Below are 72,089 nucleotides of genomic sequence, written 5' to 3'. Positions count from 1 at the left end.
AGCCGGAAGTGGCACTGTGGCTCAAGTGGTAGAACGCTGAGGGACAGTGCCCAGGCCCAGAGTTCAAGCCCCACTATTGAACCCCCCCCCCAAAAAAATATATATATTAAGTATTTTCTTTAAGTAGTTGTACAAAGGTGTTGCCTATCATGAAAGAAATAGATGAATACAGTGTATTTGGATCAAAGTCAACCCCTTCAATATTTTAATCCACCTCCTCCCTCAAACATTATTTTAAAAAAATTTTAGTACTTAGTATTGAAAACAGGTCTTATTTCTGAATAGAAACATATTGTACCACATGAGCCATGCCTCTAGCTACTTTTTGCATTGGTTGTGTTCCAGCAAGTATAATACTATATACCCAGGACAGACCAAGCTGCCATCTTCTTGTGCCTCCTCAAACCACTGAGCATGGGACACACTTTCCACTGCACATACCCATTGAACTTACCTATTGCTGATAAACAGACATGTACCAAGGCACCCAACTATTGAAAGGAATTTCATGAACTAATTCCTTCCCAGGCTGGACTCACACTGTGACCACCAATATCCACTTTTTAGATAAGTACTTAGGAACCATGGTCTTTGGGGGCTTCTGGAAATTTCAAGTTCTGGACTGGAATTTACTTTTATAATAAGTTACTTTCTGGGTCAGATATGACTGTGGACTTGAATACCCAACTGTTTACCCAAGCTTTCAACCCAGAATTCTTGAGCTGGGAAATAGCTGATAGCTATTACTTGCTGATAGCTTGTTGCTTGTAGCAATGCAACATGTTCTCCCATTTGACTCCTGTGCAATTCAACAATGAATAATACATTCTTTGGTGCCTAAATTTTGTTTGATTTGATTTTGTTTCTTTTTTGAAACAATATCCCTTTGTAGCCCAGTCTGGCCTTGAATTCACTTTGTTCCCCCAGTTAGCCTCAAGTTCACAAACCACCTGCCTTCATTTCCCACATCCTGGAATTACATGTGTGGACCACCACATATTGAACTAAACTAAGTAGTTTATGCATGAATCTCCCAAGTTTTCAAAATAGAAGCATGCCATTTCCATGAGATCAGGGACTAAAATCCAATAGGGCAGTAGTGAAACTATCATTTTCTAGAAAAACTAGTATATAGTTCATTGCACAGAAAATTTCATTAGGAGAATTTCAAGGTAAATTTTCAAACAATGAACAAGAGAGAATATTTGATGTCTGTGCTAGGAGTGAAAAAGTAAATCTTACATTTAAAGGCAGCAGTGCATGACAAATTTAAAATATGTATCGTGTGAATTAAATCTGCTGAAGAAAGCAACTCTAATCCCAAATTAATGAGCAACATTGAAATATTTTATATGGTTTTACTTACTGAAAGACTGTCTTTGGAAATTCCAAAACTAAACACATTTTGTTTTCAGTGAAACACTGGATTTAGACAACATATTTAGAGGTGAGGGTTAATGGATATGGAATTAAGTTACTCAGAGCAAAAAGTTATTTATTAAGTAGTCCTACAATAAGTATCCTATGTATTTTTCATTTCAATTATATTCAGTAAACATGTTAGAATAATCCTCCAAGTTAGGATGGATTAAAACATGTGCCAGCCATCTAGTACTAGACTGCTCTTTTGCATTCCTCTAGCTCAATTCCATTCTTCTTACCCAGAGTCTCTTTTCCTTGTTCCTAATGCCTCTCAGAATATAAAAAAGAAATATGTGACCATTGACAGTGAAATATCTTTAGAAAGGAAGTCTAAAATAGATAATAGCACAAATTAAGGGGGCATTTGTGAACTTCATTTACTTAGAGCTCTTCCAATTGGTGCAGGATTCTTGGAAAAAACACTCTGCCTAGAGAGTAGAAGACTTATGTAATGTGGAATTCTTGTGGTATTTTGACATCCTTTCCTAGGCTTTTCCAATATGCTTGCTTTTCTGAACAGGAACCCAGGCTGGTGAATTTTTTTTTGCATTGTCCTCTGAAGGCTGCATCTTGTTCTCATTGCAACAAGTAGTGCAGAATCACCTGTCCTGCTTCTGATATAAAACACTCAAACTCCATTGGAACAGCAAGGACAGTAAAACTATATAGGCTGTCCATTCCTTTTGCCTTTACTCCTCTGATAACAACATGATCTCCAGATGGGAGGTAAATCTGACAGGGCAATTTAGGTCTCACTTCCTTGCTGGTCATATCTAAAACTTCCAGAAAATATTTTTACAGGGAATTGGTGAATATTATCTTGTTTGATATATTTGTTAGTTTCATAGATTTCTGAAGTAGCAGAAGCAGTTTTGAAGCCACTGTGGTACTTTTCAGTGGAATTTTCATTATTGTAATTTTGAAAATGATCCTTGATTTGTGACTAATGGCATATAAATTAACATGCCTATATGATTGAACACACTGCATAGAGTATTTTATAAATATCAGCTTCAAGGTGTTTCCAAAAGTAAGTATGAGAGGGTTTCCTGAGAATAGATATATAGAATCCACAGGAGTAGAATGCACTGCTTAGCTCTTTAGATGATTGGGATTCACACTTGTTTCAAAAAAAATAAATATCTAATTTTCCCTGTAATTTTGTAATTACAAAAAAAGCAAAAGCAAAATTTTTTCTGGGTTGAAATTATAAGAATTAGGAGTGAATAAAAATGTTTTATTGGGGAGGAGAGTACCTGTATTGGGGTTTGAATCAGGGCCTGGTCACTTTCCTTTAGCTTTTTCAATCAAGGATGACACTTGACTACTTGAAGAACACTCCATTTAAATAGTCAGAATGCATTTCACTAGAGTGAAAAAAAAAACAGTTAAGGAGAACTCAAGAACTGAGTCCATTTGCTCCACTATTGAAAACTGACCTCAAAAATAAGGACAAGGGAAAAGACTATCTAAGTAAATAATATATATGAAAATAGAAAAGATAATAGTCATCATCCTATGATACTTTAATATACTATATAAAGGATTTAGAGAATCAGAGGGCCATTACACTTGGTATCTTCCATGAATGAAAATTAAAATTTAGAAGAAAACCAGAATAAGATACTACGTCTGGCTAAGGAAGACCATGGTTTTTCTCTGATTTCCCCTCACCTACGTTTGTTACTACCAACCCGGCCCTAATACATCCCAGTCTGTTAGCATGCCCTCTATCTCTGGTCCTCAGCCTCTCCCATAAAACCAGTTAATCTGGCCAGGCCTATCTGCAGCTGGCCTTCAGCCTGGCCGTTCTACTCTCTTCACTTCCAGGAGCCATATTTTACCCCTAGTCCCCAGCTATATCAGAGAAGGCTGCCTAACTGTAGGTGTTAACAGTCAGAAAACTCCACACCAGTTATGTTCCCTCTTTTGTGTTCATCTGCACATGCATGAAGAGGATTTCCCATACTTCCCGCTCCTAGCCCCCTGACTATAAATTTGATCCTGAACAAAGGATAAGCACCATTTCTCCCTCTCCTGTGTAGGAGGAGATGGCCTTGTCAGCCTGGGCTGGCAAATAAACTCCTTTTCTCATACTTGATTGTGTCCCTGTGGTCTTCTAGAATGGGTGGTTTGACCCATCTGGGATAGGTCAAACATCAAGACTTAGAGAAAGACACAATCCTAAGTTTTATAGCCCTTACATTCAAAATAAGAAAGCTAAAAAAAGGTAAGAAAACTGATCATGTAAATTAATTATGCTGAAAGTTGGAGAATGTATTACACACACCTCATAAATAAAAGAGAAAAGAACTGATTGGACACTGGTGGCTGAGGACAGTAATTTTAATTACTTGGGAAGCTGAGAACTGAGAATGGAGGTTCAAAGCTAGCCCATGCAAAAATATCCATGAAACACTTATCTCCCTTTAACCAGCAAAAAGCAGGAAGTAGAGCAGTGGTTGAAGTGATAGAACACTAGACTTGAAAAAAGTAAAAAACAGCACCCAGACCCTGAGTTCAAGCCCTAGGCTAGAAAGACACAGTCATACAAAGATGAAACAGCGGAAATAGGGGTCCCTATGAATACGGACTGACGGTAGGAATACGATAGGCTGAAGGATAAAGGAGAATTCCAGTGCTTGGTGGGAGAGCAATTCATTCTCGAACTAAAGAACATCAGAGGAATTCTCCAACCACAAGAGCCCCAACCCTGCTCCCAATTCTGCCCCTAAAGAATTCAGGAGCATGAGCAGAGCACATGTGCCCTTGCAGTCAAGCATGCGTAACCCCAGGCAGGGATCCCCGGATGTTGGCTGGGCGTGGGGAGCTGCCGCGGCAGCAAGCAAGCAGCAAGAGACTCCCTGTGAGGCTCTGACTTGCGCCTCGTGAATTCCCACCAGAGCACAGCAGGAGCCGTCGCAGGTGCGGCCCAATGCTAAGATAAGGCTGTAATGAGGACGGAGGGGCCTCGGGGTGCGGAGGGGGTCTCAGGACACAGAGGGGGCCTCGGGGTCCAACATGGAGCAAGGCCGCAAATGAACATGGCGCCGGTGCCGCGTGTCGGGCCGCGGGTGTGGGGCTGGGAGGTTGTGGCCGCGCTACCTCCCGGGGCCGGGGCCCGGGCCCGGGGCCGCTTTGTGGCGGAGGCAGAGGCTTTGTGTGTGTGGGAAGACATGCCCAGACCGAATCTTCCTCAGGAAAACGTCCCCTGAAGAGTATGGCGAAGGTCTCCAGCGGCATAAATATGGTGGCACAGCGGCTTATGGAGGCAGTGGCAGCATGGGAGGGGGGCAGATTAGGGGGCAGCAGCATTGTGGAAATGGGGAATGGAAAAGACAATGATCCATGAAGAAATACTGCAAAGTTTGCAGACAGAATAAATATGGCACATGTAGTTGATTCTTCTAAGGTGCAGTAGGGAGAGGTGGGGTGGCTGCAGCAGTGTCAGTGGTGGCTGTGCTGACAGCAGTGGGGGCAGTGTGGTGGGCATGCTGGAGGGATAGGGGCAGAAGCAGGGTAGAAATAGCGAGTAGACAGAAGAGTCCCATGAAGAAGTATGGGAACTTTCGCCCCTACCATAAATATGGCAAATCTACTTGATTCCTCTTAGATGTGGTAGGGGGTGGAAATGGTGAATTTTGCTTCTATCCCTGGAATGGAGAGAACTTGGTCTCATATAGTCTGTTTGGCACAGTGCAATGAGAGTAAAGAATGACAAAGGAGGATCCAATAAGCCCTTGCCATCTTGTCATCATTACAAGCAGCACAGAAGGGATGTCAGGCTGTAAATATTTTTCCTCTTCTAACATCTCAGAGATATGCAGTTTTTACCCTGTTTTACAGATATATTGAATTATGTAGAGGAAGGGAAAATTACAAGTACATTCTCATAAATTATATGAAAACTTTGGGAGAACCGGAGGGGGGAAAAACCAGTAGACACACCCACTGATGACTCCACTGTGTTTTCTAGAAAGGATATATTGTTGCAAATGCTAAATTCTGGGCTGGGAGTTAAATCTTGGGCTTGGGAGGATTGAAGGACACAAACAGAAGAGTGTTCAGGCTGCATTCCGCCTAACAGCTCCTTGTGGGTCCGGTCCCTGCCTCATCGGTAAGTTCTGGGAATTTTCTGGAGCAGGTATGCATTGGTCTTCTACCATCATGTCTTCTCTTTTCTTTTTCCAGGCTGGTAGGGATTTGGAGCTGGGAGACTGAGGAAAGATCATTTGAGAGCAAATTCCCAAGTTCATCTGGACTTCAGGGTAAGAAAAAATTAGTGAAGGAAACACTTGCCTGAGAACACAAGTGATTGAATGCAGTCACCTATGTTTACATTATTGAGACGTTGATATATATATGTATATGTATAATAATCCTTCTAGTCATTTTGTTGCTCAATAGAATGCGTATTTAATATAGAGGTTATCAGGCCAGAAGCAAGATGTCAGGATACTAGCAGGAATGAGTGTTAACAATGCTAAGAGGGAATGTGTAGACAATGAGATCAAGTCAGCAGAAAGAAAGAGCAACATAAACAGCCTACGTGCCCAACTTGACTAAGCAAAGGATTGTTCATCTGATTTAAGTGTAGAGAGGACACCCCAAAACCTTTCTGCTTCTGCAGTCATACCCTCAGAGACTCAACAAAAGATAGCCAGAATTCTCACTGGCATCCTGCGTGCACAGTATTCTTTAGAGGTAGTGTACTTGGTCTCTAAAGGACATATAAAAGGCAGTGAAATCTATGCTAAGGAATTATCAGGAGACTCTACTGTAATGCAGACTAATGATTGAAAGTAATCCACATAGTATATAGGGTCACTAAAGTTCCCTGAGGATGTTTTGGCCCTAGGAAACATTGCTAGGGATCTCCAGACAAGTTTTCAATCTTCTTCCTGAAGATTTTGCCGTATGTGTTCTTGACTTGTGTGACACTGTCAGATATCAGTTCGGTACACGAGAGAAGATTCTGACAAGAGACAGGTGTAAGTTCCTGAGTGAGGGTGAAGTGACATGCCTGCCCTAGATAAAAGGAAACTCCACACTGTAATAACAGTGTGGTAAATAGAAAAAGGCCTTCGTGTAACTCTCAGTTATGTCAAGAATTTTTTTTGTGATTGTAGAAAAGGGTTGTGGAATAAATGAGCACAGTTAAAGAGTCTGGCCCCATGTCAACCCAGGCAAGTTTTATGGGAGCTAAAGCTGACAGGTTGCCCACTGGAAATGATCAGGTATCACAGCATGAAGTCATGTATTACTGTTCTCATTTGGAGGGTATTAGTAAGGCTTTAAGTGGCAAGTGAAACCAAACTATGTTCTCTGTGGCATGCAAAAGGTTTTTTGTACATGTAAAAGTTCATGAACAGAGGGTTCCAATCTCCTGCCTGTATTCAAAACAAGGCTCATGAAATAACTAATAGCAACTTACAAATGTCCCTGGGAATTAAGCTTTTGTTTTCACCTTTGTGAATCTCCAGAAGAATAAAACAAAAGAGGGAATATGGCAGTTCTCTTCAGTAACTTAGGTACTTGGAATTTGTGGAGAGCTTTGCATTATAGAAGAAAAGATGGCATTGTCCCTGCCATTGTCAAAGTTGATGAGATTTGTGGTCATAAGAGGAAAACTGCTTTGTTCAGAAAAAATGAGGCAGATGACACAGAGCACAAACGAGACTCTGATTCCAGAGCCCTTACAATGTGCCTATTGAGTTGGATGATAATATATTCAGAAAGCTACTTATATCCTCATTCCTGTCTTAAGGCCTATAGAAACCAGGTTGATAGGAGACCTATGAGGCTTTATAACACACTGTAGAAATGCTTTGACAGAGGATGGTATCAGAAGCATGGCAAGTGAATTTACCACCCTCCAGCAATCTCACATATTCCTTTTATCCCTTTGGCAGTGATTCTACCTCTCCCGACCTCCTTTCCACACCGAGTCATCATGCCCCATGACAAGGAGCTCCCACAGTGTTCTCATGACAAAGGCCATGAGCCCCAGGGCCAAGAGGCTGCCCAGGGCTCCCAGGCTGTGGAGGAAACACTGTCCTCCCCCAGTCCTGTGATGCCAAGTAATACGCAGTTGGTTCCTGTTGTTGAGGCCCCCAGTAATCCTAGGGGTCCTCATAGTGCTAGCTTCTCTTCCAGTGGCATTCATGCTGCCTGTGGAGGTGAATGTGATGACAGCTCCAGTAGCGAAGAAGAGTCTAACCCATCTACTTTAGAGGGTCTTCTGGATAAGAAAGTGTCTTTCTTGATGAATATCCTGCTGCTCTATTACCAACGGAAAGAGCCAATAAGCAAGGCAGATATGGTGAAGTTTGTCATTAGAGAGCATGAGGCCCTGTTTTCTGCAATCCTCAAGAAAGCTTGTATACGCCTTGAGGTTATTTTTGGCCTGGAAGTGAAGGAAGTGGATGCCACCAACCACTGCTATGGTGTCATCATGAAACAAGGCTTCACCTATGATGGGATGCAGTGTGGAGAATTGGGCATTCCCAAGATCGGCCTACTGATGTTTGTACTGGGGGTGATCTTCATGAAGGGCCACCGTGCCACTGAAGAGCACATCTGGGAAGTGATGAAGCAGACAGGGATCTGTTGTCGCAAGAAGCACTTCATCTTTGGCAATCCCAAGCAGCTCTTCACCGATGAATTTGTGAAGGAAGGGTACCTGGAGTGCCAGAAGGGACCTGATAGTCATCCTGAGAAGTATGAGCTCCTGTGGGGCCCAAGAGCCTATGCTGAAACCACCAAGATGAAAGTCCTTGATTATATGGCCAAGGTTTATGGGACTGATCCCACTGATTTCCCATCTCTCTATGAAGAGGCTCTGCTTGATGAACAAGAGAGAGCCCACACCTGAGTGTCAGTCTGTGCTGGCTCCAGTTCTGTGGCCACTGAAAGTTCCAGTACCATGGCCACCAAATTTCCCCATACCTAAGTTAAGTAGGGGTAGCTTCTTCAAGTGTTGTTCCATGAGAGATGTTAGTGTTCAAAGAACGTAGACCATAGCAGAACATACCTATACTTACATTTCTGATATTTTATGCTACTTTGACATGTATGATAGTGTACCTTTTACATTTGTATTTTGAAATGCTCTGAATTTTAATAGAAGTCATTACCATCTAAGTCTCAAACTTTCAAGTAAGTTTAGTATTGTAATGCAAATTGTTTTTTGAAGCAAATTAAAAGATTCATTCATTCATTGTTTGAACTTGATGTAAAAATAACATGGCATTTGTATGCCCACTTGTTTCAGCTTTAAGATCTTTGATGTCATAGAAAGAAATAGAATGTTATCTATTTGATTCAGTTTTTAGCTGTGTGATTCATTTTGGTGTATTCTCTAAAGTGTGAATTATAAATTGTCTTTTATGGTTCATTTTGTGAATAAAGAGCAAATCTTAATAAATTAGATTACCTTCTCAATTCAATTTTTACACATTAATAATTTTGTACTTGAGTTATAAATTACTGTGTTGGTACTGGTAAAGATAAGATTAAAAAGATATGGACATTGTATCTTAGATGTAACATTCTTACAGGGAACTATGATAGTATCCTCTGATAGGGTGATCTCCTCCATCTCAGGAGACCCTCTCTTCTCTTAGGCCTTGCATTAAAGTGCAGCTCTTCCCCAAAATATGCTGACACAGGGCCTTTTGAAGCAGTCAGCTGCACCTGATAATGGCAGCTTGCCCCTTGAAGCAGTATCTCCTTTGTGCAGCTACAACCATAAATGGTACCAACAGATTCCCCCTAAGTAATTTCATGCAGCTGCTACCATAAATCTTAGCCTGACCACAATGGAGTCTCCCCCCCCCCTCCCCATACTCAAGTCACTCATGTCCCACATAGTTCACAGGAACTTGACCCTGCATGTCTGTGCTTTTAGTCTCCTCTGGTTGCTACTCTCAGTCCTGGAGGTATCCTGTCAGGTTACTAGAATTATGTTCCTTTTCCTTTGTATGTGACCATGTGTCCAAGTTATTTTCTTGGGGAAGCCTTTCACTGATAGATAAAGAAATTTTAAAAAGCTAATCAAATGTGGTTCAGGTTTCTATCCTAGCTACTCAAGAGGCCTAGTTCTAAAGTCTGTGGTGGGAAGCCATCCCAGGCAGGAAAGACTGTGGACTCTTATCTCCAATTAACCACAAAAAAAAAAACAGAAGTAAACTGAGGTAGAAGTGGTGGAGAGTCAACCTTGGGTGGAAAAAGATAGTGTTCAGGGCCTGAGTTCAAGCCCTCATACTAGCACACATACAAAACAAAACAAAAAGAAGCCTAGGCAATTCAAAAAAAATTTAGAGGTGGCTTATCATGCATTCCCACCCAGGAATCTGTTTTGAGGAGATTCTGTTTGAGACGAGAACATGGAAAAAGTTCATGAGAGCTCCCTTCTCAAGGCTTAACTGGACACAGTGGTACCAGTATTCAAAGCTAACATGGGAAGCATGAAATAAAAAGGTCATAGTTGAGGCATATCCCAGGTCTTAAAAATACCCAAAGCAAAATAGGCTAGAGTCACAGCTCTGCAATGGACCATCTGCCTATCTAGTGCAAAGATATTAAAAAAGACATGATTAGGACAAGAAGTCCATACAAATTTTCCACCTACATGGTTTTTATTTAGCAGTTAATTTTTCGGTAGTATTTGATGTTGTATTCAGGATCTAGTCCCAGGTAGGTAGGCATTTGTCCCTTGAGCCATGACTCCAGCCCTCTTTTGCATTGATTTTTGTCAAGCTAGGATCCTACTTTATGCCCAAGAGAGCTTGAACTTCAACTTTAAGTTGTGCTCTTCCAAGCACTGGCCATGAGAGGCACCCACCACTCCATGTAGCCATTGTATTTCCCTATCCCTGGGAAAACATACTTGTCCTACTGCACCCAACCTTTGAGATGGGGGTTTTGCAATCTGCTTCCCAGGCTGCCGGTAACTCTGACTTCCAATCTCCATTTTCCAGGTAGCAGGGTTTATAGGATTGAGCTACCTCAAGTGGCTATTAGCATTTTTCAACTATGCCAATTAGGGTTCTTTCAGAAATTTTAGGTTCTTCATTGAAATTAAATTTTATTAAAGCTACTTGTTGGATCAGATGATACTGAATCCATGAATGTCAAAAATGATTCTTTCAGGTTTTAGACCCAAAAGCCTTGAGTGGGGAAATTGCTGAATCTTCATACTTGTTGCTTATATGCTACTTGTAGCACTGCAGCATAGTCCCTGTTTTTACCCCTGTGCAATTCATTAATGAACAATGTTTTCTTTGTGTGGCTGGTTACTTGGTTTGGTTTGTTTTCTGTTATTGAAACAGGGTATCACTTTGCAGCTCAAGCCGGCCTGGAATTCATTTTGTCTCTCTAGCTAACCTCAAATTCACAAGCCACCTACCTTTACCAACCAAGTTCTGTATTAAAGTTATGTGCTGCCATAGTTTGAACTAAACGAAATGGTTTATATGTCATTTCTTAGGAGTTTTCAGAAAACAAGTGGGAATTTCCTTTGAGATTAGGTACTAGAACCCAGTAAGGCAGTAATGAAACTGCCATTTCCTAGTTCAAGTACCCAACTACATAGAAAATTTCAATAGGATGTTTTCAAGGTAAATTTTCAAGCAACTCACGAGAAAATATTTGATGATGGTGCTATGAATAAAAAGGGGAAAGTTGGAAAATTTCTATAGTATCTGAATTAAATGGGCTAGAATAGACAACCTTAAACCAATTTTAATAAACAACCATTGATGAAATACACAGTTTTACTTGCTGAGAAATATTAATTCAGAAATTTATTTAGCTAGACACATTTGTTTTCTGAGAAATACTGAACTAAGATAACATATAGATAAGTGATTGGTGAGGGAAATGGGATTAATTTAATCAGAGCAAAAATGCTATTTATTAAATAGTCCTAAAATTCTCATGTATTTCCCATATTCGTTAAATTTACTAAACTTTTAAAAATAATCCTAAAGGTTAGGATTTATTAAAGCACATTAAACTTTAGATATATTAATCAGTGACTAGACTTCTTCTTTGCATTCATCTACAGCTCATACAGTTCTTTTTTCACTCAGATTATCTCTTGTATCATTTCTCTTCTTATTACTCCTAATGCTACTCAGGATGTAAAGAGAACTGTGTTAGCATTGGAAGTAAAACACACATCTTGGAGTTGGAGGTGTGGTTCAATTGGTAGAGTGCTAGCCAGTAAGCAGAAGTGTCAGGTACTGGGTTTGAGTCCCAGTCTCAGACCTTAAAAAAAAAAAAAAAAACGAAGTAAAACATCTTTGTTAAGGAGGACTACCATAAGCTAAAAGCATGAATTAAGAGACAGCTATGAACTTAATTTACCTGGCATTCTTCCCATTGCTGCAGGTTCCTTCCAAGCTGATTCTGCTAGGGTGTCCAGACTGATGCAAAATGGAATTCTTGTGGTATTTTGGTATCCTTTCCTGAATTCTTACACTATACCCACTTTTCTGAAGAAGCAGCTGACCTGAGCTTCACTTCATCCTCTTCTGAAGGTGGCACCTTGTCCCCACTGGATAAATATTGCAGAATCATCTGCCCTGCTCCTAAAATAGATCATTCCAAACCCTTGGCTGTCCATTTCTTATGCCTTTTTGCTTCTGATAACAACATATGCTGCAGGTGTTAGGAAAATTTGATAGGGAAATTTAGGCCTCACTTCCTTGCTGATTATTGCTACTACCAGAAAATATTCTTCCAGGGAACTGGTGAGTATAATCTCATTTGCTATAACATTTGTCAATTTGATAGAATCTTGAGGTGGCAGAGGTGGTTTTGAAGTCACTTTGATATTTCAGGTGGAATTTTCATTAGTTTAATTTTTTTGAAAATGATCCCCAATTTGTGACTTTGGGCTTATGAGTGACTTTAACAATGTGATTCATCACAGTGCACAAACTATTTTATGCATATTGGATTCAAGTCATTGCAAGAAATAAACATAAAAATTTCCTGAGATTAGTAGCACAAAATCAGTGGAGGTGGCATTCTCAACTGAAGTCTTTAGACAATCGGAATTCATATTTATTTAAAAAATTAAAGTATCTTCCTTGTAAATTTATATTTACAAAGTAAGCAAGAGCAAAACTTTTAGTCATATGAAATTGTGAAATGCTGAATATTGCAAAAAACTGGTTATTTCTTGTATTTGGGATTGAACTCAGTCTCGGCATTGCCCATTAGATTTTAGGTTAAAGTTTAACACTCTACCACTTGAGCCATACCTCCACTTCTGGCCTTTAAGTGGTTAGGTAGAGATAAGAGTTTCACAGAATTTCCAGCCTGAGCTTTTCTGAACCATGAACTACATATCTCAGCCTGCTTTGTAATCAGGATTAAAAGCATGAGCCAAGAGTGAGTATACATTTTTTTAATCATTTATTAAATCTCCTTCATCAGTAAAGGCCATGAAAATCACTGTATAACAAAAAACTTTCCTACAATCCTGGGAGTCCTTCCAGGTGGGGAAAAAATTATGAAGACCTCTTATCTTTGCTTAAGAAAGATTGAAATAATCCATCTCCTTTATCTGCATATTTTCTCATGACTTGCCCCAGGAGAAAATGCTGGCTGTTTCTAACTGTGTATATATTGAGGTATGTTCACCCATTTGTATGTAGTAGATATTCTTCTGGGTAGCCCAGGTATTTCTATGAAAGGGAAATTTCCCACCTTCCTAATGATTTTTAAATTGCTTTCTATTGAACAACTATTATATAATTGCAAGAGAAAATACAAATACAAATCCACATTTCTTTCTGTCCTTCCAGGGATTATGGGGGAGACTACATTACTATGCACAGTATTAGTTATAAAAGGTCATAATAATAGCTCTCACTATTGACATATTAGACATGGAATCTCTCATTTCCAAGCAGAATTATTTCATATTCACGTTTCTAGAACTCATCTTTTTCACACATTTAATAGAAAATATAGAGATCATATGTTTCTAAAGTATAACTGCAAAATCATCATGATCGTTCTGTCTGCCTATGATATGTGTAATATTAATTATTCAAAACAAGTGAGTAATATTAGTCTTTGCTTTTCCATTGTCATTAGCATTTGATGTTGTGTAATTCATAAGTAAATCTAAATGGCCAATATATACTAATATCCTAAAAGAACCAATCAAACTTGCAGACTAAAATTAAGATACTAAGACTGTGGCTAAGACACACAGGCATATATGATTTTTTTTTCTTTTCAGTTTTTTGTTTGGTGGTGTTGGTGGGCCTGGGTTTTGAACTCAGGACTTGGGCATTCTCCCTGACCTTTTTCTCTCAAGGCTAGTGCTCTACCACTTTGAGCCGCATCACTACTTCTTATTATCTAGTGGTTAATTGGAGATAAGACTCTCAAGGACTTTCATACTCAGGCTGGCTTCAAACAGTGATTCTCAGTCTCAGCTTCCTGAGTAGCTAGGATTACAGGCATGAGCCAGTGGTGCCCAGCTTCCTTCCAGTTTTTTTTTTTATAGAAATGGAATATTAAAGTAGGCCATGCTACCTGTAATGATTTTTTATTTGGCACAATGAGCTTGACTTTGATTAGAATTATTGCATAATGGCACAGTATGTTATTACATGGACTTCAGTTCTTTCATTTTCTTTTGTTTTGTTTTAATTGAAAAGATGAAGAGCAAAGGGGTTACAGTTACATAAGTAAGGTAATGAGTACATTTGACTTTAATCATTGTTATCACATCCCTCATTAACTCCCACTTACCCCTCTCAATTCCCCAGCCCCACAAGTTGTAAGGTTCTTATCCCACATATTGTCAAGTATCAATGTTGCATTGGTTCATCCTTTGTTCTGCTGTTTCTGTGATTCCCTTTCTCTTCCATATATCAAACAATCTTACATGCAAAACACATGTTACCAAAAACTAAGAAAAATGAGGGATAAAAAGAAAGAAAACTACATACAGGACTTGGTAATAACCTCTTATTTCCATATTGGAGTTCATGTTGATACTCTTCAATATATATGGTCCTATGCATGAAGCAAATGTGTTATTGGGATCCCCTATTAAGAATATTGTAGGCATATTCTAGTTCTTACAAATGAGGGAAATCAGGCAATCTACTTTTCTTTGGGTCTGGCTTACTTCACTTAATATAGTTTTTCCAAGTCTTTCCATTTCCTTACAAAAGGGGAAATGTCATTCTTTCTCATGGAAGCATAAACTCTGTTGTGTATATATGCCACATTTTTTTATCCATTTATCTACTGAGGGGCATCTGGGTTGGTTCCATATCTTAGCTATGGTAAATAATGCTGCAATGAACATGGTTGTGATGGTAGTTTTAGAATGGCCTTATTTGTGGTCATTTGGGTAAATGCCCAGAAGTGGGATTGCTGGACCATAGTGGAGCTCTATGTTTAGTCTTTTGAGGAACCACCATACTGCTTTCCAGAGTTGGTTGGACAGATTTGGACTCTCACCAACAGTGTCACAGTGTTCCCCGTTGGCCACATCTGCACCAGCATCTGTTGCTATTAATTTTCTTGATAATTGCCATTCTAACTAGTGTAAGGTGGAATCTCAGTGTTGTTTTAATTTGAATTTTTATAGCCAGAGATGTTGAGCATTTCTTCATGTGTCTCTTAGCCATTTGTATTTCCTCTTCAGAGAAGTATCTCCTAAGATCTTTAGCCCACTTTTTAATGGGGGTGGTTGTTTTTTAGGGGTTTCTTTTGGGGAATTTAATTTCTGGAGCTATATGTATATTTTAGACACGAGGCCCTTGTCTGTTGTATGGCTAGAGAAGATCTTTTCCCAGTCTGTGGACTTTATCTATATCTTGCTAGGTATATCTTTTGCCATGCAGAAGCTGATTGCAGTCATTTTATTCCAGATTCTGGAATGATAACATTTATATGAAATGATAACATTTATATGAAGGGTTTTTTTTATATGTTTGTGTGTGTGTATCTGTGTGTGACAGAGAATGGAGAGATAGCCAGAGACAGAGAGACAGAGAAATAAGGAGAAAGAGAAAGAAATGAAGAGAAAGGGAAAGGAGAGGAGAGAGGAGGACAGTGAAGATGGAAGAGAAAAGGGAGGGGTAGAAAAAGGAGGATGAAAGGAAAACAGAATTTAAGAACGGGGGGAGGAAAGAATGAAATGACTGCATCTCTAGGAAATATACAGTAAGGATAAGGAAAATAAGTCTCTGAAAACTCTCTTAGAAATTTGAAATGATTTTTTTGAGGGTGAGGGCACTATTCATTCCCAAAATCAATGTAATAAGATTTTTCAGCTTCTCCATATATCCACCAAAGCATAGCATTTCTCCTCATTTTGAGCACATTCTAATGGGTATATAATGGAGATTCATGGTGGTTTAAATTCACATTTTAAAATTATATATATATATATATATGTATATAGCAGTAATAGCAGTAACAGCCTTTCCAGGTTCTGCAGTTATCTGAACAAAATTAGACATCCAGCATACTCTATTAATAAAAAGAAAAAAGTTAAAACAAAATCCCAGAAAAACATGAAGTTCTGTTACTGTTGTGGAACCTGGAACCATTTTTTTTTGTCTTTTCTTTTTTTTGGTACTGGGGATTGAACCTAGGACGTTGCACTTGCTAGGCAAGCGCTTTGCCACTGAGCTACATCCCAGCCCCCTGGAACCATTTTTTAAATTTATATATTTTTTTCATCATGGGGCTTGAACTGGAGCCTAGGTACTATCCCTGACCTTTGGCACTCAAGACTAGTGCTCTACCACTTTGAGCCACATAACCACTTCTGTTTTTCTGGTTAATTGGAGATAAATGTATCAAAAGCTTTCCTTCCCTAGGCTGGGTTCGAACAGAAATCCTTAGATCTCAGCCTCCTCAGTAGCTAGGATTATAGGCATGAGCCAACAGTGCCAAGCTACATTTATTTTTTTATTAATTTTAAAGGTGATGTACAGTTACATAAATAAGATAATGAGTACATTTCTTTTTGAACAGTGTCACCTCTTCCCATGATTTCTCCTGTTTTTTCCTCCCAATCTCACTGCTACATTTCTTATATAATGATGTTTAGTGTATGTTTATCTGCATAATTGACATCCATATGTTGTATATGGTAAAATATGTATTAAATTCTTATGCTATTTTTATTTTGCTCTTTTTTTTTTGTCGGTCGTGGGGCTTGAACTCTGGGCCTGGGCGCTGTCCTTCAGCTCTTCAGCTCAAGGCTAGCGCTCTACCACTTGAGCTACAGCGCCACTTCCGGTTTTCTGGTGGTTTATTGGAGATAGGAGTCTCACAGTCTTTCCTACCTGGGCTGGCTTTGAACCGTGATCCTCAGATCTCAGCCTCCTGAGTAGCTAGGATTCCAGGCATGAGCCACCAGCGCCCAGCTTTTTAACACTTTTTTTTTTTTTTTTTTTTTTTTTTTTGCTGGCCCTGGGGTTTGAACTCTGGGCCTGGGCTCTGTCCCTGAACTGCTTTTGCACAAAGCTAGCACTCTACTACTTGTTGCTCTTTTTTCTTAGTGTTGACTTTAGGAATCTTTTCTATTTAAGAAACAATCTCGGGCTGGGAAGGTGGCTCAGTGGTAGAGCGCTTGCCTTGCATGCTTGAGGCCCTGGGTTCAATTCCTCAGCATCACATAAGCAGAAAAAAAAATCCAGAAGTGCCGCTGTGGCTAAGTGGTAGAGTGTTAGCCTTGAGCTGAAGAGCAAAGGGACAGCGCCCAAGCCCAGAGTTCAGGCCCCACGACCCGACCCAAAAAAGAAGAAAAAGAAACACTCTCTTTGGCAACTATGGAATGCATATATTTTCTGTCTGTAGATTACAAATTCCTAATTCCTTCTTTTATCAGTGTCTTTCCCAGAAAGTTTCAGGGGAGTGTGTGTGTGTGTGTGTGTGTGTGTGTGTGTGTGTGTGTGTGTGTGTGTGTGTGTGTCCTGGAGCTTGTACTCAAGGTCTGAGCACTGTCCCTGAGTTCTGCTCAAAGTTAGCACTCTATCATATGAGGCACATCTTCAATTCTGGCTTTTTGGTGGTTGATAAAGCATAAGAGTCTTGTGGATTGTACTTGTATGGACTGTCTTAAAACTGTGATCTTCAGCCTCCTAAGTAGCAAGGATTATATGTATGAGCCCTGGTTGCCAGCAATGTTTCTGTTTTGATTAAGCCTAATAAAGAGATGTCTTATTTTGTGGATGGAATGTGAAATTTCAATACTTTTTACAGCTGGGACAAAGGGGATGCCACAAAGTTACAGTAAGTCTGTAGTCTACAACTGAACAAGACAGATTGTCCTTGTAGAGGACTTCATAAAGTTTTCCCTTTAGTGATTCCAGAAATTACCGTATTCAATTGGAATTCCATTATCTTAGAGAAAAATAGTCTTCTTAGACACACACGCACACACACACACACACACACACGTGTGTGTGTGTAAAGTATTCCTATTATGTTGGAGTGTAAAAAGAAAACCGTATATGGAATAATACCATGTTGAGAATGACAAAAATCCAGGGGCTCACAAAATGTGGTCATCAGATTTTACATTCCTTATTACAACTTCTAAACAGTCTTTAAATGGTTAATTTTAGAAAATGATTGAATTAATTTGCATTTTTTGTCTATAACAGCCTCTTCCAGGACCCTTACATTGTAAATCAGTGGCCATTGTGCTGGGACAATGACTCATTTGCTAAGGTATTAATTGCACAAAAATTTAAGAACATTTATGGTTATCTGTGTTACAGATGTAGAGAGATATTACCTAAACTATGAAGTTCCATAATAGATGGCTAATCCTGATACCAAGTTCTAGTTTCATTTTCTTTTCTTCCGTATAGTCTCCATTGTTGTATGATTCTGCCTTAGGAAGTGCCAACACTGACAATGGAGTGACTACAGCTTCTCTAGCACCTGTATATGTGTTTGCTGTGGGCAGCCCAGCCACACTGGTTACCAACAGTGCTGTTATCTGGTGGGGAATATAAACTGTCTATACTCTGGGAATATGTGATGAGGAGGTAGTCATTGGGGTACCAAAGGTGTAGGGGTAGTTGCCATCAGATTGTAAGTAAGATAGCTTTGCTAGAAAGAGACAATCCTAGTGTGCTCTGAGCACATCTTGCCTCCTTAATGACAACAACTTGGGACTGATAGCCACTAGGGGGATTGGTGAACCTTCCCTTGAGAGGCTCTCTACTTTCAGTACTTTTAAGTGGTTGAGAGAAACCTGGGCACTCCTAGAGGGCAACAGCCTCAGGGGTTTTTTGAAACATGGCACATGTGGAGAAGCCATGTGTTCCTGCTCCTCCTGTTTGCTCTCAGAAACACAGTCTATCAAGCAGAAGAAACTTTATTCAAGGTCTTCCTAGTGGGTAGGAGTTTATAGCACTACTTGTTCCCATGGGGGAAGGAAGAGGAGCAATGAGGTGAATCATGGTGTCTTAAATTTAAAGATGAGGTAGAAATACGAAAGAAAAGACACAATGATCAAGATGCACTGTAGTCATTAACTGGCATAAGAATTGAAACCTCTTTGTAAAGACAATAAAAAATAAGTTTAAAGCAATATACTGGTTAAGTAAGAGCTATGAAGTTGCATCATTGGTGACTCAAGTGCCTCTTGCTTCTCTGTGAACATGGCTGTGAATGTGATTTTGATGTGTGTGCTTGGAACTCTGAATGTCCAAAAAAGCAACAACTAACTGTGGTGCTTTGTGCTAATGAATCAAAAACAAGCTGTCTAAGAAAATACCATTTTTGCCCAGGAAGCACAGGGGAAAAAAAATGGTCTCTCTGTCTCTCCAAGGCTGTGTGAGGGGAGAAAGATATTAGGCACAAGTTTTGATGAAGGAGGAACATATCATGGAAAAAAACTGACATGAAGATCTCCAGGTGGCACTGAAAGATGAAGCTTGAGTGGCCTTGCTAATATCCTAGGAGCCTGCTACCAGCTGCAGTTTACCTAGAGCTTCTTCTGAAAATAATAGAACTGATGTCCTTCCAACTGTATTGTTTAGCTTTCTGGTAGGGACGTGTAGGCCCTGACCCTGCCACCCAAAGGAAGAGTACCTGTATGAAGGAGCCATAGAGCATTGTCACCTACTAGGCAGGACTAATAGTCACAGACACCCTGGCTAACAGAGGCCATGGGAGAATCAAAGGCCAAGTCACAGAACTGGGGCACTTAGTATGCCAGTAAGCCAGACACAAATATGCTACTGTGAGTCCTGTTTCCTTAAAACTACCATAGAAAAACATAGGAAAATTTCCAAAAAATATAGGAATAGATTATAACTTTCTGAATAATATTCCAACAGCCCAGCAATTTAAAAAATGCATAAACATGTGTCATATTAAATAGTTTCTGCATATTAAAAGAAACAATTATCAAATTTGAGACCACCCACAGTATGGGAGAAAATCTGAGCAACTATTCGATGGGCAAAGTATAAATATTCAGAATCTACAAAAAGAAAATTTAAAAGCTGAACAGGAATAAAACAAATAATCCAATTAATAAATGTCCAAATGAACACATTTCTCAGAAGAAGAAATGCAAACATCCAATAAAATATATGAAGAAATGTTCATAACTTGACCATATGTTTAAGGAATTCAAAACAACACTATATGAAGATTTCCTCCCATCACAATAATTTTGGACATCATCAAGGAACCAAAAATAACAAATGATGGCAAGGATATGAGAAAAAAGAAAGCTGAATACACTATTATAGAAATATAAAGAAGTTCAATCACTATAGAAATCTCTATAGTTTCTTAAATATCTAAAAATAGACCTACCTTATTAACCCACTGTTCTTTCTTGAGAATATACCTGAAAGAAAAGAGAAAATTAATACACAAAAGAATGTGCCTCTATAGTCATGTATATTGTAGAGCTGTCTCAATAGCCAAATTGTGGCATCAATCAGTGTGGAAAGGTATGGAATAGAAGTGAGTAGTTGTTACAGTAAAGGTGTATGGTATAATGTAGTGTCTCACTAACAAGAAGGCACAATTTCATAGCCAGCCAGAAGGAGTTGCAAGGGCATGAACAGCACATAACAAACACATGGGCTGATAAAGAAGGCATGATTATAAACGCAAGTAAACATGGGCTCAAGGACAGTGTATACACTGAGTTGTACGGAGTACATGACCAATTCCATGATTCAAAATCCCATAAAGATCCTGGACATAATGTTCCGGAAGAAATCCTCATGAGACTCTTCCCTGCCACAAAATCTATACTTTGCTTTTCTTTACTTTCCAAGTAAACAAACTTTAATACATTGCACTAACTCCTTGAATTCCATAAAACAAAGGACCCCAGACTACACCTGACCTGAACTGCATCAAAGGGATAAAGAACTATAGCATGAAAAATATGATAGAATATTAGCCATTTGGAAAATTGTACCTTTTTTCTCATTTTTGGAACATACACCAGAGTAGAGGCATAGGCAATGGTGATGATGGTGACAGTAGTAAAAATAATGGGATAAGAATGTAAAAGAAAGACTGCATAAGAGAGGATCAGCATTTGGAAAGTCTGAGTATACTATGGAAAGTTTGAGGATACTATGGAAAGGAGAGGATACTATGTAATGAAAAATATCTAAATATGGAACATAAATAGACATAGACATGCACACACATATATGTATATGAATATATTCCATGTGTAAAGACAGTATAAAATGAAACACAGCAAGTGCTGTTTCCAAATGAGTGGAAGAGTAAGGAAAGAAATGGAAATATACTGAAGGTATTGAAGTTTTTTCAAAATTCATTGTTTACATTCATTGAAATGTCACCATGAAAACCAATACTAACAAAATGTGCTAAATCAGAAAAATTAAATGAAATAAACTAGTTTTTCCAAATCATAGCTCATCCGACAATATTCTATATTTAGTTACAATATAGCTTATAAATTTTCTGAATGTAATGTTTCATAGCATTATTGGTGGAAGACACACCAAGTGGTATTAGAGACTTATGTAAAAAGTATAAGAATGATGGAAATTTTCCCTTTCATAGAAATACATGTTCACACAGGAAAATATCTACGATCTTACAAATGGGTGCACATGCCTCAATATTTGAATAGTTATCACTAGACATTAGGCAAACATCTTTCTCATAGGGCAAGTGGTGAGACAATAGGTAGCACAATTCAATGATTTTAATATTTTCTAAGCAAAGATTGGTTTCTAAGTAAAGTATTTTCCAACCTGTAAAGATTCCACAGACTTTAGTAAAGCAACAAAAGCTTCTTGATGTACAGTAATGTCTATGGCCTTTGGCCTTTCCCATTACTGATGGAGGTTTAATTTATAATCAACAGGACGGGCAATGGTGGCTAACTGGTGGGTACTGTAATCCTAACTACTCAGGAGGCGTAGAACTAAGGTTTCTGGTTTGAAATCATCACAGTCAAGAAATTCTGTGAGATTCTTATCCCCAATTAACCACATAAAAGATGGAAGTGGAGGTATGGCTCAAGTAGTTGAGTGTCATCCTTGATTGAAAAAACTAAAAGACGGTGACCAGGACCTGAATTCAAGCCTCAGTATACACACACACACACACACACACACACACACACACACACACACACACACACACACACACACACTAGTTTTATTCACTTTTTATTCTTATAATTTCACCTTACAAAAAATTTTGCTTTTGCTTTTTTAAATACAAAATTATAGGGAAAATTAAATATTTAAATTTTGAGACAAGTGTGAACCCCAAATATCTAAATATCTAGGCAATGCATTTTACTCCTGTTGATTGTATGTATCTATTCTCAGGAAAGTCTCATAATTACTTTTGGAAATTCCTTAAGGATATGTCTAAAATACTTTATGCACTGTATTCAATCATATATCTATGTTAATGCATATGCCATGAGTCACAAATCAAATCAAGGATCATTTTCAAATTTTACAATTTCTTTTTTTTTTTTCAGTCAATCATGGGACTTGAACTCTGGGCCTGGGCGCTGTCCCTCAGCTCTTCAGCTCAAGACAAGTGCTCTCCTGCTTGAGCTACAATGCCACTTCGGGTTTTCTAGTGGTTTTTATTGGAGATAAGAGTCTCATAGACTTTCCTGCCCGGGCTGGCTTTGAACCATGATCCTCAGATCTCAGACTCCTGAGTAGCTAGGATTACAGGCGTGAGCCACTGGCACCCAGCTATATTTTACAATTTCTATAATGAAAATTGCACTGGAAATCATCACATTAATTTCAAAACTGCTTCTGTTACTTCAGAATTCTATGACATTAACAAATACAACAAAAAAAATTATATTCACCAATTCCCTGTAAAAATAATTTCTGGAAATGATAGATATGACCAGCAGGGAAATAAGGCCCAAATTTCTCTGCCAAATTTACTTCCTATCTGGAGATCATGTTGTTATCAGAGGAGTAAAGGCAGAAGGAATGGACAGCCTATATAGTTTTACTGTCCTTGCTGTTCTAATGGAGTTTGAGTGTTTTATATCAGAAGCAGGACAGGTGATTCTGCACTACTTGTTGCAATGAGAACAAGATGCAGCCTTCAGAGGACAATGCAAAAAAAATTCACCAGCCTGGGTTCCTGTTCAGAAAAGCAAGCATATTGGAAAAGCCTAGGAAAGGATGTCAAAATATCACAAGAATTCCACATTGCATAAGTCTTCCACTCTCTAGGCAGAGTGTTTTTTCCAAGAATCCTGCACCAATTGGAAGAGCTCTAAGTAAATGAAGTTCACAAATGCCCCCTTAATTTGTGCTATTATCTATTTTAGACTTCCTTTCTAAAGATATTTCACTGTCAATGGTCACATATTTCTTTTTATATTCTGAGAGGCATTAGGAACAAGGAAAAGAGACTCTGGGTAAGAAGAATGGAATTGAGCTAGAGGAATGCAAAAGAGCAGTCTAGTACTAGATGGCTGGCACATGTTTTAATCCATCCTAACTTGGAGGATTATTCTAACATGTTTACTGAATATAATTGAAATGAAAAATACATAGGATACTTATTGTAGGACTACTTAATAAATAACTTTTTGCTCTGAGTAACTTAATTCCATATCCATTAACCCTCACCTCTAAATATGTTGTCTAAATCCAGTGTTTCACTGAAAACAAAATGTGTTTAGTTTTGGAATTTCCAAAAACAATCCTTCAGTAAGTAAAACCATATAAAATATTTCAATGTTGCTCATTAATTTGGGATTAGAGTTGATTTCTTCAACAGGTTCAATTTACACATGATACAAATTTTAAATTTGTCATGCACTGCTGCCTTTAAATGTAAGATTTACTTTTTCACTCCTAGCACAGACATCAAATATTCTCTCTTGTTCATTGTTTGAAAATTTACCTTGAAATTCTCCTAATGAAATTTTCTGTGCAATGAACTATATACTAGTTTTTCTAGAAAATGATAGTTTCACTACTGCCCTATTGGATTTTAGTCCCTAATCTCATAGAAATGGCATGCTTCTATTTTGAAAACTTGGGAGATTCATGCATAAACTACTTAGTTTAGTTCAATATGTGGTGGTCCACACATGTAATTCCAGGATGTGGGAAATGAAGGCAGGTGGTTTGTGAATTTGAGGCTAGCTAGGGGAACAAAGTGAATTCAAGGCCAGACTGGGCTACAAAGGGATATTGTTTCAAAAAAAGAAACAAATGAAATCAAACAAAATTTAGGCACCAAAGAATGCATTATTCATTGTTGAGTTGCACAGGAGTCAAACGGGAGAACATGTTGCATTGCTACAAGCAACAAGCTATCAGCAAGTAATAGCTATCAGCTATTTCCCAGCTCAAGGATTCTGGGTTGAAACTTTGGGATAAACAGTTGGGTATTCAAGTCCACAGTCATATCTGACCCAGAAAGTAACTTAATATAAAAGTAAATTCCAGTCAAGAACTTGAAATTTCCAGAAGCCCCCAAAGACCATGGTTCCTAATTACTTATGTGTCACTTCTGGTTGCTCAATGCTGTAAACCTACTTACCTAAAAAGTGGATATTGGAGGTCACAGTGTGTGAGTCCAGCCTGGGAATGAAATAGTTCATGAAAGTCTTTTGATGATTCTTTTTCATGCTACTTAATTATGAAGCAAAGAAACAGAAAAAAGTGCTATTAAGCAATATTCTATGTGATACAGAGAAAGGTAGAATGATATTTTTTGTGCTCTTTCTGGGGCTTGAACTCAGCACCTGTGAGCTGTTCCTGGGCTTGTCTAGTACTTTACCATTTGAGCCACTGCTCTACTTCTAGCTTTTTGGTGGTTAATTGGAGACATGAGTTTCATGTATTTTCCTACCTGAGCTGGCTTTGAAAAATGGTCCTCATATCTCAACCTTACAAGCAGCTAGGATTGCAGGTGTGAGCCACTGATGCCCAGGTAGAACAATGTTTTAACATTTTTCTCAGGACAGAGGAAACTTGTTCAAGGAAAGACTTTGCCTGTAGAATTTGAGGTAAGCCTATAATATAGATTGGTATGAATATAAGATTTCCAAAATCTCCCATTGGATGACACACAAAAATATATGTTTTAGTAGTGCTCCCAAAGGCCCATGTATTAAACTTTGTTTCTACATCTGATGTGATAGTGGTGGAACCTTTAAGACCTGGGGCCTGGGTAAAGGATGTTAGGTCAATAGGACATTGCCTCTGAAGGGGATATTGAGGCCAAATCAATTTCTGTCTCCCTATTTACCATGAGGTAAATAGGTTTCCTATACCACATAATGCTGCCTCTAATGTACTGTTTTACCACTAGCCCAGAATCAACAGGGCCAAGGGGACATGGAATAAAACCTCTGAAGCTTGAGCCAAATATAGATTCCAGTTTTTCAGCTGCTTATCTCAGGTGTTTTGGCAAAGCAGCAGAAATCTTCCTGCTACAACAAATGTTACTCATCTCCTAATGGAAGTATGAAACAGCACTTCTGGAATGAGTTAGACAAAAAAAATTAATAATCAAAAAAAATACTGATCTGATCAAATCTTTGTTAGAGTACAATGAATGCTATGTAGAATGTTTACTGTTTATTCTATGCTTTGTAGTTTTTAGTAAACTAGAAATACTATATTATATGACTTCAATTTATATGACTAGGAATGATAATAAAAACAGTCTGGTACAAAATAAGAAATATTTTAAAATGGAATGTATTAATTAGAAGATTGCAAAATAAACCCACATAGTTATAGCTATCAGATTTGGAAAATGATGGCAAAAACATGCTGAAGAAAAGGTACCCTCTTTGACAAATGATGTTGAGAAAAGTGGATATCCACACGTAAATTCTTATGCTAGGTCCTTCCTTCTTATTCTGTATAAAAATAACTCAAAATGGAGTGAATAAATAAAAATATAGACCAGAATTTATGAAACTGCTACAGAAAAATATAGGGAAAAAATGAAGATATAAGAATGAGTGCGGCCTTTTTGCAAATGTCTCATATTGTTCAAAAAATAAGACAATTGATAAATTGAGTTGAATAAAACTTGAATATTTCTGTGCAGCAAAGGGAACAATGATCTAAACCAAGAAATAATCTAAAGAATGACAAAAAACATCTATCAGGTATTCATCAAAATAGATAGATTTTTAAAACCTAGAAAATACCTTCAAATATTAAAACACTGAAATGACAATCTAATTCATGAATGGATAAATGAAGAGTCCTCAAAAGAAGTATAAATTGCCAATACATACATGAAAACTGCTCAATATCATTAGCAAGAAAGGAAATAAAAATGAAAACTAAATTGAGATACCATCTCACAACAGTCAGAATAACTATCATCAAGAAAATAACAAATAACAATTGCTGAGAAGAGTGCAAGTCAAAAGGAACCTCCATACATTGTTACTTGGTATGTAAACTAGTACATCTCCTATGAAAAGGAATATGGAGGTTACTCAAAAAGCTGAAAGACAGAACTACCCAATGTTAGTGAAAGTGGGTCATGCCTGTAATCTACACACTCCACTGGTGGCTGAGAATTGCATTTTGAAGCTAGCCCAAGCAGAAAAGTCCTAGAGATTCACTTTCTTATTAACCTCTCAAAAACCTGGGCTAGTGGTATGTCTCAAATGGTACACCTCCAGCCATGTATGAGAAAGCAAAGTGAGTATGAGTGGACCCAAGTTCAAATCCAAGTACCAGCAACAATTCAAAACACTCTGGTGATACTGCAATCCCACTATTCCTATGCATACATCTGAAGTAGGGTAAGTTGGAATACAATAGATACTTGCACAGCTTTCTAATATAGCAGTGCTATTCAAACAAGCCAAATGATAGAATCAGCAAAGTATCCTTTATCTGGTCAAAAGATAAAGAAAAAATGGATGAAACTACATGAAATATTTCACCTGTAACTAATAAAAAAATTATCATCTACATGATGAAGATGAAACTAGAAAATATCATCTTAAGGAAGATGATTGAGAAGACCAATATTGTATGTGGTTTCTAACATGAATAACCAAGACATACAGAAAAAAGGATAGAATACATGTAAAAGAGGTCTATTTGAAGATGGTAATTCACAGGAGGACCGGATGAACTGGAGCTGTATATGATCAAAATTTTTCATATCCATGAAAGAAAATAAAATGATGAAATTAAAAATGATTTAACAGGGGCTATATATGTCTTCTAGGTGTTAGTGAGCCAGATATGAGAAAGCAAGACAAGGGTATGTACAAGGCCATGAGTTCAAGCTCAAGTAATAGCAAAAAGTAAGTTGTTTTTAAAATGAGGAAGAAAAATTGTCAGATTAATAATGATGGACAGCAGCAATATAAATTAAGTGCATTGCTGGGTGCGGGTGGCTCATGCCTGGAATCCTAGCTACTCAGGAGGATGAGAGCTGAGAATCATGGTTCAAAGCCAGTAAGAGCAGAAAAGTCTGTGAGACTCTTATCTCCAATTAACCAACAGAAAACCGGAAATGGCACTGTGGCTCAAGTGGTAGAGTGCTAGTCTTGAGCTGAAAAGCTCAGGGACAGAGCCCAGGCCAAGAGTTCAAGCCCCACAGCTTACCAAAAATAAATAAATAAATAAGGTGCATTTTATGCACACAGAGAAATATCACAATGAACTCTTCTACAATTACCATGTATTTTTGAAATTTTGAGATTTTTTTTTGGGGGGGGTCCATTCGTGGGGCCTGAACTCTGGGTCTGGGCGCTGTCCCTCAGCTCTTCAGCTCAAGGCTAGCACTCTACCACTTGAGCCACAGAGCCACTTCCGGCTTTTTTCTTTTTGCTTATGTGGTGCTGAGGAATCGAACCCAGGGCCTCATGCATGCAAGGCAAGCGCTCTACCACTAGCCACCTTCCCAGCCCCGAAATTTTGAGATTTTTAATAAAACAACTTTAAAAATTATGTCAGGTGCCTGAATATCATTCCTGTAATCCTACCTACTCAGGAGGCTGAGACCAAAGGATTGTTGTTTCAAGTTACCCAGGACACAAAAGTTCTACAATTATGCAAGAAAAAGTCAGAACTGCAGCTATGGCTTAAGTGGTATAATACCAGCTCTGGGTGAAAAAAATGAAAAAACCGAGCCCAGACTCTGAATTTAAGCTCTAATACCAGCAAAAAAAAACTTGTAAGTTTAAACATGCAATAAGGTGAAAGAATTTTCAGCCAAATATACATAGGCCAATTAGGGTTTAAAGATTTTAGTTGAAAAATGTAACCTGAAACAGTAATCTAGTAATCTAGTCATTATGAAAATATCTCTGGAGCCTCAAGATTTAGAAGTAAATTGCATCTATAATCTGCCAAATTAAGCAACACTATATGTAAATTCATGAAAAACAGCCAATTGATTTTGAGTACTCCATACAGATTAACAAATATATTTCTTGCAAACAAAAACAGATATCAAGAATTCAAGAAGAAAAGAAAACTGAGTACATTTATTTGGTCCAATATTCAAAACAAGACTGGAAAATCATAAAAAACATAAAAAGAATAGCTAAATAAATGACATTTATGAAAATAAAAGAAATATTCATCATCACATGATACCTGTTTATACTATATAAATGATCTAGAGAGAGGACCACAATATCATTACATTTCGAGTATTCTATGAATTAACAATTTTCAAAACAAAAGTTCCATAACAATACTGTCTGGTTAAGGAAGAGCATGTTTTTTCTCTTATTTCCTGTCATCTATATTTGTCCCTCTTTACTTTGGCCTAATTCATCCGGTCAAACATCAAGGCTTAACAGAGACACAAATATAACTTCTGCAGCTGTTGCAGTAAAAGTAAATAAATCAGGTGCCATTGGCTCACTCCTGTAATCTTAGCTACTTAGGAGGCTGAGATCATGGTTTGAAGCCAGCCCAGGCAGGAAAGTCTGGAAACTCCACTATACTACCAAAAAAAGGCCAGAAGTGGAGCTGACTCAAGTAACAGGTGTTAGCCTTGAGCACAAAAGCTCAGAGAGAGCCGCCAGGCCCAGCGTTCAAGTCCCATAGCCAGAAAAAAAAAAAAAAAAGTAAATCGGTAATGTAAATTACTACAATTTCTTGAAAGCTAGAGGTGGCATTACACAGAATCCATAATCAAAGAGAAAAGAGCTGAGTGAGCACTGGTGGCTGAGACTAGTTATTATAGCTATTTAGGAAAAGGATGGATAAGGTTTGAGGTTCAAAGCCAGCCCCCAGAAAAATATCCTTGAGGTACCTATCACCCATTAACCAGTAAAAAGCAGGAAGTACAACAATAGTTAAAGTGTTATAGTGCTAGACTTGAGCATAATAACTTAAAAAATAGCCCCAAAGCCTTGAGTTCAAGCTTCTGTACAAGTAATAAAAAAAAGAAGGGAGTGAGTGCTGTGGCTCATGCCACAGGTAAAAGATACCATTGGCAAAAGAAGTCTGTGAGGTTCTACTCTAAAATTAACTTCCAAAAAGTCAAAAAATGGAGCTGTTGCTCAAATACTACAGTGCTAGTCTTGAGCAAAATAGCTCAGGCAAGTTCACTGGGGCCTGATTCAAGCCCCAGGACAACATAAAAAAAATGACTAAAGAGTCAAAATGGGGGTCCCTATGAATACGGACTGAGGAAAGGAACACGATAGACTGAAGGATCAAGGAGCATTCCAGTGCTTGGTGGGAGAGCAATTCATTCTGGAACTAAAGAACATCAGAGGAATTCTCCAACCACAAGAGCCCCAACTCTGCCCCCAACTCCGCCTCCAACTCCGCCCCTAAGCAATTCAGGATTATGCGCAGAGCACATGTGCCCTTGCAGTCAGGCATGCGTAACCCCAGGCAGGGATCCCCGGATGTTGGCTGGGCGTGGGGAGCTGCCGCGGCAGCAAGCAAGCAGCAAGAGACTCCCTGTGAGGCTCTGACTTGCGCCTCGTGAATTCCCACCAGAGCACAGCAGGAGCCGCCGCAGGTGCGGCCCAATGCTAAGATAAGGCTGTAATGAGGACGGAGGGGCCTCGGGGTGCGGAGGGGGTCTCAGGACACAGAGGGGGCCTCGGGGTCCAACATGGAGCAAGGCCGCAAATGAACATGGCGCCGGTGCCGCGTGTCGGGCCGCGGGTGTGGGGCTGGGAGGTTGTGGCCGCGCTACCTCCCGGGGCCGGGGCCCGGGCCCGGGGCCGCTTTGTGGCGGAGGCAGAGGCTTTGTGTGTGTGGGAAGACATGCCCAGACCGAATCTTCCTCAGGAAAACGTCCCCTGAAGAGTATGGCGAAGGTCTCCAGCGGCATAAATATGGCGGATCCACCCTCGCCTCTGAGGAGCCGCGGGGCGGCGGGGGGGGAGGAGAAAGGTGGGGAAGCGGAGGCAGTGCGGGGGGGCCCCGGGGCAGATTGGGGGAAGCAGCCTTGTGGAAATGGGGAATGGGAAAAGACAACGTTCCATGAAGAAATACTGGCAAGTTCCCCAGGATAAAGATGGCGGATCTGCCCTCGCCTCTGAGGAGCCGCGGGGCGGCGGGGGGGGGGGGGGGGGGGGGGGAAGCGGAGGCAGTGGGGTGGGGCGGAAGATTGGGGATTGACAGCCTTGCGGAAATGGGAAAAGAAAATGTTCTATGAAGAAATACTGGAGTTTGCCTGCAGAATAAATATGGCGGATCTGCCCTCGCCTCTGAGGCGCCGCGGGACGGCGGGGGGGGGGGGGGACAGGAGGGGGAAGCGGAGGCAGTGCGGGGGGGCCCCGGGGCCCAGATTGGGGGAAGCAGCCTTGTGGAAATGGGGAATGGGAAAAGACAACGTTCCATGAAGAAATACTGGCAAGTTCCCCAGGATAAAGATGGCGGATCTGCCCTCACCTCTGAGGAGCCGCGGGGCGGCGGAGGGGGGGGAGGGAGCGGGGGAAGTGGAGGCAGTGGGGTGGGGGGAAGATTGGGGATTGACAGCCTTGCGGAAATGGGAAAAGAAAATGTTCTATGAAAAATACTGGAGTTTGCCTGCAGAATAAATATGGCGGATCAGCCCTCGCCTCTGAGGAATGGAGGGAGGAGGGTTGGGGAAGGCACAGTGTCTGTGGAGGCAGCTTGGCAGCAGTGGCGTGGGAAGGGGGAGTGAGATAGCATCAGTGCAGGGCATATTGGGGACTGGGGAAAAAGAAAATGTCCCATGAAAAACTATTTCGAAGTTCACTGACAGAATTAATATGGCAGTTCAGCACCATGGCGGGGAGCGCATTGGTCATAGTGGGATGGCCGAGGTGGCAGCTTGATAGGGGGTGGTAGGAATGGGGAAAAGAAAATGTTCCATGAAGAAACATTGCAAAGTCCACCAGAGGCATAAATATGGTGGATGCAGTTCACACTTCAAAGGCGAGTGGGAAGGGGAGAAGGGTGATGGCATGGGAGGGGGATGCTATATTGGGGGGAGGCAGCAAAGGGGAAAGGAGATATAAAATGTCACATGAAGCAATATTGGCAAGTTTGGTGGCAACATAAGTGTAGCGGATGCAGTCTATGCCTCTGAGAACAGAATGGGAATAGGGTTGCATGCCAGAGGGTAGGACGGCAGCAGAGTGGAAATGGTGAATGGGTAGAAATGTCCCATGAAGAAATATTGTGAAGTTCACTGGCAGCATAAATATGGCTGATTCCCTGGAGACTTCTGAGGGGTGGCAGCAGCTGTGGTGGTAGCAGCGGAAGTGGCAGTGGAGGGGGGACAGAGTAGGGGGCCTGCAGCCTGAAAGAAATGGTGAATGGGCATAATTGTTCTATGAAGAAGATTGGAAAGTTTCCAAACAGCATAAATATGGTGGATCCACTCAATACTAATGAAGTGCAGCAGGGAAAGATGGAGTGTAGCAGGGAAAGGTGGGGTGACTGCAGTAATGGCAATGGTGGCAGATTTACTCGGTGCCTCTTAGACGCCATGGTCGCAGCAGCTGCAGTAGTAGCCACTGTAGAGCTGGGGGGTGGGGGAATGGCAAGGGCAGAGGAGTGGTGGGGATGGAAATTGAATTTGGCTTCTGCCCCTGATTACTTGGTCTCATGTACTGTGTTCAGTACAGTGCAGTGAGGTTAACCAACAACTGAGGAAGGAGGACCCAATAAGCCCTTGCCATCTTGTCAATATTAGAAGCACAAAAGGGCTGTCAGGCTGTAAATATTTTTCCTCTTCTAACATCTCAGAGATATGCAGTTTTTACCCTGTTTTACAGATGTATTGAATTATGTAGAGGAAGGGAAAATTACAAGTACATTCTCATAAATTATATGAAAACTTTGGGAGAACCGGAGGGGGGAAAAACCAGTAGACACACCCACTGATGACTCCACTGTGTTTTCTAGAAAGGATATATTGTTGCAAATGCTAAATTCTGGGCTGGGAGTTAAATCTTGGGCTTGGGAGGATTGAAGGACACAAACAGAAGAGTGTTCAGGCTGCATTCTGCCTAACAGCTCCTTGTGGGTCCGGTCCCTGCCTCATCGGTAAGTTCTGGGAATCTTCTGGAGCAGGTATGCATTGGTCTTCTACCATCATATCCTCTCTTTTCTTTTTCCAGACTGGTGGGGATTTGGAGCTGGAAGGAAAGATCATTTGAGAGCAAATTCCCAAGTTCATCTGGACTTCAGGGTAAGAAATATAAAAAAATTAATGAAGGAAACACTTGCCTGAGAACACAAGTGATTGAATGCAGTCACCTATGTTTACGTTATTGAGATGTTGGTATATTATATATATATATATATATATATATATATATATATATATATATATATATATATATATCCCTAGTCCTTCTGTTGCTCAATAGGATGTGTATTTAATATAGGGGCTATCAGGCCAGAAGCAGCATGTCAGGATACTAGCAGGAATGAGTGTTAACAATGCTAAGAGGGAATGTGTAGACAGTGAGCTCAAGTCAGCAGAAGGAAGGAGCAGCACATAAATACAGCCTTGTTGCACAACTTGACTAAGCAAAGCGTTGTTCATCTGTTTTAGTGTAGATAGGACATTCCAAAACCTTTCTGCTTTTGCAGTCATACCCTCAGAGACTCAACAAAAAATAGCCAGAATTCTCATGGGCACCCTGCATGCACAGTGTACTTTATTGAATTCTGTCCAGTATAGAGACTCCAATTAAGTTATTGAGAATAAACAACAAATGACAAAGAAGGGTCTGTGCCATCTGGGCTCAGTAGTTCATGCCTGTGAGTAAAACTAAATTAGGAGGCTGAGGATTACAATTCTAAGCCAGCCCTACAAGAAACTCCTTGAGACTCATCTTCAATTAGCCACTAAAAATACAGAAGTGGAACTCTCTGTGGCTCAACAGTAAAGCTCAACGACAGCACCCATACCCTCAGTTCAAGCCCCATGATTGGTGTAAAAAATAAGTAAAGTGTGCACCATCTTTTCAGCTCTGGGGGAAGCACAGTAGACCTGGAAGGCTGTGAAAATATACATATCTTCATTCTAAATTTCAAAGTCATGCAGTTTTTTTCTTTGCTGAACAAGTTACTGAATTCTGTAGGAAGAGAAAATGTGCCACATTTACAGATTATATGAAAACCTTGGGAGATCCAGTGGGAAAGTACCTATGAAAGACTCTGTACCAGAAAAGATACATTGTTGCAAACATGAAACTCTGTGCTGAAATCCATTGTGTACTAGAAAAGATACATTGTTCTAAACATGAAACTCTGTGCTGAGAGTTAAGTCTTAGACCTTGGAAGGAGTGAAAGAGGCAAACAGAAGAGTGTTCAGGCAGCATTCTGCCTAACAGCATCTTGTATGTCCCTTCCATGCCTTGTTGATCTGTTCTGGGAATCTTGTGGACCAGGTAAGATCATGGCATCTGTTTTCTTTTTCCAAACCCGTGGGCATTTGTTGCTGGGAGACTGACAAGAACATTTGACAGCCAATTCCAAAGTTCATCTAAAGTGTGTGCTCTGCATCTTGTATATACACTTTTCTAATTTGGGGAGGGGAAGGGAAAAACAACATGCTTAAATAGGGATACCGGTTGACCCATTGTAAACATGAGATGTACAAGACACTATGTTGAAAATGAACTTCGCAACTTGGGGGGGGGGAGAAGGGAGGTGGGGAGGGAAGGGATGGTAGGTGAAAAACAAAGGAGGAGGTAACAATGCTGGATAGGAAATGTACTCATTACTTTGCTCATGTGATTGTAACCCATCTGTTCACTATTTTTATAATAAAAATGTATTTTAAAAAGGATTCTAAATAATGAAGAAACACTCAGCTGAGAACACAAGTGAGCAAATAGTCACCTATGTTTTTAGTTTTTAGATGCTGGTATATTCATGTGAAGTAATCCCTCTAAGCTTCTTACTTCCTAGGAAATGAATTACTATAAGAGATATCAGGCCAGAAGTATAAAGGGATGGTAACCATATTAGGTTAGAGACTATGGAAAATTAGATCAAGTCAGCAGAAGGAAGGAGCCACACATGAATATCCTTAGTGTATAACTTGACTAAGCAAAAGGCTTTGCATTTGCTTAAAGTATAGATAGGACACCTCAGAAACTTTTCTGCTTGCTATAAGCACACTTTGAGAGGCTCAACAAAAGATAGCCAGAAGTCTAACTGGCACCCTGCATGCATAGTATTCTTTAGAGCTGCTATTCTTGGTTTCAAAAGGAGATAAAATAAGCAGTGAAATCTATGCCAAGGAATTATCAGGAGGCTCTATGGAGATGTAAACTAATGACTGAAAAGAATCCACACAGAATATAGAGTTATTAAAGATCTATTAAAGATCTCTTAGTACTTTCTTTGCCCAGGGAACCATTGCCAGGGATCTCCAGACAAGTTCTCCATTATTTTTTCTTTGAGTTTTGGACATACATGTTCTTGACTTGTGTGACTATGTCACATGTCAGTTCAGTACACTAGAGAGAAGACTGTCAAGAGACAAGCATAAGATCCTGAGTGAGAGCCTACATCAAATGGAACTCCATTTTGTCTACTGCTTAACATTATCCCAGGAAAACTGCATTGTGATAAAAAGATAGTCCTTCATTTCATTCCTTTATTGTGCTTCTCTGTGTTTGTAGACAAGTTTATAGACTGATTTAGCATAGTGTTAGAGTCTGATCTGAAATGCACCTGACAAGAATCATGGGAGCAAAAGCTGACAGGCTGCCCATTCCATAAGATCAGATGTGACAGTGCAAAGTTATGTATTATGCTCATTCACAAGGCATTAGGAAAGCTCTGAATGGCAGGTGAAAGCTAACTGTGTTCTCTGGGGCATGCAAGAGCTAGAAACTTAGTTGTAAGTATCAAAGTTCATAAAAGAGGGTTCTTGGCTCCTGCTTAGTTTCTAAACAAGGTTCCTCAGATAACTAGTAGCATCCAACCACCTTACAAATGTCCTTAGGAATTGAGTTTTTTTTCCTTTTCAGACCTGTGAATCCTGAGAAAAGTAAGATGGAGGTGCAAACTTTGCATTTTTTCTTTGTGTCTTAGAAATTGTGGGCTTGGTCTTTGTGTACAGCTTAGTATTGTACCAGGGAAGAGGACACTGCTTTACCAGTAGCTAAGTTTAAAAATACTTAAGAGTCATGAGAGGAAAACACTACTTTGCTCAGACAAAATGGGGCAGATGGCACAGAGTCCAACAGTGACTCTCCTTTGTGAGCCCTGATAATTTTTCTATTCAGTTGACTGTTACTTAGATCCCCATACAAGTCTGAAGGCAGGAGGCCAGTGAAGTCTTATAACACACTTTAGAAAAATATTTATAAGCTGGGCACTGGTGGCTCACACCTGTAGTCCTAGCTACTCAGGAGTCTGAGATCTGAGGATTCTATTTTAAAGCCAGCATAGGCAAGAAAGTCTCTGAGACTCTTAGCTCCAATTCACCACCAGAAAGTAGAAAGTGGTATTGTGGCACAAAATTGTAGAGCACTAGCCTTGAGAAAAAGAGCTCAAGAACAGTGCCCATGCCCTGAATTCAGGTCCCCATGAGTGATGAACAAAAAGAAAAGCATTGATGAGGATTCTGTCAGAATCACTGCAATTGAATTGACCACCCTTCAGTAATCTCACATTTTCCCTTCCTCCCTTAGGCAATTCTACCTTTCTTGTCTGCCTAGCCTCACTGCTGCCTAAGAGTCATCATGCCCAATGATAAGGAGCAGCAACAGGGTTCCCATGACAAAGGCCCTCAGCAGGGCCATGAGCCCCAGGGCCAAGTGGCTGCCCAGGTCTCCCAGGCTGTGGAGGAAACACTGTCCTCCCTCAATCCTGTGGTGACAAGCAGTATGCAGGTGGTTCCTGTTGAGGCCCCCGATAATCCTGGGGATCCTCATAGCTCTAGCCCCTCTTCCACTGGCATTCATGGTGCCGAAGGAGGTGAATGTGATGAGAGCTCCAGTAGCGAAGAAGATGAGTCTACCCCATATACCATAGAGGCTCTTCTGGATAAGAAAGTGTCTTTCTTGATGAATCTCATGCTCCTCCATTATCAACGGAAAGAGCCATTAAGTAAGGAAGATATGATGAAGTTTGTCATCAGAGAGCATGAGCTCCTGTATTCTGCAATCTTCAAGAAAGCCTGTCTGCGCCTTGAAGTTATCTTTGGCCTGGAAGTGAAGGAAGTGGATGCCACCAACCGCTGCTTTGGCATCTACAACAAAGAAGGCTTCACCTATGATGGGATGCAGTGTGGAGAAGTGGGCATTCCCAAGACCGGCCTCCTGATATTTCTTCTGGGTGTGATCTTCATGAAGGGCCACCGTGCCACTGAAGAGCACATCTGGGAAGCTATGAAGGAGATGGAGATCTGTTGTTGCAAGAAGCACTTCATCTTTGGCAATCCTAAGCAGCTCTTCACTGATGAATTTGTGAAGGAAGGGTACCTGGAGTACCAGAAGGGGCCTGATAGTCATCCTGAGAAGTATGAGCTCCTGTGGGGTCCAAGAGCCTATGCTGAAACCACTAAGATGAAAGTCCTCGAGTTTATGGCCAAGGTTCGTGGGACTGATCCCACTGATTTCCCATCTCTCTATGAAGAAGCTCAGCTTGAGGAGCAAGAAAGAGCCCTCTCCCAAGCATCAGGCCATGCTGGCTATGGTTCTGCATCTACTGAATGCTAGAATGCCATGACCAGCAAATTCACACCTAATGAGAGGTAGTTTCTTCAAGTAGTTGCTTCATGATAGATGTTAGTGTTCAAAGAATGTAGGCCCTAACAGAACATACCATATATCTATTTCGAATTTTTTTGTAAGTAGTGATGATTGATTTTATATCTTTCATGTTTTTATCTTGAAATGATTTGTCTTTAAGTAGAAGTTATTAACCTCAAGTCTCAAAAGTTTCAAAATAAATTTAGTCTGATCTGTAATACTGTTTGTTAGGTGAAGTAATGCAAGTTCTCTTTACATTGTGAAACATTGTAAAGGATTCATTTTATTGTGTGTACTGGAATAAAATAGTATGCATTTCTACCGCCAATTCTTTGGAAATTGGGAGAATTTTAACTTAAGATCTTTCATGCCAATAAAAATAGAAAATTAACTATAGGATTAGTTTCCTTTGTTATTTAGTGTATTCTCTAAAATGTGTGAACTGTAAACAGTTTTCATAGCTCATTTGATTATTTACAAAAAATAAACCTCAATAAATTTGATCACATATTCATTCTTTTATTCTATATGAATAAATTTGATATTTGTGTTCTAAAGTACTCTTGTTTTTTTATTGTGAACAGACTCTACAGAGGGGTTACAATTACATGGGCAAGGTAATGAGTACATTTCTTATCAAACATGGTTGCCTCCTCCTTTGTTTCCCCTTCCCATCCCTTCCCATCTGTCCCTCCTTTCCCCCCAGTACTCTTGTTATGAGTGAAGGCTGGATTAGCAAGAGACAAATATCATATCTTAGATGTAACTGTCTTACAGACACAATGGTAGTATCTTCAGATACATAAAAGAAAACTAAAAACTAATAACCTGTGGTTCAGGTCTCTAATCTTAGCTACTTATTTCCAAGGATTGTGGTAGGAAGATTTCCCAGTCAGGGAAATCCATGAGACACTAATCTTCAATTAAATAACAAAAATATCCCAAAACACAGAAATAGAGCTGAGGTTCTAGTGGTAGAGGTCTGGCTTTGTGTGGATAATGGTAAGGTACAGTGGTCAGACCCCGAGTTCAAGTCCTCATACCAGCACACATTAAAAAAAAACACAAAACATAACAATTCAAGGGAAGTTTGAGTTGGCTTATCCTGGAATCCTTACTTTCTGGGAATTCATTTTGAGGAGGCTCTCAATTTGAAACCAATACATGGAAAAAGTTTATTAATAACCACTTCTCAACTCATAGCTCAACTCATAGCAGCATCTGCTATACTCCAGTATCCCAAGCTATTATGGGAGGCATATAATAGGAAGGTCACAGTTCAGACACATGCTAGGGAAAAAGATATCTTACCACAAAAGTAAACAAAGCAATGTGAGTTATTAGAGTCACAGCTTTGCAATGGACCACACATAGCAAGTGTAAAGTAAAAGATATGGTTAAGAGAAAGCAAGAAATCTATATGGATGACACGTCACCTAGATGGTTTTTTTAATATTTAATTTTTGGTAGTAATTGATAGTGAATTCAGGATCTCTCCTGAGGTTAATAGGCATATTTAACCTCTTGAACCATGACTGCAGCCCACTTTTGCCTTGGTTGTTTTCAAGCTGGGATCCCACTTTATGTGCAAGGGAGCTTGAGCTGCAGTCTCAACTTGTGTTCCTCCAGTCACTGGTCATAAGAGGCACACACCACTCCACTTAGCCATTTTACTTGCCTATTCCTGGGAACACAGGCATATCCTATTGCACCCAACCATTGAGGTGAGGTTTTGTAAACTATTTCTCTAAATAACCTCCAATCTATACTTGCAAATAGCAAGATTTTCAGAATAGAGCCATCTGATGTGTCTCATACGATGTTTAAACTATGGCAATTTGGGTTTTTCAGAAATTTCAAATTCTTCACTGAATTAATATTGTAAAAGCTTCTGGATGGATCATTGAGACTGAAGTGATGAATGCTCCAACTTTCTCAGCTTTTATGCCCAAAGGCCTTGAATAGAGAAAATGTTGATAATATTTTTTGCTAAAGTATATTACTTGTAACGTTGCAGCATATTCTCTATTTTCTCTCCTGTGCAATTCATTAATGAACAATGTTTTCTTTGTGTGGTTGGTTGCTTGGTTGGTTTGCTTTGCTTTCTGTTACTGAAACATGGTATTACTGCAGTTTAGGCTGGCCTTAGATTTATTTTATCTCTCTAGCTAACCTCAAATTAACAAGACACCACTCAAGTTCTGTATTAAAGTTATGTGCCATCATATTTGGAACTAAACTAAATGTTTTATACATATCATTTCCAAGGAGTTTTCCAAAAATAAGCCTGAATTTCCCTTGAGTTTAGGCACTAGAACCCAGTAAGGGAGTAAGGAAGGAAGCTGTCATTTCCTAAGAGAAATTCCACAGAAAATTTCAATAGGATATTTTCCAGGTAAATTTTCAAACAATGAAAAAGATAAAATATGTGGCAGAGATTCAATGAATGAAAAAGTGGATTTTATGTTTAAAGGCAGCTGTGCATTGGGAAAATTTAAGTTTCTATAGAATGTGAAATAAATCTACTGAGGGGGACAACCAAAATTACTAATCAAACTGAGTAAAAATTTTATAGTTTTACTTGTAGGGGAACATTTCTATTTCTTTGTATACTTCATAATTAAAAGTACTTTGTTTTTCAAGATACATTGGACTTAGATAACATATGGACAAATGAGGGTTGAACAACATAGAATTGGATTAATCAGAGTAAACACTGCTAATTATTAAATAGTACTAAAATATTTCATGCATTTCTCATACATAGTAACTTCCCTGAACAGGATAGAATAGCCCTAGAAGTTAGGATTTATTAAAACACATGTTAAGCACTGAATACATAAATCAGTGACTAGACCTCTTCTATGCATTCATCTACAACAAACTAAATTCTGTTTACACTAAGGCTATCTCTTGAATGATTTCTCTTATCACGCTTAATGCTACTCAATATATAATAAGAAATAGGTTACCAATGGAAGTAAAATGTCTTTGTAAAGTAAGGCTAATATAAGGTAAAAGCATACACAAGGGGTATCTGTGAGCTTCATTTATCTAGAGAAGTTCTTCCCATTGCTGCAGGTTCCTTCAAAGCTGATTCTAGGGTGTGGCAGACTTCTGTAGTGTGGTATTTTTGGGACATTTTGGCAACCTTTCCTGAGGTCTTTGAATATGCTCACTTTTCTGAACAGGAATCTGGTCTGGGGAATCTTTGCATCCTCCTCTGAAGGCTATTCCATCTTCCCATTGCAACAAGTATTGAAGAATCACTTGCCCTGCTCTTGAATTAGAGTATTCCATCCCCTTGACAGTATATTCCTTCTGTCTGTCCTCCTATGATAATAACATATACACCAGTTGGGAGAAAAAGTTGACAGGAAAAGTTAGGCCTGACTTCCCTTCTAGTCATTTCTACCACTTCCTGAAAATATTTTTTCAGGTAACTAATGAGAGTAATCTAATTTGCTATGTGTTAATTTGATGGATAGCTTTATGAAGTTGAAGCAGCTTTTTTTTGGGGGGGGGACTGATCCTGAGGTTTGAACCCTGGATCTGGGTGCTGTCCCTAAGCTTTTGTGCTCAAAGCTAGTGATCCACCACTTGAGCCACAGCCTCCAATTCTAGCATTTTGGGGAGATTTTTGGAGATAAGAGTATCACAGATTTCCAGGGCTCACATTTTAGCCACTTGAGTAGCTAGGAATATAGGTATGATTCACTGGTGCCTAACTGAAGTTTTTGCTCGAGACTAGCATTCTACCACTTTGAGCCACAGCACCAATTCCAGTTTTCTGGTGGTTAATTGGAAATCATAATCTCCAGACTTTCTTCCCCAAGCTTGCTTCAAATTGCAATCCTCAGATCTTAGTTTACAGAGTAGCTAGGAATACAGGTGTGAACTGCCAGCATCCTGCTGAAGAGGTAATTTTTAAGCCACTGAGAGATTTCAAGTTGAATTTTTATAAATTTAAGTTTCAAAATGAATCATTATCTGTGACTTATGGCCTACGAATTAGCTTCGCTATGTGCTTGAATACAGTGTATAAACTTTTACAAATGTCAGCTCCAAAGAGTTTCCAAAACATATGTCTGAGCATTTCCTGATATTAAACAAAATCCATGATAATAAAATACTTTGCTAAAATCTGTCAAGAATTAAGGTTTAAATCTTTTTGAAAAATATTAATATATATGTCTGCCCTGCAATTTTTCAATTGTAACAAAAGGGCAAAAATTTTGTTGGCTGAAATTATGAAAAACTGAGGAATCGGTAAAACTTTTTATTATTTTTTTTTGTTGGTTGTGGGCTTGAACTCTGGGCCTGGGCACTGTCCTTCAGCTTCTCAGCTCAAGGTGAGCATTTTACCACTTGAGTCACAGTGCCACTTTAGGTTTTCTGGAAGTTAATTGGAGGAAAGAGTCTCACGAACTTTCCTGCCCAGGCTGGCTTTGAACTGTGATCCTCAGATCTAAGCCTCCGTAGTAGCTAGGATTACAGGCATGAGCCACCAGTGCCCAGCAAAACTTTTTGTAATTAAGTCTCATTCATCAATGACAGGAAAAGCCAAACGCTATGGAAACCACTGTGTAACAAAATCTTTGATGCTTTACTAAAATTTCTGTACTTTTTCCAACAGGGAAAAATATTTTACTGGCAGGCATACTATTTTTGCTTAAGAAAACTATAAGAATTCAACCCTCCTGTCTGTCCTATTCATAGTACTAATTGTCCCAGAAGAAGAATTTTTTTTTTACTGATTTCTAGGGGTAACTGTGCAAGTATTAAGGCATGTTCAGTTTTGGAAAATAGTAGAATGAAACTTTTTCTAAACAGTTCTCTAAGAAATGTATAGACATGAAACTTAAGTGCATATTCATAATGTTAGGAATTTTTAAATGCTTTTTCAGAAGGCTCAGTCCTTTCAGACCCCAGATTAATGCAATGAGATATAAAGAGTCTTCATATACCCAGTTGTACATGGAAATTCTTGTCAGTTTGAAGCCGTCCAAATTGACGGGTAATGGCAACTCACAGTGGTTTAAATTTACATTTCACTAAGTAATTATGTTTGGCATAATTGTATCTGCTCATTTGGCACCCATGTTGTATGTGGTAAAGTTTGTTTTTAAGTCTTGTGCTGGGAGGCTGATACAAGGTGGAAGAAAGGGCAATACCAGAGCCTTGTTTCCTCATGCAGAAATACAAAGCTCCAGACAAGAAGGCAAGACATCAGTACCTAGCTCTAATGAAGAAACATCAAACTTATAATTCAGGAATAGGAGAAAAATCGAAAAAACTGCAGGTCTGCATAACCAGGTCCCATCACAACCCTCTGGGCTGCAGCCCACCACTCTGTGTGAATTATAGCTTGGCCTTCAATGTCTGCTCAGTGAAGATCCCCACTTAGAACCAAACCATATTCAGTTTAGGTCTCTGCTTGGGAAAGTGCAACACACAAAGCAGCCCTCAACTTGGCTCAGAACTCCAACCCAGGTCTCTGCTTGGAGAAGCCCACCTAACAACAGCACAGTGTAACAGAGCAACAACTTCATAGGAGAAACCAAAAAGGATACCACATGAGCACCAAGCACTGTAAGTCACATACTTACTATCTCTGGTTGGCCTGTTAGAAGGGTTGGGGAAGAGCTCAAACCCTGGCTCAGAAGCAGGGATTGGACATAGGAAGATGGGGGAGGGAGCATAAACAAGAGACAAAATTCTGAGCTCAGAACCCAGAGATTGTGCAGATCTCAGCTTTACCATCAGCAAAGTAAGGGTTTAACCTCCCTCTGACTGTCAGGAATTTGCATTTGGGGGAGTTTTGGAAAAGGGACAAAGTTTGGTGATAGGCACTCAGAGAAAGCAGTGGTCTGAGCTGGAACTAGGCAAGAGAATATTCAGCCACTGGTGAGGTAGGGCATGGGTAAACCAAGGACAAAGGACAAAGCCTGAGACTTTTATATAAAGATCACACCAGTTTTGGTCCATACCCTTCCCAGAGGATTTAACTTCCTGCTGGCTTGTGACAAAAGGCATAGCAAAGGCTTCCAGCCAAGTCACTCCCAATACAGATAGAAACTGATCCTATGTGGAACAGATAGAAGAACAGAAGGTCAGTGCTCAAAACCGGAGTCTCTGTCCCTGAGCTCAGCTCTCAGGGCTAAGGGAAAATCAAGCCTCTAGCTGGTGCTAACTAAAACCAGAAACCAGGCCAGAAGACCCCAATCTCAGAGTTCTACCCCTGAACTCAGTCACCAGGGTTGAATGAAAAGCTGAATTTTGAACCCCAGCATTGGTCTCATTGGGGGCATTAACCCCAGGAAAGGGTTTATCTGAACAATGACAGCAAATGTGTAACACTCATGAGGGAAAGGCCTTGGTGAGGAGTCTAATGCCAGCCTGTGGGCACAGAGAGGGCTCTCTAAAAGCTCACAACCTTGGTGCATCCATGAAAGGGACACTGCGGCCACCCACAGCACAAAGGGGCAACGATCATCTAAGCTCAACTTTACAGTCCTGAGCAGCACAGTACTGGCCTTGGGGTGGGGTGGGGTCTGCATGCAGCTGGACCCAAAGCCTCTGTGTTCACCCCTCACATGAGAATCCACCACCCACAGTATCAAGGATATCACCCACACCAGACAGCTTCAAAAGCTAGCTGGGGAATCCATATGTACCATAGTGCCACATCCACCTCAACCAGCAAGGAAGACACGACCCGGGATTCTTCTCAAAGCAGTTTATTCAGGAACCTTGTTTGCTAGCTTTTCCCTCTAGCTTTTCTCTAGCTTCTCTCTCGCCCCGCACCCGCACTCCGGTTATAAGCCTCCTGGATGGCCAATCCCGAGGTGCCACATGGCAAATACCAACAGGGTCGCAAACTCGGAAGCAAGCCAGTAGCCAAGCCATAGCCATATAAGGAGTTGTTTTTCACAGAGAGCACTCGCCATCGGGAAGGTGGAAGGTGGAAGCCAGCGCCATCTTAGGTCGTGGCCGTGCCATGGGGCCCGGCCATCTTTGGTCGGCTCCCGCAGCTCTCCACAGCTCCCCCTTTTTTGTTTTATTGAGCGACAGGTAAGAGTAGAGGTTGGGCCTCTGTCTGAAACATTAATGAGAGGACCTTGCACTGGTGTTCGCCTGAGGTGCGCGCCTTCCCCAGTGACGACCAGGCCCATCCGATGCCTTTTTTGCAGAGGTGGGATCTTGGGCATCAACCCACTTGCAACCCAACATGCCCTTCTTGGGCTCACGCCAGGAAGTGATTCCCATGTGCAGTGCGTTTGCCCAATTGCAGTGTGTTTGCCTTATACTCTGTGCTATTCTCTTAATGTGGCAAGCCACACGTGAGGGGACTGTCCGGCCTCAATGGCAGTGAAGGCCTGGACCACCATAGCCATACTTCTACGCTGCGAGCTCCTAATCCCGTATATGCACCATAGGCACAACAAGATCACCAATGCCAGGATACCAATAAGGGAGCCTATTCCCGCCCACTCCTTCAAATGATCCACAGCTGTCAAAATCCAGGAGGAAACATCTTGCAACAGGGCATCCGGGTGGAGTTTACCGCGACAATGGCCGATCGTAGCTGCAATATCAATTGGTCGAATTCCCCCATCCAGTTGCCTAAAAGATAACTTGACAGTTGTTTAGACAAATTTGCTGCTTGGGTATAGTTATAATACTGAATAGCAGTAATACAAAGCCCTTCATATTTTTGAACACATCCCAGCTGAGCCAACTGCCACAGGACATCAACCTGCTCCTGCACAAGGTCAACCCTTTGATTTAGCAGCATCAGTCCTCCTTTTAATTGTGCAATGGCCACTTGTTGTAAATTCAGAGCTCTGGCTGTAGTAGCTGACAAGTTATTTAAAGTCTGAGCCGTCTGCACAGTATGTGACATGGCGACATCGGCAGCCGTCGCACTCGCAGCAGCCACAGCTATAGCAGTTACAATGGCCGCAGTGATGCCAAAAATCTCTCTTATGCCTAAACAAGGTTACAGCTTGAGAAGCATCTACTGGCACAGGCACCCAACGCGGAATGCGTGCAACTATAGCTAACAGATACTGAGAACTCTAGCAGGTAGCATAATAGCAGGTTTCATTAGTACAAGCATATACATCATCTGAACATATAGAGATGTTGTTAATTATCAAAAACACAAAAGGGGAAACCACACACACGGGGGTAGGCTGATAGCTAATTACCGTATAATTCTTACTAAAATGACAATTGGCACCCACAGTACGAGCAGTACGAATCAAATTACAAGTCATGTTTGCTATAAAAAAATGACCTCCTTGCAGCATAACTATAGGTTCGGCCTGCAAGCAACTTCCATTAAGACCACATAACAGCCAATTATTAAAGGGATTAATTCCAGCCCTAAATACTACACTAGCATCGGACAAGACACTAGGGGAGAATGAAAAACGCTCAGACTCATCAGCCCAAACAACTTGTCATGATTGGCAACCTGTCCAAGGCCAAGCTTCCCCCATACGGTCAGGCAAGCAAAAGGGGGCCCATTTAGGTTGTTTAACACTCCACGGGTTCTTGCTTAACTTTAAACTTTCATAATATCTGCCTAAAACAGTACCAACAAATCCAGTAGCATTTGCCCAAACCTCAGTTGATCTCGGATTCCCATTCCAATATCTAAAATAAGCGGCTGGGGAACGAGTCAAGGCTATGCAACTACCATTAAAGGTCACATCACTTAAGCGAAAGCATAGCGTGCCTATCAAGCTAATTTTTCTAGCTTCACCTATCCCTGCCATTTCTTTATCCTCTGGGTAAAAGGGAAGGTTAAGAGTCTTATTTGTGGTGAAAAATTTAGGGAAAAGAGAGGCGTCATGTCTCACGGGCATGGGCCTCGGAAATGCAGACAGTATCCCCCACCTCGTTAAGTGCAGGTTGGCTTAGCTTTTTTATACGGCTCCTTCTCATCTGTTGAATAAGTGCTCTCACTTCTTCCTCCTCTAACTCGCTGGAACTTTCTCTTTCCTTTTTTAGCTCAGACAGTTTTGGGTATAGTTGTCTCCTTTTGCCCTGTTCACTGTCTCCCTTTTCACTGATCGCCTCCTCTGACCTCTCCTTCTGTAACTGCTCCAGTACTGACTGTCCATTTTCTATCATCTCACAGCAGCTCTGATCCTCCAGGCAGCCCCTAATCAATGCCCAAATGGGGCAGACTCCTGCCCTTAATGTGCCCTGTTTATAGGCAAAGTCCAAATCCCTCCCTAACTTTTCCCACAGAAGCTGCTGTAAGGCTCCTGGACACTATGAACCAAGGAGCTACAATGTTGCATGCATCAAGGAACCTCTGTAAAGTATCCTTTTTTAACTTCAGCCCTTTCCAGTGTAGCAGCTCTTCCAAGGCCAGAAAAATTGGATGTGATGTCGCAGAGCCCATTTTAGTAATTAAAAAATTTTATCTTTTGTTACTTTCACTTTAGGCCTGTATTTCTTCCCGGGTTTCCGCTCTCTCTTTATCTACAGAGAAGAGCCCCGTATTATGCCCGCTTTAATCGCGGATTCCCACTTACCTGGGAACTTACCCCCGCTCTTGTCGCGGATTTCCCTTTTCCTGGGAACTTACCGGTGCACCACCCTGACTGCCAGGAGTTCTGAATCCCTTGTGGAGTTAGTTCCCCATATGGGCCACCAGCTGTCGCATTCACCTCGACCAGCAAGGAAGACACGACCGGGGATTCTTCTCAAAGCAGTTTATTCAGGAACCTTGTTTGCTAGCTTTTCCCTCTACCTTGTCTCTTGCCCCGCATCCGCACTCCGGTTATAAGCCTCCTGGATGGCCAATCCCGAGGTGCCACGTGGCAAATACCAATAGGGTCGCAAACACGGAAGCAAGCCAGTAGCCAAGCCATAGCCATATAAGGAGTTGTTTTTCACAGAGAGCACTCGCCATCGGGAAGGCGGAAGGCGGAAGCCAGCGCCATCTTAGGTCGTGGCCGTGCCATGCGGCCTCGTCATCTTTCGTCGGCTCCCGCAGCTCTCCACACCATAGCACTCAGGGTCTGCTCCTAGGTGACCACAAAAGCTATCCGTTGCTTCTTTCAGGATGCCCTCATCCATAGCCGGGGTGGGCAGGATGTCTAGTGTGGGACACCAATGACAACCCACAGCACCAGGTTTCATGTCGAACTGGCACAAAAGGCTTCTCTATGTCCTAGCATACAGCACCCTGCAACACACTGGGACCAGAGACAATACTCAGCTGGACCCAGAAGCCTTCCCATATATTTCTGGAGATACAAACTATACAGTGCCCTCAGAAAGCCATAAAACCACAACCCACTACCACTGAAGTTAATACCTAAGCTTAAGGACCTCTATCAACCCTGAACCCAAATGCATAAATCACAGCAAAAGATCACAAAATTCATAAGCAATCAAAACAATTGCCACTCTTAAAAGCCATAAACAATTCAGGGAAGGGTTCTAGTGAGAGTGAAGAAGAGACAGAGAACAAAAGAATCATTGAAGTAATGGTGAGAGAAATGGCCAATGAAAAGAGCAGATCCCAAAACAAATAGAAGAATTGAAGGAGGAAATGCAAGATATGCATAAGAAGATAGAAACATTATACACATCAAGGAAGGAAATGAAAGATGAAATTAACACTCTGAGAATTGTTATCATCAAAGAGCTGGGAGACATGAGTGGATCTATTTCCCTATTGCAAAACACTTGAAAGCATAGGTAACAGAAAAAGTACAGTAGAAAGTAGACTATCAAGAGCATAAGATAAAGCAGAGGAATTATAACAAAAATTAAAGGTATGGAAAAATACTCAGACCATAGAAAAGGGATGTCAAGAATTGGCAGATTGGGCCAAAAGATCGAAACTATACAGAGTCGGGAGGCATTGAAAATCTATTTAACAAAATAATACAAGAAAATCTCCCTCATTTCAAGAGGATGTTACCCATTTGACAGGGGCTTATAAAACTCCTAGCAGGCAGGATCTGAGAAGAAATACCTCTAGATACATTGTAGTGAAACTTTGGATTTAAGAAACAAGGAATTAATTTTAAATGAAGAAAAATCAAAGAGGGCACTATATTACAGTGGAAAGAGGAATAAAATTAGTGCAGATTTATGCCCACAAACTCTGAATGCAAGGAGTGCCTCAAGTGGTATAATTCAAGCTCAGAATGACAATTGCCAACCCAAACTGGTATACCCAGCAAAGCTAAGATTCACAATTGATGGAGAAACTAAAAATTTTCACGACAAACAAAAACTAAAGGAATTCATGAACACTAAATCAGCACTACAAAGTATTCTAAAGTGAAACGTACAAACTGAAGAAAACAATCAAAGTCGAGAAAATGCAGCACTGCATAAAAATCACTACACGACTAGATTAGTAAACAAAAGAAGAAGAAAAAAAGCACATTATAGGAAAACAACAAAATACAAAACATGATGTATTTCTCCATAGTAACATTAAACATTAACATGCTCAATTCCCCGACCAAAAGACATAGAGCAGCAGATAGGATCAAGAACAAAATCCATCCATTTGTTGTCCTCAAGAAACTCATCTTACAGTCAAAGATAAACACAAATTCCAAATGAAGGGATAGAAAATGGGCATTCATGCAAATGCATTTGCAAGAATGCCAGAGTAGCCATACTAATATTTGATAAAATAGACTTCTCATTAAAATCTGTATGATGAGCCAAAGAATGTCATTACATATTAATAAAGGGAATGATCCATGAAAAGAGAATCACAGCAATTAATACTCATCCACCAAACAATGGAGCACCTAAATATATTAAACACTTTTAGACTTACAGAACATGATAGTGCACAACACAATAGTGAGAGAATTTAACCTGCCATCTCACCAAAGGATAGGTAAGCCAAATAAAAGAGCAGCAAAAAAAAAGCTCCTGAATTAAATGGCACTGTAACCCAAATGAACTTAATATACACCTGCAGAGTATTTCATCCAACAACCACACAACCACTTTTTTTTCAGAAGCCCCTAGAACATCCTCCAAAATTGACCATATCCTAGGACACATAATAACCCTGAATAAATACAAAAGGATTGAAATAACTCCTTGCATCCTATCTGATTACAATGGAATTAAACTAGTTTTCAACAATGGGATACTTCAAAAACAGTGTTGAGAGTCAAGTACATAGCCCTAAATGCACATATAAAGAAAACAGCACATATAAAGAAATAGCACATGTAAAATACCTCGTGATGCAAGTATAGTTGCGAGGAAAACAGGAACAAACCAAACTCAAAACTACTAGACAGAGAGAGATAGTAAAGATTAAGGCAAAAGTCAATGAAATAGAGACTTTAAAAAACTATACATAAAATCAATGATAAAAAGCTTGTTCTTTGAAAAAATAAATAAAAGTGATACACCACTGGCTAAATTGATAAAGCAAAGAATAGACTCAGATCAACAAAATCAGAGATGCAAAAAGAAGCTTTACAACAAACATCTGAGTAATCCAAATGATTATGAAGTATGTTTCAACACCTGTACTCAAATAGGATGAAAAAACTAGTAGAAATTGATAAATTCCTAGAGACATTAAAAACTGCCTAAGTTGAACTAAGAAGATATAAACCACTTAAACAGGTCTATAACATGAAGCAAGATTAAGGAAGTAACCAGCAGTCTTCCAGCAAGAAAAAACCTAGGTCCCAGTGGATTCATGGCTGAATTCTGTAGAACTTTTAAGTTGATCTAATACATTATTCCTCACAGTTTTCTCTGAAATAGAAAAATGATCAATTCTAAACTTGTTTTATGAAGCCAATAGCATTCTCATCCCAAAACCATGGAGGCATTCAATGAAGAAAATTACACACTAATCTCTCTGATAAACATAATTGCAAAGCTCTTCAATACAATACTATCCAACAGAATGCAGCAAGTAATCAAAAATATAATATATTATGAACAAGTAGGTATCATCCCAGAAATGCAAGACTGGTTTAATATACCCAAAATACATTACATAAACAAAGCCAAAGACAAGAACCACATGATCATTTCAATAGTTGCAGAAAAAAAGCCTTCTACAAAATCCAACATTCATTCATATTAAAAGCTCTGGAGAAGCTAGGAATAGAAGGAACGCACCTCAAAATAGTAAAGATTATATATGTCAGACCAACAAATTAACATCATACAGAATGGTGAAAAACTAAAACCATTCCCTTTCAGATCAAGAACAAGACAAGTATTCCCATTTCCTCCACTTCTCAATATAGTTCTGGAATTCCTAGCCAGATCAATAAGCAAGGAAAAGATACAAAAAGGATTCACACAAGGAAAAAAGTCAAACAATCCCTATTTGCAGATGACAGGATCTTATACCTAAAGGACCCAAAAGATTCCATCCCCAAGCTCTTAAATCTTATTGATGACTTTGGCAAAGTAACAGGATACAAAATTAACCCACAAAAATCAGTAGCCTTTCTGTATACCAACAATGCACAAACAGAGAGGGAAATCAGGAAAACAGCACCATTTTAATAGCCTAAAATATGTAGTAATAAAACTAATCAAAGAAGCAGAAGACTTTTACAGTGAAAACTATAGAAATTTGTAGAAAGAAATTAAAGATAACATCAGGAAATTAAAAGACCTTCCATGTTAATGTATAGGTAGAATCAATACTGTAAAAATGGTGATAATGCCAAAACTTACTTATAAATTCAATACAATCCCCATCAAAATCTCAATTCTTTACCAAGATAGCAAAAACAATCCAAAAATTCATGTGAAACAACAAAATATCTCGAATAGCCAAAGCAATTTTAGGCAAAAAAGGTAATGTTGATGGGCTGGGAAGGTGGCTCAGTGGTAGAGTGCTTGTCTTGCATAGATGAGGCCCTGGGTTTGATTCCTCAGCACCACATAAGCAGAAAAAGCCAGAAGTGGCACTGTGGTTCAAGTGGTAGAGCATTAGCCTTGAACTGAAGAGCTGAGGGATAGTGCCCAGGCCCAGAGTTCAGGCCCCACGACCAACAACAGCAACAACAAAAAAGTAATATTGATGGTATTATAATCCTAGTACTCAAGTTCTACTACAGAGCTATAATAACAAAAGCAGGTTGGTATTGGCACAATAAAAGAGCCAAAGATCAATGGAACAGAGTAGAATATCAGGAAATAAAACCACATACTTACAGTTATCTTAGATTTGATAAGGAAATCAAAAATATGCAGTGAAAAAATTATAGCCTCTTCAATAATTGTTGTGAAAACTAGGCATCCGTAATCAGAAAGACAAAAGTGTATCCTTGTTTGTCACTATGCACAAAAATCAACACAAATTGGAACAAAGACCTCACCATCAGACTTGAAACTTTGAAACTACTGCAAGACTGAGTAGGAAACATACTAGAACTTGTAGGCATAGGCAGAAAGTTTTTGAAGAGTCCCAAGGGCACATTAGATAAGAGAGAGATTTGACATATGGGATTACATCAATCTAAAAACTTTCTGCACCACAAAGGACATATTCACTAAAATTTTAGTTTAGTAAATATATAACCAACAGACTGGGAGAAAATCTTTACCAGCAAAACATTGGACAAAGGCCTAATGTCCAAAATACATGTTGCTCAAGAAACTAAGCCCTTCTAAAGCTAATAAACCAAGTAATAAGTGGGCAAAGAAGCTAGGGAGAGACTTTTCAGAAGAAAAGATAAGAATGGCAAAGAAACACATAAGGAAATACTCATTATTCCTGGCCATAAAGAAATGAAAATGAAAAAAACTCTGAAATTCCATGTCACCCCAGTTCAACTGACCAACATTGTGAAACTGAACAATGACAAACATCGACAGGGATGTGGGGGAAAAATGAATTCTATTGCATTGTTGGTGGAAATGTAAACTGGTATAACCGCTCTACAGAGCAGTCTGAGGTTCCTCAAAAATCCAAACATAGTTCTTCCTTATGATCCAGCTATATCATTCCTGAGCATCTACCCAGAACGTCACATCAAGATACCATAAAGACACTTGCACATCCATGTTCATTGCTGCTCTATTCACAATAGCCAAATTGTGGAAACATCCCAGATGCCCTAAAATAGATGAGTGGATCCAAAACGTGGTACCTATACACAGTGGAATTTTACACAGCCATTAGAATGTAGTATGTCATTTTCAGGGAAAATGAACCTAGAACAAATGATGTTAAGTGAGGTAAGCCAAGTTGAGAGAGAGGCTTGAGTAGTATTGGGTCAGCTGTGAGCAAGCAAACCATAGATAAGTGCCAGTATCTTGACTAAATTGTTTAAAAATGAGGAAGCAGGGTGCCAGTGGTTCATACCTATAATCCTGAACATTGCTGTTTGAAAACAGCCCAAGTGGGACATCCATGAGATGCTTATCGCCAATGAAATTCCAAAAAGTTGGAAGTAGTGCTGTGGCTCAAGTGGTAACCTATTAACATTGAGGACAAAAAGCTTTGGGATAGTGTCTAGATCCTGAGTTGAAACCTCAGAACTGGCACAAAAAATAGGAAGAAAAAAGGAGAGAGTAATAGTTAATACTACTAATGGCATTCACATGGTTTGTGTATGGATTACTGTATTTGAAAATGGTGGTAAAATATGGTGGTTCCATATACAACATATGTAAGTTATATTTATTCTATTTTTCTTTTGTCGATCTTGAGGCTTGAATTCAGTGCCTCGGTGATGTACCTGAGCTCTTTAAGTCAAGTTTAGTTCTCTCCTACTTTGAGCCACAGTTTCACTTCTGGTTTTCTGGAGTTCAGTTGGAGATAAGGATCTCATGGACTTTCCTGCTTGGGATGGCTTCCAATCAGGTGATCCTCAGCTCTCAGCCTCCTGATTAGCTGGGATTACAGACTTGATGCCCCAGTGTCATGATCTATTTTCAATATTAGGCTTTCTAAACGGTGTACCACAATTTCTAATGGTGGCTAGAACCCTCATTTTCATAATGGATTTTGATGTTAAGCACTATTCCATGCATTTATTTGTTTTATCTCATCTGCAGACTTTCATTTGTTAAAGGATCTTTTAGAGTTTTTCAATAATTTTTAACATCAGATTGATCAGTTTCTTACTATTGAAGTTTTAAGTTCTTTGTATTTTCTGGATTACCTACTTTTTAGTAGCTTAATAAATAATTTTATTTCAATATGTGACTTGCTCTTCATTATCTCAAAAATATATTTTCAAAAGCAAAAGGTATTAATTGTGAGGTGATAAAGTCCAATTAATGTTTAGTATTATGATTCATATTTTTGTATCTCAGCTAACAAATTGGAATTAACAGCTGAAAAGATCAAGGTTAAGACAAGTGCTTCTATTGCACTGCAAAGAACAAAAATTGCAATTAACTTTTTAGGTATATCCTTAGCATAAAAATAGGAAAGCCCTATATATGCGCTGTCCCCAAATAAAGAGATGCTGACGAGAACATTTTATGATCAGTTCAAATGTGGCTGCTGGTATGACTTACTTCTGAAACAGAAATTCTACATCTGTTACATCAAGTTAACAAGGGATAAAATTTGGCTATGTGGGCTTATCTAGAGGATCTTGGAAATTTTACCAAAAACTAGGTTCCTTAGGAAGAAATATGCATCCAGCTAAGCAATATGAAAAAAAAACAGTTAATGAGTTCATCAATATAAAGCAGGTGAGTTCTATGCATGCATAGAAATAGCACAATGAAGTCTTTGTACAATTAACATACACAGTTAAAATAATAAAACCTACCATAAAATATCTTTTAAAAAATTTTAAAATATCATTGTACATGCCCGGCACCAGTGGCTTATACCTATAATCTTAATTACTCAGGAAGTTGGGATATTGGATCTTGGTTCAAAGCCAGCTCAGGAAGAAAAGTCCCTATGAGAATCTTATCTATAATTAATAACCCAAAAACTGGTAGTGGAACTGTGTGTGGCTCAAAGTGGTAGAGAGTGCTAACATTGAGCAAAAGAGCTCATAGACAACTTCCAGACCCTGAGCTCAAGCCCCACAAGTACCACCACCAACAACAAAAATCCCATACTCTTAAATTTGAATACCCAGATGAAGTTAAAGAATGTTTAGCAAAATACAAATAAATTAATAGGCCAGTTTTAACTAAAAAAATTAGTTGACAAGTGTAATATGAAATAGTAATCTATAGCCATTGTTAAAATAGCCCTGGATCATCAAGGTTTAGAGGACAGTTGAATCTATAATCTGGTATATTAACACCATATATAAATTCATGAAAACCAGCAAAATGATTTAAGAATACTCCATAATGATTAGCAAACACATTTTTCTGCAAAACAAACAAAACAGATAAAAAGAATTCAAGAAAATAAGACTTGATAAATTTGTTCCAGTATTTCAAAACTGGAAAATAAAAGCAAGGAAAAAGTATAGCTCAATAAATTATATTTATGAAAATAAGAGATAATATTCATCATCATATGGCACCTGCACATATTATATAAATGATCTAGACAATCAGAAGCCCATTACAGTTGGTGTTTTACATGAATACAAAAAATTCAGAAATCTGCCTAACGAAGACCATGTTTTCTTTTCTCTGATTTCTCATCACATGTATTTGTCACTGTCTTCCTAGCCCTGTTACATTTTAGTGAAACATCAAGACTAAGGCAGAGACACAATCATACATTCTGCAGCTGTTGCAATAAAAGTAAGAAAATTGGTCATGTAAATTAATTTCTCCTGGAAGTTGGAGGTTGCATTACAGGGAATCGATAAATCAAAGAGAAAAGAGCTGATTGGATACTGGTGGCTGAGCACAGTAATTCTAACTACTTAGGAAGCTGAGAACTGAGGATGAAGGTTCAAAGCTAGCCCATGCAGAAATATCCATGAAACTCTTATCTCCCTTTAACCAACAAAAAGCAAGAAGTAGAGCAGTGGTTCAAGATATAGAACACTAGCCTTCAACAAATTGACTAAAAAACAAAACAACACACCTAGACCCTGACTTTAAGTCCCAGAGAAGACATCAAAAAGAAAAAAGAAAAGAAGGAAAAAAAGACAAATGAGCCAAAATGGGGGTCCCTATGAATACGGACTGAGGAAAGGAACACGATAGGCTGAAGGATCAAGGAGCATTCCCGTGCTTGGTGGGAGAGCAATTCATTCTGGAACTAAAGAACATCAGAGGAATTCTCCAACCACAAGGGCCCCAACTCTGCCCCCAACTCCGCCTCCAACTCCGCCCCTAAGCAATTCAGGATCATGCGCAGAGCACATGTGCCCTTGCAGTCAGGCATGCGTAACCCCAGGCAGGGATCCCCGGATGTTGGCTGGGCGTGGGGAGCTGCCGCGGCAGCAAGCAAGCAGCAAGAGACTCCCTGTGAGGCTCTGACTTGCGCCTCGTGAATTCCCACCAGAGCACAGCAGGAGCCGTCGCAGGTGCGGCCCAATGCTAAGATAAGGCTGTAATGAGGACGGAGGGGCCTCGGGGTGCGGAGGGGGTCTCAGGACACAGAGGGGGCCTCGGGGTCCAACATGGAGCAAGGCCGCAAATGAACATGGCGCCGGTGCCGCGTGTCGGGCCGCGGGTGTGGGGCTGGGAGGTTGTGGCCGCGCTACCTCCCGGGGCCGGGGCCCGGGCCCGGGGCCGCTTTGTGGCGGAGGCAGAGGCTTTGTGTGTGTGGGAAGACATGCCCAGACCGAATCTTCCTCAGGAAAACGTCCCCTGAAGAGTATGGCGAAGGTCTCCAGCGGCATAAATATGGCGGATCCACCCTCGCCTCTGAGGAGCCGCGGGGCGGCGGGGGGGAGGAGAAAGGTGGGGAAGCGGAGGCAGTGCGGGGGGGGGGGCCCCGGGGCAGATTGGGGGAAGCAGCCTTGTGGAAATGGGGAATGGGAAAAGACAACGTTCCATGAAGAAATACTGGCAAGTTCCCCAGGATAAAGATGGCGGATCTGCCCTCGCCTCTGAGGAGCCGCGGGGCGGCGGGGGGGGGGGGGGGGGAAGCGGAGGCAATGGGGTGGGGGGGAAGATTGGGGATTGACAGCCTTGCGGAAATGGGAAAAGAAAATGTTCTATGAAGAAATACTGGAGTTTGCCTGCAGAATAAATATGGCGGATCTGCCCTTGCCTCTGAGGCGCCGCGGGACGGCGGGGGGGGGGGGGGACAGGAGGGGGAAGCGGAGGCAGTGGGGTGGGGGGCCCAGATTGGGGGAAGCAGCTTTGTGGAAATGGGGAATGGGAAAAGACAACGTTCCATGAAGAAATACTGGCAAGTTCCGCAGGATAAATATGGCGGAACAGCCTCATCTTTGAGGGGTGTGTGGGAGGGACTAGGGGGAGCGCCGGCTGTGGAGGCAGCAGCAGTGGGGTGGGGTGGGATGGGGGGGGTCAGTGTCAGATGGAGGATGGTGCAGGGTGGCAATGGGGAATGGGAAAACAAAATGCCCCATGAAGAATTACTGACAAGTTCCGAGGGGATAAATATGGCAGATCAGACCTCATCTCTGAGCTGGGAAGGGGGGTAGTGAGAAGGGGGCGTGGCCACCGTGGAGGCACTAGTGGGATGGAATGGGGGCGTGGTCAGAGTCAGATGGGGTTGGTGCAGGACGGCAATAGGGAATGGGAAAGGAAAATGTCCCGTTAAGAAATACTGCAAAGTTTGCTGGCAAAATAAATATGGCCCAGGCCTCTGAGGTGCGGGGGGTGGGGGGCGGGGGGTGTCGTGGAAGCAGCAGCTGCAGAATCTAGGGAGTGGGGTGCCAGTTTGGGATGTTGAAGCAGGGCCGAAAGGGGAATGGGGAAAAGAAAATATCCCATGAAGAAATACTGCAAAGTTCGTCAGCGGCATAAATATAGTGCATAAATATGGTCGACACCTCTGAGGGTAGCAGATGGAGAGGGGGTGACAGTGGAAGAGATGGTGGCCACAGCCTGGGATGAGGTGCCAGAATGGGGGGGGGGGGTCGGCAGCAGGGCAGAAATGATAAATGGGTGTAAATATCTTATGAAAAAATACTGGCCAGTTTTCTGTCAACATAAATCTAGGGAATCTAATCAGTGCTCTTGAGGCATGGGGTGGGGGGGGTGGCGGCAGTGCAAGGAGGCAGGGCAAGAAAGGCTACTTCAGTTGTGGTAGTGGTGGCAGTGATTGTGGTGGCAGCAGCAGTAGTACTATGGACAGGCATGCCGGAGGGGGGGACAGCACCACGGTAGAAATGGTGAATGGGGAGAAATGTCCCATGAAGAAGTATTGGAAAGTAAGGGGATGGGGAAGAGGGGCTGGGGGAGGGAAAAAGGCAGGGGGAGAAGAATTGGAGGAGTGGCAGGTCTGGGAACATGGCAGTGGCTGGGGTGGAAGCAAGAGTGGCAGTTGCAGGTGAGGGATGGTTGCTGTAACAGGGCAAAAATGATGAACGGGCCAACATGTTCCATGAAGAAGTATTGGAAAGTTCATCAGCAGCATAAATATGGCAGATCCTGTCAGTGCCTCTGGGGTGCCATGCAGATGCATGGGTAGGGAGGGGGCAGGGGAAGGGAGAATGGTGTATTTTGCTTTTGTTTCTGGAATGGACAGAACTTAGTCTTATGTAGTCTGTTCTATAAGCCATTCAAGGAGTTTCTGGAGTTAACAATTGTCTAGGTGGGGTCTCTAACAACTTCCTAAGTCTCTGCACCTCAAGTCAGATAAATTTCAGTATCATTTACCTGTTCTCCATTTTGGATGTCCAGTGTATAAAGGGTCCAGACTTCTTTCTGGGCTGTCTCAGATATATGGTCAAGAATGTAATCTGAGGACTCACAAAATAGATGGCATAATGCACTTTATTGAACATTTTCCAGTGTGGGGACTTGAATGAAAGATAATGAGAATTAACAGCAAATCACAAAGAAGGATCTATAAAGACTCTACCAGCCAGGCACCAGAGGTTTATGCCTGTAATTAAAACTAATTAGGAGTCTGAGATCTGAGGATTGCAGTTCTAAGCCAGTCTGGACAAGAATCTCCATGAAATTCTTATCTCCAATTGACCACTAAAATTCCAGAACTGGAGTTCTCTGTGCTCAAGAGAATTACTTTGAGCAGGAATCCTCAAGGACAGCACCTATACCCTCAGTTCAGGCCACATGATTGGTATACACACACACACCAGCCAGTTCCATCTTATTAGCTCTTGGGGAAGCACAATGGACATGATGGCTATGACAGGCTATATATACATACATACATATATATATATATATATATATAATGTGTGTGTGTGTGTATATACATATGGATATATACACACATACATATATATGTATCTTCATTCCAAAATCTCAGAGTCATGAAGGGTATACTTTGCTTAACAAATTATTGAATTTAGAGATTATATTAAAACCTCCTGAAATCCTGAGGGAAAGTACCCAATAAAGAGTTCTTTCAAGACTCCGTTGTGTTTACTAGAAAAGCTATATTGTTCCAAAGGTGAAACTCTGTGCTGAAAGTTAAATCTTAGACCCTATGAAGCCTGAACGATGCATTAGACTATCCAAACTGCTCATTCTAGAATAAAGATCATAGTGGGACACTTCCCTGCCTCTTTGGTGACTCCAGGGAAACTTTTGTCCTAAGTATGCCTACAGATGAGGTAATATCATGTCATCTCTTCTCTTTTTTAGACCACTGTGGACTTTGGAGCTGGAACGTGAGGCCTTTTCATTCAAAGGTGGAATCTCAGTGCCAAGAGCATTCAGGGTAAGGAGTTAATTTAAAAGAAACACTTCTGAACTTAATTGATACCTTGTAGAGGTCTTGGGTCCTTTCTTCCCCTCCACCAAATAAAGAATTATGAGTCAGAAAAAGTGGTAGTAGGGGCAATGTTTATTCAGCGGTGGAGAAAGGCACCAGGGAAGTTGAGGAAATACTATTGGTTATCAATCCCCAGTATGTACTTGGAGTACCACCTTATTCCTTTGAGGTCTTGTCCACCAGTTTCCTTGGGGGTGGGGAGAGACAAGTTTCTGCTGATATTGGGCCCATGCCTTCTCAACCAACTCAATAACTTTGTTTCTTCTTATCTGGAGCCTTTTGAGCCTCTAGTGGGCCCTGAACTTGGGAATTCATTTGCAGTGCTCATAGGGTCTTGCTTTTATGTCCTTTGAGTGAGTTTCAACTGTTGTGGTATCTGGATGGGAAACTACACACTTCACCCCAAAGGGAAAGAAAGATTTGTTTCTATCAGGGCCATTATTTCCTTGTCATAGCATAATTAGGAAGAGGAAGGGAAATGGTCTCTATTGGGATAATAACTTTTATTCCAAGGGTATTCAGAAAGAGGAGGGGACATTATCTCCACCAAACTCCTGTCTCTAATTTACTTAGTTATTTCCTTTCTCCCTCTTCCTCACCTCCCCCTACTCCCTTGTTGGAACCTTAACAGTTATTATAGAAATAAGACATGAGGCCATGAATTATCTGGCTTCTTTGAGCTAAAATGGAGCATCACCATCAAGCAGTCAACCCCCCCTCCAGAAAGGTGGAATGTTCAGTCCAGCGGTCTCTGTGGACCTTCTGGGGGGGAGGCATTTCCACAACTACCTGGAGCTTAAAAGCCTTTAGGCATGAGAAAACAACTTAGTAGGTTGAATTCATGGGCTAAATAGCAACAGAATTATTAGAGAAGTATCATTCCAGAAAGAGGTCCTAGGAAAGTAGCAACTAAAAGAGCCTAGACCAGATATCTCCCCATGAAAGTTACCCTTGGGTAGTCAGTCTTTTATTGTGAGTTTTTGTAGATTCCCTCAGCAGAACATGATCCCATCCCATCAGCTGTTTGCATATTGAAAGTTTGTTTTTTTTTGTTTTTTTTTTTGTAAAATCATCACTGATACTGATTTGTCCCAAAAGATCGATTCAGGGTTTGACCTATGGTATCTAAGTCATGTGATATCTCTGGGGACAAATTTTGTAGACTAGATTAAAAGAAATATCTTTTCCTATTTTTGACTTTATGCTTGATGTAATTTTAAGGCCTACCAGTGGGGGTATATGTTTAATAGCCTCTTACTTTTTTTCCTTTTTTTTTATTGTGAAAATACTGTACAGAGGGGTTACAATTACATGGGCAAGACAATGGGTACAATTCTTATCAAGCATTGTAGCCTCCTCCTTTGTTTCCCCTTCCCATCCCTTCCCATCCTCCCCCCAACCCCCCACCCAATCCTCCTCCCCCCCCCACCAAAGTTGTAAAGTTCGTTTTCAACATAACAATTTGTACATCTCATTGTTTTAATGGGTCCACCTGTATCCCTATTTAAACGATTTGTTTTCCCCCTTCCCCTCCACAAATTATACCGACATCAAATACAGTGAGCAGGGTTATATCATGGGGGAGGGACATACAAAACAACAAAGAAATAATCTTATAAATGTGTTAGAAACAATCGTATGAAAGAAAAAAAACATTTGAATACATATATTAGGGTTCATTTCCCTAACATCAACTTATCTGACCTTTTCTGCTTAACTCAGACATATACTAGATATTGCAAATAAGGGAAACCATGGGACCTATGTTTCTTTGGGCCTGATTTACTTAGCTGGATATGCTCATACGTGAGAAGGAACATTTGTCTTTTTCTGAAGCTATAGAAATAGGCAAGGGTGTTACTTCCAATTAGAGGGTAGATAGGTATGGGCATCAGGTAGCTATGTTTATGAAATATCTTTTTGATGTTAGCTTTAGTTTCTTTTGAAATGGCAAGCACCAGTGACTCCATTTAGAAGTTGCCACCATCCATTCTTTTTCAACTATCTCTGTATGGTCCACCGTCCCAGTAGGGCTCTCCTTGTTGCTGGGATGTTCCATTTAGGTTTTTTTCCTTATTACTGGGATGAGATGTGTCAGCTGGTCTGGTCCCATGTGTCAGGGAGTGATTGATGGGTCAGGTAGGGGTTTGGGCTAATATACCCTTTCCTGCAAATTTTAAGCAACAAAGAGGTCAATAGAAATAGTTCTCAACAAGGCTGAACTAGAACCCATTATGTTGGAAACAGTGTCTGCCAAACGAGACAACTATCTATGGTTATAAGGAAAGTGTTTGAGGTTAGAGTGAACCAGGAGACTGAAGATAGAAGCTATCTTTACAAAAGTCAGGTTTTATTAGAAAAAAACCCGAGAAGGCCTCTCAGTATCCTGGCCATGGTTGGAGAGGGAAAGAGGGACAGGTAGTAAGGAGACAGAGGCAGAGAATCATGCAGACCAAAAGTTTTTAAGGGGATGAACAGAGGGAAGGAGCAAGGCTATTGGAGGAAGTAGGGGCTGTTATTGCTTGGCACTTCCTGGGAGTTGTTTCCTGGGAGTTAGTTACTGCATACTGAAATTTAGGTCACTTTGTGTTGAAGAAAGTCCCCATAAGGCCTCATCAGGCCTAGGATGGTGAGGCCTAATGGCAGAAGTTGTTAACTTGTTTCCATCACTCCAAACTCCTTTCATTACAGGGAAATGGGACAGAGTTGATCATGGGGCTATTTCCTGCTCGGAATGGCCTGAAGGGAGATGGTCCATGGAGTCTCAGTGACTGTAACAGGAGTACTATCTTAAGGTTTTCACAGGTGATTGCTCTTGAAGTGGTCATGATGTGGTTCTGCAAAAAATTCTGGAAAAGGTTGATTAAACAGTGTATTAATATTAAAACCATGAAGACAATGGTTAAAGGAACAGTGAAGGGGACTCAACATAGATAGTGGAATGTAAAGAGGCCTGTGCCCTATTGGGGTGTAAGCTAAAAGGCAGTTTTAAGGTATCCAGGAAGCTAGACTGATTGGGGTTTTGTCAGGTCACCTTTTCCACCATGGCATGTTGAAGGACAATTTATGATATGGTTTGACAAAGTAAGCAAGCAGCCACCGAGGTCTGAGGAAACAGAACACTAGTTTATACTCCCCCACATGATGTTTTGTAAAGAAACTGCTCAAAAAAATGTCTTCTAAATAGAACTTTAGCTAATAGATCTGTAGAGTTAACTTTCTTCCCTTTTTTGTTTATTTAGATAGGTCTTAAAGGTGACTAAAGCATTTTAATGAGATCTGACATATTTAGTAACGTAGATAAAGATCAAATATACAGTTTTACATACTAGACTTAGTAATTATTTTATACTTTTGATTTCAAAAATAAGTGTACCACTCTCACTGAGCTTGTCTGCTCAAGGCTAATGCTTTACATGAGCCACAGCTCCACTCCATTTTTAGTGATTAATTGGAGGTAAGAATCTCACAGACTTTTTTTGCTAGATCTGGCTTTGAACTGCAGTGCAGAGATTTCAGTCTCCTGAGTAATTAGGATTACAGGCATCAACAACTAGTGTCTGGCTCACTTTAGAATGTTTTACTTTTCCTAGGTCGATAATTATTAAATACATTTTTAGGAAAAACAGTTAGATCAAACCAATGTTTTAAACGTGAACTACTAATTTTTAGGTGTTTAAGGTTAAGTTAGACTGTTACATTGTTATGGGAAGGAGTATATGAAAGAGTGGATCCAAGAGATGCAGTGCAGTGGGAGAGTTTTTAGGGGAATCTTTTTGGTTCCCTTCATTCTGATGATGAAAAAGGAGGCCTTCTGAAGAGGTCCAGCAAACTCAGTCAGAACAGATGAGGAAAGGTACTGTCTTCCCTAATACCCTTCCAGTGATCCTTGGATGGACTCAACTGTGAACTGGGCTTCAACATTGGCCAAAAGGAAAAATGGCCAGAAAACTGCTGTCTTTTGTGGGGAATATAGCAATTGTTAAATGGACAAGGGGGTCTGCCCCCCTTGGGGGAATTCCATTTCCAATATCTTCATTTTTCACAGAGGTGCCAAGGTTTGCAAATCACCACAGTGAAAGCAGGTCCAGTGGGCTGTCTTGGCTGAGTCCATAAAGGGGCTGTGGACTGCTGTTGATGCAAATGATCAGCATGTTGCTTGGCTGAGCACCTCCTCATTTCCGATAAAGGTTGAACTGAGACTATAATAAATAACCTCCCAAATCAAGTCATAAGCCTGGGACAGGTGGGAAAATTACTTACTGAATTTAATGGGGTTGTATGAGAATAAGCCCAATTTTTCTATTTGTGTGATAACTGGGAGTGAAAAGGAACATGCAGTCTACAGGATCTTCCACTCCCTCCACTTCCCACAAAAGGAGTACAGGAATAGCATTTGGTGTTTGAGGAGCGGACAGAAGAAGCAAATGATTATTGGGGACATGGGAAAGAGGGGGCTGAAACTAATTGTTTAGGTCTGGGAGAGGGGACAGATTATCCAGATAGGTAAGCAGTCAGTAAGGGGTCTGAATTAAAAGAGGAGAAGGCAAGACCAGTGAGGGAAGGGCTAGATCTAAGATACAGGAAAGCTTGCTTAAGGATAAAGGTTGAATATATCAAGGTCCAGAAGGTTTGGAAAATAGAAAGTGAAAAGGAAATAAAGATGCTTTGTTTTGAAGCTGAGCCCATTGTATGAGACCAGAAGAGGCAGAGTCCAAGGAACACTTCCTAGAGGGTCCTTAAAGAAGAAGGCCTGAAGCCAAAGAGAGCCTAAGGCAAATGCACAGAGTCCTTCAATGGTAGGAAATAAAAGGGAAGTATTGAAAAAGGTAGGAGTACTTCTAATGGTGCGGAGATAGGGCAGAAACCTAGAGCCCTGGTGAGGGAGAGATAACAGGAAGGGGGGGGTAAAGAACAAGACTGGAGTCTTTCAGATGGAGAGAGAATAAGGGCGGATAGTGAGGCAAGTAGTAGGGTCTACAATCCCAAAGCACCCATATATAGGTCATAAGCCAACAGAGGGTGACAAAAGAAAGAGAAAAGGAGATGACAACAAGGGTTCTACAATCCCAAAGCACTTTGGAATGTAGGGAAAGGTTCAGTCTTAGCACAGGGTTTCTGTCTGCTGATTGCCATTAATGGAAAAATTATTAGTGTCTAGGGTTGGATGCGAGGGTTGGAAATTCAGCAAATGGTCCCTATCAGAGGTCACAAGAGAAAGGGAGTGCAGAGGAAAAGAGAGGGAGAGAGGGAGAAAGAGAAAGTGAGATCAAATGATAAGGATGCAGCATCTTCTCTTTTTTAAAATTCCACCAGGGTTTTTCCACCCTAAAATGTAAGGAAAATGTTTAAGTTTAGAATAAACAAGGAGAAAAGTGACCTTTAGAAAAGGCAAGTTTTATTAGAGAACTTCTCAGTGTCCTGGCCATGGTCTGAAGAGGGCAAGAGAGCAGAAATCCTGCAGACCAAGGGGTTTTAAGGGGATGAACTGAGGGTAAGGGAGAGACTATTGAAGGAAGCCAGGGCTGTTGCTGATTGATTCATTAGTCAGTTACAGGAGACTGCCTCATTTATTATCTGAGGTACTGAACCAGCCTCTACTTATTGGGCTTTTTTGGTACCCCAAGATTAGGGGTATTATAAGGGCTAGAACATTCAATGAGTCCTTGATGTCTTAGTCCCCTATATGACAGAAATGATTTGTCTAGGACCTCATTTCAGGGTGAGGGTACTAAGGGTACTGCCCTTGTGTGGGAAATGGGAAGGGTCCTAGAGGCATATTATAAGCATGTTTTCTCCTGCAGGCCGTCCCAAAGTGTTCCACCATCAGTCCATACTGAAGAGTCTATCCTGGATTCTAGGGGGAAGACTATGGTACTCTGGTGGGGGCGGGGGACAAAAGCAACTTAACCTATAGTTGGGCTAGAGATTCCAGTGAGATTTTGGAAAAATGGTTGATAGAAGTGGAACTCTCACCAGGAGCAGGCCAAGAGTTGTGTGAACTAATGCTCTTGGGGCTGACCTGATATACCCAAACAGTAACCTTATCAGGGGAACTGGGTCCAGAAAAAAATGACACTGCATCCTTTAAGGCCATATTGTCTCCCTACCCATTTTCCTCCCTTCTGATAGAGCAAGGACCACAGGGTCATGGAGCAATGGGGCCTTCCATTGGTTTTCTTTACCAATGAGGCAGGGTCCCTGATGTTGTTTGTGCTTCCAGGAGTATTCCCTTTTATATTGGCCTCCTGTCCATAAATGAAACATGCCCTTGAATTAGGGCAGGTAACCTTTTGGATTACCTGCATGGACAGAATAAGAACATTTTGCCACTTAACCCTTCTTCAAATCCTTTTCCAGTCCAAGGACCTGCTGCCCTGGGTTGCCAGTTTTTTACTAATTTTCTATGAATAGTAGGCTGGCCAAATGAGGTAAACATTTATCTTTGCTAGGCTCTCTGGATCATACGTGTAATTTTAGCTATTCAGGAGTCTGAAATCTGAGGATTATGGTTCGGAGCCAGCCATGGCAGGAAAGTACATGTGACCCTTATCATCCATTAACCATTGGAAAGCCAGAAGTGAAGCTGTAGCTCAAGTACTAGAGTCCTAGCCTAAAGCAAAAAAAGAAAACCCGCTCCCGTACAGTACTCAGGCCCTTAGTTCCAGCCCTAGAATGAGCACAAAAGCATTTTTCTTTTTTTGTTCTTATTTTTAATTTAATTTTATTGTCAAGGTGATGTAGAGAGGGCTTACAGTTACATATGTCAAGTAGTGAGCACATTGTTACCCCCTTCCTTTGTTTTTCTCCCACTTTCCTTCCCCTCAGTGCTCTCCCCCCAAGTTGTGAAGTTCATTTCCAACATGTTACCTTGTGAGTATTGCTGTTGCATTGCTTCTCCTTGTCCTTTGTCTCACCATTTTGTTCCCTTTCCAATCCCTAATTCAGATAAGTATATATACAGTACACAGGAATCTTCTCTGTATATGTCCCTGGTTGCACATTGATATATTTTTGATAGTATTTTTAAGTCTTTGTGGAAAGGATACTGTGGCCTAAATATCTCCTTGATGGATAGCCAATATTTGGAAGTAATTGTGTGATTTTACTTTGACTCTAGTTAGCCTATTGAACATGGCATATCTGAAATGCCTTCTCTCCCAAATTGTGGCAACTAGTTGCAGGATCCAATTTGCATTCATTTTTAGGTATGGCCTGGTCTCATGAAGTAATCTCACTCTTCTTCTGACTTTTCCTTTTCATGGAAGTGTAGTAGTGGTTTTCTCTTCCTACAACCTGTTCTAAGACCTTCCCTTTCTTCAGAAAAGTCAGAGACTGATCTAACAGTAACGTGACATCTTTCCAGGCTAGATAATATTCTGGGGTTAGTTGTTGGAAAACCTGAACATAATGGTCATTATTACAAGAGGTTCCTAAATCCTTTTAACCTTGTTCACTTCACTCAGAGAGAAGGGGCCATGAAGAAGTTGGAGTCTGAAATCTCCTTGAGACATCACTCATATTGGGAACATTCCTGAGTAGGGTCTCCTCCCAGATTGCTTTCCTTTTCTAGGGATGGATGAGAAGGAGCATAAAGATCGAAGCTCAAGGGATTTGCTTATGATGGAAACAATTCCTCCAACTCAGAAGGAAGAGTCCAGAGGAGCTTCAGGTTTTATGTAGTCAGAGGCCTTTGGACCCAGGGAGGGAACCATGGGGGGAGCATAATGTCACACAGGCCTGTGCGTCTAACCTGTATTCTCCATCCAGTCAGGATGATCTTTTAGGTAGAAAAAGACCCGGATATAGGCCACTTCTGTCCATTTTTACTTCCTCTTACAAAAATGTTCCTGTTGAAATATACTGTTATAATTGATGCTCCCACCCTTAAGCTCACTTTCCCCTTGTAGAACAATATGAGGGACTTTAATCTTAAACTTGGAGGGTCTAAGTCCCTCCAGTGTTTCAACCAACAGGTGAAGGGAGATTCTTTAGCACCTTAGAGGAACTCATGACCATCTATAGATAAAAAATAAAGGCAACTCACAAGTCAAGGCCCACTTCTAAGACATCTCTGAGTGTGTACAAACTTCCCTTATGTGGGAATACCCTTCCCACAACTATCTCCAACATTTCTGTGGCCAGGAGGCAGTGGACTAAGAAGGAAAAACTGGTTTTGGGCTGCATGGACTCAAATGACTCTCTCTTCTAGACTTTTCTCATTGCATTATACCCCAAATTATTTTTGCTTTTTCAAATTACCAGAAGCAGTGAGTTCATATCCATTGGGAGAAAGGGCAGGAGAGCAGTAACTAGGGCCAGGACAGCTAATGAGGAATCACTGCTCAGACTCTCAAACCACCATCCAGCATACAAGATTATTGTATTTCCATGAAGTCAAATCCCTTTTATTTATATTTATTTTTATTGTTGCTTTTCCATGGACTTGAAACTCAGAGCCTGGATGCTGTTCCTGAGCTTCTTTTGTTCAAAGCTACTACCCTACCACTTGAGCCACAATGCTATTTCAAGCCTGTTCTGAGTAGTTTATTGGGGAAAAGAGTCTCAGGGACTTTATTGCCCAGCCTAGCTTTGAACCATGATCCTCAGATCTCAGCCTCCTGGGTAGCTAGGATTATAGATAGGAACCATGGGTGCCCAACTTCAAATCCACTTTAAAAGGTAGCAGCAGCTTGATTGTACTGAGTGAACTAATTGTGTTTTACCAATAGGTGATCTTTCTCTGTGGTCATCATATGTCCTCCTGAGATATATTTCTTAGCTTGTGTGAAGTACCAAATTGTGGAGATGTGACTGAGGAGTGCCTCCAATTCAGTGCTTACATTCTTTTCCAGAGGGTCAAACTAGTCAATAGAAAACTTACAGAATTGGCAGGAACATTTCTTCTTCATTTTGAGCCATGGGGGACTAGTGGTTGTGAGAGTAGAAAGTCCCTACAGAAAATAAATCATTGTATTTCTGTCTGAGATTATGAAGATTTATAAGATTATAAGAACAAAAATACTACTTTCCTCAGAAAGAAAAGAGTTAGCTGCCACAGACCTCACTGTGAATCTGTGTTTTGATCCCTGGTGATGTTCCTATTGAGACATGAGGCATTGTATATCCTCATTCAGGTCTTGGGGACTGAGAAAGTAGGTTAACAGGAGGTCTATGAGGCCTTATAACACACTTTTGAAAAGCATGGATAAGGATTCTATCAGAACCACTGCAATTGAATTGACCACCCTTCAATAATCTCATATCTTCCCTTCCTCCCTTAGGCAAGTCTACATTTCTTGTCTGCCTTTCCTCACTGCTGCCAACCTAAGAGTCATCATGCCCCACGATAAGGAGCAGCAACAGTGTTCCCATGACAAAGGCCCTCAGCAGGGCCATGAGCCCCAGGGCCAAGTGGCTGCCCAGGTCTCCCAGGCTGTGGAGGAAACACTGTCCTCCCTCAATCCTGTGGTGACAAGCAGTATGCAGGTGGTTCCTGTTGTTGAGGCCCCCGATAATCCTGGGGGTCCTCATAGCGCTAGCTCCTCTTCCACTGGCATTCATGGTGCCTGTGGAGGTGAATGTGATGAGAGCTCCAGTAGTGAAGAAGATGAGTCTACCCCATATACCATAGAGGCTCTCCTGGATAAGAAAGTGTCTTTCTTGATGAATCTCATGCTCCTCCATTATCGACGGAAAGAGCCATTAAGTAAGGAAGATATGATGAACTTTGTCATCAGAGAGTATGAGATCCTGTATTCTGCAATCTTCAAGAAAGCCTGTCTGCGCCTTGAAGTTATCTTTGGCCTGGAAGTGAAGGAAGTGGATGCCACCAACCACTGCTTTGGCATCTTCATCAAAGAAGGCTTCACCTATGATGGGATGCAGTGTGGAGAAGTGGGCATTCCCAAGACCGGCCTCCTGATATTTCTTCTGGGTGTGATCTTCATGAAGGGCCACCGTGCCACTGAAGAGCACATCTGGGAAGCTATGAAGGAGATGGAGATCTGTTGTTGCAAGAAGCACTTCATCTTTGGCAATCCTAAGCAGCTCTTCACTGATGAATTTGTGAAGGAAGGGTACCTGGAGTACCAGAAGGGGCCTGATAGTCATCCTGAGAAGTTTGAGTTCCTGTGGGGTCCAAGAGCCTATGCTGAAACCACCAAGATGAAAGTCCTCGAGTTTATGGCCAAGGTTCGTGGGACTGATCCCACTGATTTCCCATCTCTCTATGAAGAAGCTCAGCTTGAGGAGCAAGAAAGAGCCCTCTCCCAAGCATCAGGCCATGGTGGTTATGGTTCTGCATCTACTGAATGCTAGAATGCCAGCAAATTCATACTAAGTGAGAGGTAGTTTCTTTAAGTAGTTGCTTCATGATAGATATTAATGTTGAAAGAATGTAGGCCTTAGCAGAACATACCATACATTTGTTTCTTTTTTTCTTGTTACTAGCGATGATTGGTTTTATAGCTTTAATTTCTTCTGACATGTAATACTGTTGGTTAGGTGAAGTAATGCAAATTCTCTTTTCTTTGTGAAACAAATTGTAAAGAATTCATTTTTTTGTTTGAGCTAGAGTAAAATAATATTTCTATAGCTATTTCTTTGGAAATTGGAAGGAATTCAGCTTTAAGAACTTCAATGTCAATAGAAATAGAAAATTATGTATAGAAATATTCAGTTATTTGCTTGTTATTTATTTTAGTGTTTTTCTGTAAAAATGTGTAAATTATAAGTGGCTTTCATAGTTCAGTTTAGGACACATGAAATATAACTCTTTGTAAATTTGATCAAATGCAGCAAGTTCTCTTATATGTATATGAAGTCAAAGGTGGATTTTTCATTTATGGCCTGAGAATAATTATTAGTTTTAAAAAGTATAGGTGTTAGTTGTCTTTTAAAAAAAGCAATGTATCATCTATCCATTAATATTTTGTTTCTGTAAGTTATAAATATATTATTGTTTTCTCTTTTTTCTATACATTTGTGATTCTTGCTAAAATCTATTTAGGAGAGGAATTGTTCAACTATTACAGTTGTGATGAAAATTTTCTTAAGATGATACAGTGACAGCACAAATTTACAAAGAGAAAAACCAAAGCCGTGGACAACTTGTGAAAAAAAGTGCCAAGAGTATTGTTGTTTCCCAATGTATTACGTTTTTTGAAGACTGTATTTTTCATTTGTTGCTCAATTTTTAGAAATTTAATAAACTTTAAAATATCAATGTTTGGGCAATATTATTTACACAATATAATTCTTGAATAATAAATTTTTATTTTATAAAAATTTGGAAAATTCTATCAATATGATAATGTGGTATAAGATAACCAATTTGTTAAGCTCTCAACTTCACAATATTTATGGCCACAACATAGAGTAGTAAACTTTAATAATGTTTTTCCCTTACATTTTTAAATATATATCTATGGGCAAGTTTATTTCATTTATAATTTGTAAGAGAAATACAGTTCAAGAAATTTATCTCAGGCTTACCATTTATTTTATTTCCCTTCTGTACTGGAGCATCTGGTCATTTTGTATAATTTTAATGGTAAAATAAGATTGAACACTTGTTTTTTGTTGTTGTTGTTGTTTTTTGTCAGTTGTGGGGCCTGAACTCTGGGCCTGGGCACTGTCCCTCAGCTCTTCGGTTCAAGGTTAACGCTCTACCACTTGAGCCAAAGCACCACTTCCAGCTTTTTTCTGCTTATGTGGTGCTGAGGAATCGAACCCAGGGCCTCATGCATGCAAGGCAAGCACTCTACAATTGAGCCACCTTCCCAGCCTGAGCACTTGTTTTCATAAATATAATTTTTCCAAGTAATCTTAAAATATTGGTTTTTGAGGATATTCTAATATATATTGGAATAGAGATAGAATTTCCTAAATGATAATTTTAGCCAAAGTAAATTCCCAGATGCTGTTAAATGTTGAATGTGGCATGGCAATCTGTAATTCCTCAATGAACATTAATTTTCAGTTAAGTATTGGTTTGGGAAAAGTGGAGTAGGATCTTCAGGGACAATAGTTGAACATGAAGCATGTCAGAATTAAGACTCAAAATTCTAGAGTGAAAATTCTTCCTAGTTAGTTGGGGTATGCTTTAAATAGAAGGAAATATACAGTAAGGAAGGAATAGAAATTTTTATATTCACACTATGTGATTAAAGGTAATCCACAGACTTTATGCTGCATAATATTCTCTAGAAGATTTTTTAGGTATAACATCATACTTTATTGAATCAGTGCTTGTTCTAGGTGAGGAAGCCAGAAACTACACTTTTAAGGGGTCTTTTGTGTGTGCTGGTACTGAGGCTTGAACTCGGCCCAGACACTTCCCCTGAGCTTTTGTTCTCAAGGCTAGCACTCTACTATTTCAACTACGGCTCCATTTTCAGGGTTTAGGTGATTAATTGGAGATAAGATTATCAGGGGTTTCCTGCCCAGATTGGCTTCAAACTTTGATCCTCAGATCTTAGCCTCCTGGGTATCTAGAGTTACAGGAATGAGCCATTGGTTCCTGGCTCTTTTAAGGGATATTTTAAAATAACTAATTTTCCTTGTAGTTTGAATCAAATTCTCTTAAGACATCCTTACACCTGTAATGGAGACAAAGTAAATGAAGATGTTGATTCTTTGGGTGGAAGTATGGAGTTGGTCCTCGTAAAATATTCTAAGAAGTGCCAGGTACAATTGTTCATGTGTTTGATCCTAACTATGCAGGAGGAGGTTGATGTCTTCAGGTTCCAGTTTCAAAGCTAGGGCAGGCAGCAGAAAAGTTCTTGAGAGTCTATCTCTAATAATGAGTAGTGGTAGAAAAATCAGCCATGGGCTATTAAGGTGAGCATGCTAAAGGCCTGGAGATCGAGCTATGGTAATTTCCATGGAAATCTGGCTTCCTCAGAAACTCCACTAGGAAAAGAGAAAAGTTGTCAACTAAAAATTGTTCATTGGATATATCTGCTGTACAATATAAGAGAGAGGGAAAACATCCATGTACATTTCTTCTCTCATAAACTCAGGGGAAGACTACATTGATGGGTTAACTTGTAATTAGCCCTTGCCACTTAAAATGTGTGTAGAAATAATGATTATCATTACAGGCCAAGATATTTGAAAGCCATTATGCTACCATTATGTTTTCATCATCAAACATAA

General features: G+C 40.3%; 3 protein-coding genes and 1 long non-coding RNA gene across 5 annotated transcripts; all 4 read left to right on the top strand.

Moving 5' to 3' along the window:
* Window positions 1-4,323: 4,323 nt before the first annotated feature.
* Window positions 4,324-8,702, top strand: LOC138839672 (melanoma-associated antigen B16-like). Its single transcript, XM_070039246.1, has 3 exons — window positions 4,324-4,347; window positions 5,614-5,690; window positions 7,335-8,702. Exon 3 carries the CDS (start codon window positions 7,376-7,378, stop codon window positions 8,294-8,296), a length of 921 nt encoding a protein of 306 aa, XP_069895347.1. The 5' UTR covers window positions 4,324-4,347; window positions 5,614-5,690; window positions 7,335-7,375; the 3' UTR covers window positions 8,297-8,702.
* A 23,656-nt stretch (window positions 8,703-32,358) lies between these two features.
* On the top strand, window positions 32,359-37,561 carry LOC138839671 (melanoma-associated antigen B16-like). Of its 2 annotated transcripts, XM_070039244.1 has the most exons (3): window positions 32,359-32,435; window positions 32,510-32,580; window positions 36,050-37,561. In XM_070039244.1, exon 3 carries the CDS (start codon window positions 36,101-36,103, stop codon window positions 37,076-37,078), a length of 978 nt encoding a protein of 325 aa, XP_069895345.1. In that variant the 5' UTR covers window positions 32,359-32,435; window positions 32,510-32,580; window positions 36,050-36,100; the 3' UTR covers window positions 37,079-37,561. The 2 variants fall into 2 exon arrangements, with proteins under 2 accessions (XP_069895345.1, XP_069895346.1); XM_070039245.1 differs by lacking the exons at window positions 32,359-32,435; window positions 32,510-32,580 and adding an exon at window positions 33,719-33,790.
* Window positions 37,562-55,500: 17,939 nt separating this feature from the next.
* On the top strand, window positions 55,501-68,326 carry LOC138839670 (uncharacterized). The gene is made up of 3 exons (XR_011376009.1): window positions 55,501-55,572; window positions 58,799-58,874; window positions 68,213-68,326. It is a non-coding gene; the product is annotated as an uncharacterized lncRNA (long non-coding RNA).
* Window positions 68,327-68,411: 85 nt separating this feature from the next.
* LOC138839918 (melanoma-associated antigen B16-like) lies at window positions 68,412-69,248 on the top strand. The gene has a single exon (XM_070039392.1). It carries the CDS (start codon window positions 68,412-68,414, stop codon window positions 69,246-69,248), a length of 837 nt encoding a protein of 278 aa, XP_069895493.1.
* Window positions 69,249-72,089: the final 2,841 nt, after the last annotated feature.

Source organism: Dipodomys merriami, unplaced genomic scaffold (genome assembly GCF_024711535.1).
Source record: "Dipodomys merriami isolate MVZ:Mamm:240054 unplaced genomic scaffold, mDipMer1.0.p SCAF_3, whole genome shotgun sequence".
Lineage (NCBI taxonomy): Eukaryota > Metazoa > Chordata > Mammalia > Rodentia > Heteromyidae > Dipodomys > Dipodomys merriami.
Note: the sequence above shows the minus strand (reverse complement) of the source record. Positions and strands in the feature narration are given on the sequence as shown.

What these genes read in the sequence shown, in the direction of transcription:
- LOC138839672 (XM_070039246.1), top strand. Translation starts at nt 7,376, where the DNA reads ATGCCCCATGACAAGGAGCTCCCACAGTGTTCTCATGACAAAGGCCAT.
- LOC138839671 (XM_070039244.1), top strand. Translation starts at nt 36,101, where the DNA reads ATGCCCAATGATAAGGAGCAGCAACAGGGTTCCCATGACAAAGGCCCT.
- LOC138839918 (XM_070039392.1), top strand. Translation starts at nt 68,412, where the DNA reads ATGCAGGTGGTTCCTGTTGTTGAGGCCCCCGATAATCCTGGGGGTCCT.